This window comes from Saccostrea cucullata, unplaced genomic scaffold (assembly GCF_032062105.1).
Source record: "Saccostrea cucullata isolate Sc308-1 unplaced genomic scaffold, CSIRO_AGI_Scuc_v1 ctg8689, whole genome shotgun sequence".
Taxonomy (NCBI): Eukaryota; Metazoa; Mollusca; class Bivalvia; order Ostreida; family Ostreidae; genus Saccostrea; species Saccostrea cuccullata.
Genome location: NW_026937049.1, coordinates 14,970 through 77,982, shown reverse-complemented (window position 1 = coordinate 77,982; position 63,013 = coordinate 14,970). Strand labels below are relative to the sequence as shown.

At 32.3% G+C, this 63,013-nt stretch overlaps 3 protein-coding genes and 1 long non-coding RNA gene across 4 annotated transcripts; all 4 read right to left on the bottom strand.

Moving 5' to 3' along the window:
- Window positions 1–2,709: 2,709 nt before the first annotated feature.
- Window positions 2,710–24,735, bottom strand: LOC134247113 (von Willebrand factor D and EGF domain-containing protein-like; the record flags this gene model as incomplete). Its single annotated transcript, XM_062729452.1, has 12 exons — window positions 24,696–24,735; window positions 23,654–23,708; window positions 21,156–21,356; window positions 20,564–20,725; window positions 19,739–19,753; window positions 18,776–19,053; window positions 17,963–18,049; window positions 14,750–15,154; window positions 13,623–13,705; window positions 11,925–11,991; window positions 11,155–11,334; window positions 2,710–2,933 (listed from the first exon to the last, which is right to left on the bottom strand). Coding segments are annotated over exons 2-12 (1,754 nt in total), but the record flags the coding sequence as incomplete, so codon positions are not given.
- Window positions 24,736–26,915: 2,180 nt separating this feature from the next.
- Window positions 26,916–31,148, bottom strand: LOC134247115 (uncharacterized). Its single transcript, XR_009987766.1, has 3 exons — window positions 30,527–31,148; window positions 30,018–30,108; window positions 26,916–29,004 (listed from the first exon to the last, which is right to left on the bottom strand). It is a non-coding gene; the product is annotated as an uncharacterized LOC134247115 (long non-coding RNA).
- A 1,681-nt stretch (window positions 31,149–32,829) lies between these two features.
- On the bottom strand, window positions 32,830–39,753 carry LOC134247114 (apolipoprotein D-like). Its single transcript, XM_062729453.1, has 5 exons — window positions 39,513–39,753; window positions 36,801–36,931; window positions 35,540–35,625; window positions 33,285–33,386; window positions 32,830–33,131 (listed from the first exon to the last, which is right to left on the bottom strand). Exons 1-5 carry the CDS (start codon window positions 39,630–39,632, stop codon window positions 32,977–32,979), a joined length of 594 nt encoding a protein of 197 aa, XP_062585437.1. The 5' UTR covers window positions 39,633–39,753; the 3' UTR covers window positions 32,830–32,976.
- A 4,671-nt stretch (window positions 39,754–44,424) lies between these two features.
- On the bottom strand, window positions 44,425–51,102 carry LOC134247116 (CTD small phosphatase-like protein 2). The gene is made up of 11 exons (XM_062729454.1): window positions 50,918–51,102; window positions 49,872–50,005; window positions 49,506–49,619; window positions 48,352–48,453; window positions 47,865–48,048; window positions 47,457–47,568; window positions 47,126–47,212; window positions 46,463–46,605; window positions 45,571–45,697; window positions 45,111–45,206; window positions 44,425–44,771 (listed from the first exon to the last, which is right to left on the bottom strand). The coding sequence occupies exons 1-11, from the start codon at window positions 51,100–51,102 to the stop codon at window positions 44,628–44,630; spliced, it is 1,428 nt and encodes a 475-aa protein (XP_062585438.1). The 3' UTR covers window positions 44,425–44,627.
- Between the last annotated feature and the right edge of the window lie 11,911 nt (window positions 51,103–63,013).

Sequence of the window (63,013 nt, the reverse complement as noted above, 5' to 3'; positions counted from 1 at the left end):
AGTGCCGAGCAAAATTTGCAGCTCTCCATCGGCAATTGTTGGCGCCTCCATATGAGTGAAAACTTCTCGAGAGAGTTAAAAACAAGATAAAATCAATCAATTGTTATATAATAGTAATTTCAGTTTAGTGTAAAGTTTTGCATTTCGTCACAACCTTTGATGACAGCTGCGCTCAAGGTAAATTAGTACACCCCTCCTAACCGCAAGGTTTACGACTGGAAGTTTCTTCCAATCCCTCATTGGTTGCTTGTGCAACAGACTATTTCCTTGTCAATTTTAGTAATATGGCAGTTGTATTTTTTACGCTGGATGCATGCGTCTGTCGAAAAAGATCATGACGTAATGCAACTCTTCACACTAAACTGAAATTACTGATATCGAGCACAGGCACTTTGGGTTGTCCCTTCTCCCTTTCCATTTTGTTTCTTTTAAAATCTGAGGTTGATACACTTTTTTTCCTATCTTGGTTGTTTATAAGCATTAGATGTAATACATCGATAATGTTAGCCTTTTTTTCCATTAGCCGTTTTACATATATCGTTTTCGACTGATACATAAAAAGAGAAAAAGCTTTCAACTCTTTGTCGTCATCCGCATCATCTCTTTAAAGTTCGCTTGATTATTTATCTAAATCAGAACAAAATATAGGAGTTGCATACAACAATAAAATATGTTACACATTCCTCTTCCTTTTCATATTTCGATTAAATCACTCGTTCCGGCAAGTTTTTGTTGGTGTGCATCAGCGGGTAACAGAAGTACCCGGTATTTTTGGCTTCATCATCAGGGTAATATCGTTCGGAACATTAATATTGAGAAGAAATCTAGATTTCCTCGTCAAATTTAAATGTAAGTTCTATATATAACAAAAAATGATTATCTAAAGCTGATTCTGATGGATGTAGATTAATATTTAATAAAAGACCTTCACAACCAAATTTCACATTATTTCTTGCATTGTACAAGACAGAGAAACTTTTCTATGCAAAGCATTGTTAAGAATTTTAAGATTATGGTGTCATCGTTCTTTCACTTCCGCGACCAGCTGGTGCACACGTAAAAAATATATCCTAGAAGTCAGGGATTTAATCGAATTATTTACCGGTACAAATCAAGGGCACTAATATTGAAATTTAAATTTAAAAAGAAAAAGGAATATTTAACAAATTTACTGATGTATGTGTGCCCCATGTTTTATTCTGATTGATATAAACAATCACATAAAGTTTAAGCAAGACAGGTGAGACAGATAACGAGAAAAGAGTTGCAAGCCTTCTCTCTTTTTATGCTTCAGTCGAAAACGATATATTTCAAAACGGCTTGTGAAGACAAAAAGGGTAACACTATCGATATCAAAAAATGCTTATTAAACCACCAAAATAGGAAAAATGTGTGTCGGCCCAAGATTTAAAACGACAAAAAAAAAGAAAAGGGGAAGGGGATGGATCCAGCCCCAAGAACTGTGATATCGAGAGCAAAATAACCAATGAAAGTACTGGTTTAGTGCTGATTTACAAGATATACCTGGATCTCAAATTTGTTATCCCTATTTAATGATTTCTGTAACTTTTTTAGGCTTTGCAGGTAATTTAGATCCCGTTTCCGTCGCTTCAAGGTGTCTGGATGTGTAATACAAGGATATCTTTTTCCAACAGTAAATTTACAATCCAATCGTAAAACTTCCCCATAGTTACAATAAGTTTGCCAGGATCCTGTTGAATTATCACATACACAAACACGCATCATTGTGTTTGAGATTGATTGAAATCTACTGTGTACGTCTTCGCTGTTGATAAATAAGTTTTCGAAGCTTCTGACTCTAAAACACAATAAAGAGCTTCAATGAATTATAATTGTATAGTTTAGTATATCTATTATCCAAAGCAAGCCTGCTAATGCAAACTATTTTTAGGCGGTAGAAATATATTAATTGGGATTCTATTAATTGCGATTTCTTTTAGAAATAAAATAAATGACTGAGAAAGATTCCTATCTAAAACGTGATTACCCATCGTGGTTTCACTCTACCAAGGGTGTAATCATTTGATCAAAATCTAAATCTGCACGTCAGCTTTCATATTTCATATCAATATAACTAAATATGGCTTTTGAGCCATCAATTACATTTTTTCTATACAAATATATTCCCATTTCAAACTTTGATCCCCCATCGTTGCCCAACCCTTACTCCGGGGTCATCATTTTAACAAATCTTAATCAACACTTTAAGAAAAAAAACTTCACTATTAATACGATTAAACATAAGGATTTTCTGTCCTTGAGAAGATATATGAAGATTACATCCTATGGTTTCCTATGTAAAACTTTGATCCCCACCCTACATCCCCAGGGATCATCATTTGAAGAAATGTGAATCTACACAAATTGAGGATACTTTTGCTGTTTTTGAGTATTGTATTTTTAACGATCTTATTTTTCTTTTATATTCCTAAGTAAAAATTTGGTCATCCACTCTGGCTCCATTTGTTCCGGAGAAGAAGTCAAATATGTGAAAAGACTAAAGGTAAAAGCTAGACGGGAGACGGGCAAAATGTTATCAAAAAAGGTCATGAGCTTTCAGCTCATGATGAATAAAAGTAATGAGAACCATATATTCAGAATGTTTTATCTAGCAAATTGTGTCTAAAAACGCTTTTCCTGGTAATTGCCTTGGATAAGTTGAGAAAAAATAAATAATAGTATATATACCTCCAGGTTCGTGAAAAGTTATCAGGATTATTTTCATATCTGTTGTAAAGGACATTATCTCTTCCTCTGCGGTCATTTCTCCAATTTCCATCTAGATTTCCACATAATCCTTCTACGTTTTCAACATCTGAAGTCGATGGGTATATCCTGATTTTTAAAAACCAGCCGTTATCAGTATCCCAGTAAATTGAAATATCCACTACAGTCCCAGTCGGCAGCAATATCTTGAAAATATATTCAAGAATTCAATAATAATTTATTAACGTCAATAAGCCTTTAACATTCCTAAGTCACAAAGAAAAAAACTTCTCGACAAAAAAACCCATGAATTATCTGTATTAGATAAATATAGGTGGCAGAGGATAGTTTTTTTTGCAATCAAAACGTTTGACTGACGGTTTACTTACTATTGAGCTGCTTTAAAAATGTGCATTGAAAAATTTTAAATTCCCTCTACATGTAATAATAGTATGATGTAGTCCCTTGAGAAATTTGAAGCTTTTAGGAATAAAACATGTACAACTTACACAATGAGCCCCAAAGATGGCGCAGGGACAATCTCAAAATTTCATGAGAATCAAGCCTATTTTCACTATTTCGCCGCAGCCACATCTGCTTCCAGGCCCGTGCCCCTGACCTAAGCTACCACACAAATTGCAGAATAACATTTGTACATACCAATGAACAGCAAGAGATAATGGCTCAACCACCTCGTTTTCAAGCTACAATTCATCCTGTGAACCCACCCCGCTTTTCTGGTGAAATACCGGTAGAGCGAGTTTTGAGCTTAGTTTCGTATTTCTAGTCCATATCCCATATACAGTAGTAGTGACACCAGAGTGTCATATTTCAATAAAATATACAAGGCCACCAGTTCCCTCCAAATGCACCCATAAAATATTCTAGCTATAAAATTACCTAGAATATGCCTTCAAACCTCAGGTTTCTTTATTTTTTCTATTTTTTGACCGGTACTTTATTCGAAACTATCCTCTGCCACCTTTAACTTTCAAATTTTGTCTTGAAAGTAATAAACCTTGCTCAATTCAAAAAGAACATGCAATTCTGAGTAAAAATATACCAAATATGTCTTGATTCATTGAAAAATAAAAAAGTTATGGCCAAATAAGAGACCTCACCAATTCTCGGTCAACCACCTTAACCCCATATTGTTTCTTACACATAAAACAAATGCAATTCTAACAACTCCAGATGATAAATATACCAGCAAAAAAGTGTTAAATGGTAATTTTAATCTATTTCAAGTACATTTATATGTAAAAAGTCAAATATAAAGGGCACATCTTGGTGAAATGTACTCACATGTATCAAATACTCCCCTATTTTTCATGTTCTATGAAATTCCATTTTATCTCTTTTTCACTTGGTTTTATATACCTATAACTTCTTTGCAAAGTTAAAACCCCTTTCAACTTTCAAGATATTTATCATGATATGCAAAAAACCCTCTTGCATCATATGCTAAAGAAAAAGTGTCCAGGAAATGGCTGTTCAACACCCTACCCCTGCAGCCATATCTTCAGTGTAATGAAAATGCACTGTAAAAATTTGTTTGTCCTAGCTGAATTCTTTCTAAGTGTCTGATATTCACTTTTAACAGTTATGATTAATCAAATACATACATTTCATTCTCCTGAATACTAAAAGTGATTATTCTGTCCATCCTGGGCAATTGTGGGCAGATTATATGGGCCTAGCAGAATTCAATAATTACATGAGAATGCACATTTTATTGATATTACTTCATTAAATATGCAATATAAACTCTTTGTTTTGTTATTATTTAAAGAAAAATAGTCATTTTATAGCAAACCATTGAAAAATTTAGATTCTGTCACATTTAAATATAGATAAATTGAAAAATTGAAAAGGGGGGGGGGCATATTTCATGAAAATATCAATAACAGAATAGGTTAAATTTGGAAAAATAAAGCAAATAAAGTTTTTTTGTACTATATATGGTTAGGTTTAGTGACATTTAGGTATGCTGACTGATTTTTATTTTCAAAATAATTATATTTAGTAAATTAGGTTGAAAAAATTGCAAATATATGTAATTTCAGTGATATCGCACTAATTAATACACTTAAATTCTAATTAGATTTAATTAATTAAAGCAAGACATGATTTTAATTATGCGACAATACCCAAAGTATCAAATTCAAACAATTGATTTATTCTCTGGCAAAAAATGCCTGAATCTTATATGATTTATTATGCTGATGGTTCAAAGTCTTTAAAAATGTATGCTGGAAAAGAGTACCCCCCTTGCTTTTTAGTGAATATACCTAACTGTACAGATTTTAAATAACAGAAACAAAGTATTTTTTTAAATTGACATACATAAATAAACCCTTTTGTATGAAAATCAGACTAAAATTCACATTTCTAAAAATTGATGCATTCTTGAAGGTGGCAGAGGATAGTTTTTTTTGCAATCAAAACGTTTGACTGACGGTTTACTTAATATTGAGCTGCTTTAAAAATGTGCATTGAAAAATTTTAAATTCCCTCTACATGTAATAATAGTATGATGTAGTCCCTTGAGAAATTTGAAGCTTTTAGGAATAAAACATGTACAACTTACACAATAAGCCCCAAAGATGGCGCAGGGACAATCTCAAAATTTCATGAGAATCAAGCCTATTTTCACTATTTCGCCGCAGCCACATCTGCTTCCAGGCCCGTGCCCCTGACCTAAGCTACCACACAAATTGCAGAATAACATTTGTACATACCAATGAACAGCAAGAGATAATGGCTCAACCACCTCGTTTTCAAGCTACAATTCATCCTGTGAACCCACCCCGCTTTTCTGGTGAAATACCGGTAGAGCGAGTTTTGAGCTTAGTTTCGTATTTCTAGTCCATATCCCATATACAGTAGTAGTGACACTAGAGTGTCATATTTCAATAAAATATACAAGGCCACCAGTTCCCTCCAAATGCACCCATAAAATATTCTAGCTATAAAATTACCTAGAATATGCCTTCAAACCTCAGGTTTCTTTATTTTTTCTATTTTTTGACCGGTACTTTATTCGAAACTATCCTCTGCCACCTTTAACTTTCAAATTTTGTCTTGAAAGTAATAAACCTTGCTCAATTCAAAAAGAACATGCAATTCTGAGTAAAAATATACCAAATATGTCTTGATTCATTGAAAAATAAAAAAGTTATGGCCAAATAAGAGACCTCACCAATTCTCGGTCAACCACCTTAACCCCATATTGTTTCTTACACATAAAACAAATGCAATTCTAACAACTCCAGATGATAAATATACCAGCAAAAAAGTGTTAAATGGTAATTTTAATCTATTTCAAGTACATTTATATGTAAAAAGTCAAATATAAAGGGCACATCTTGGTGAAATGTACTCACATGTATCAAATACTCCCCTATTTTTCATGTTCTATGAAATTCCATTTTATCTCTTTTTCACTTGGTTTTATATACCTATAACTTCTTTGCAAAGTTAAAACCCCTTTCAACTTTCAAGATATTTATCATGATATGCAAAAAACCCTCTTGCATCATATGCTAAAGAAAAAGTGTCCAGGAAATGGCTGTTCAACACCCTACCCCTGCAGCCATATCTTCAGTGTAATGAAAATGCACTGTAAAAATTTGTTTGTCCTAGCTGAATTCTTTCTAAGTGTCTGATATTCACTTTTAACAGTTATGATTAATCAAATACATACATTTCATTCTCCTGAATACTAAAAGTGATTATTCTGTCCATCCTGGGCAATTGTGGGCAGATTATATGGGCCTAGCAGAATTCAATAATTACATGAGAATGCACATTTTATTGATATTACTTCATTAAATATGCAATATAAACTCTTTGTTTTGTTATTATTTAAAGAAAAATAGTCATTTTATAGCAAACCATTGAAAAATTTAGATTCTGTCACATTTAAATATAGATAAATTGAAAAATTGAAAAGGGGGGGGGGCATATTTCATGAAAATATCAATAACAGAATAGGTTAAATTTGGAAAAATAAAGCAAATAAAGTTTTTTTGTACTATATATGGTTAGGTTTAGTGACATTTAGGTATGCTGACTGATTTTTATTTTCAAAATAATTATATTTAGTAAATTAGGTTGAAAAAATTGCAAATATATGTAATTTCAGTGATATCGCGCTAATTAATACACTTAAATTCTAATTAGATTTAATTAATTAAAGCAAGACATGATTTTAATTATGCGACAATACCCAAAGTATCAAATTCAAACAATTGATTTATTCTCTGGCAAAAAATGCCTGAATCTTATATGATTTATTATGCTGATGGTTCAAAGTCTTTAAAAATGTATGCTGGAAAAGAGTACCCCCCTTGCTTTTTAGTGAATATACCTAACTGTACAGATTTTAAATAACAGAAACAAAGTATTTTTTTAAATTGACATACATAAATAAACCCTTTTGTATGAAAATCAGACTAAAATTCACATTTCTAAAAATTGATGCATTCTTGAAGGTGGCAGAGGATAGTTTTTTTTGCAATCAAAACGTTTGACTGACGGTTTACTTAATATTGAGCTGCTTTAAAAATGTGCATTGAAAAATTTTAAATTCCCTCTACATGTAATAATAGTATGATGTAGTCCCTTGAGAAATTTGAAGCTTTTAGGAATAAAACATGTACAACTTACACAATAAGCCCCAAAGATGGCGCAGGGACAATCTCAAAATTTCATGAGAATCAAGCCTATTTTCACTATTTCGCCGCAGCCACATCTGCTTCCAGGCCCGTGCCCCTGACCTAAGCTACCACACAAATTGCAGAATAACATTTGTACATACCAATGAACAGCAAGAGATAATGGCTCAACCACCTCGTTTTCAAGCTACAATTCATCCTGTGAACCCACCCCGCTTTTCTGGTGAAATACCGGTAGAGCGAGTTTTGAGCTTAGTTTCGTATTTCTAGTCCATATCCCATATACAGTAGTAGTGACACTAGAGTGTCATATTTCAATAAAATATACAAGGCCACCAGTTCCCTCCAAATGCACCCATAAAATATTCTAGCTATAAAATTACCTAGAATATGCCTTCAAACCTCAGGTTTCTTTATTTTTTCTATTTTTTGACCGGTACTTTATTCGAAACTATCCTCTGCCACCTTTAACTTTCAAATTTTGTCTTGAAAGTAATAAACCTTGCTCAATTCAAAAAGAACATGCAATTCTGAGTAAAAATATACCAAATATGTCTTGATTCATTGAAAAATAAAAAAGTTATGGCCAAATAAGAGACCTCACCAATTCTCGGTCAACCACCTTAACCCCATATTGTTTCTTACACATAAAACAAATGCAATTCTAACAACTCCAGATGATAAATATACCAGCAAAAAATGTTAAATGGTAATTTTAATCTATTTCAAGTACATTTATATGTAAAAAGTCAAATATAAAGGGCACATCTTGGTGAAATGTACTCACATGTATCAAATACTCCCCTATTTTTCATGTTCTATGAAATTCCATTTTATCTCTTTTTCACTTGGTTTTATATACCTATAACTTCTTTGCAAAGTTAAAACCCCTTTCAACTTTCAAGATATTTATCATGATATGCAAAAAACCCTCTTGCATCATATGCTAAAGAAAAAGTGTCCAGGAAATGGCTGTTCAACACCCTACCCCTGCAGCCATATCTTCAGTGTAATGAAAATGCACTGTAAAAATTTGTTTGTCCTAGCTGAATTCTTTCTAAGTGTCTGATATTCACTTTTAACAGTTATGATTAATCAAATACATACATTTCATTCTCCTGAATACTAAAAGTGATTATTCTGTCCATCCTGGGCAATTGTGGGCAGATTATATGGGCCTAGCAGAATTGAAAAAACTCTTTGTTTTGTTATTATTTAAAGAAAAATAGTCATTTTAAAGCAAACCATTGAAAAATTTAGATTCTGTCAATAATTACATGAGAATGCACATTTTATTGATATTACTTCATTAAATATGCAATATAAACTCTTTGTTTTGTTATTATTTAAAGAAAAATAGTCATTTTATAGCAAACCATTGAAAAATTTAGATTCTGTCACATTTAAATATAGATAAATTGAAAAATTGAAAAGGGGGGGGGGGCATATTTCATGAAAATATCAATAACAGAATAGGTTAAATTTGGAAAAATAAAGCAAATAAAGTTTTTTTGTACTATATATGGTTAGGTTTAGTGACATTTAGGTATGCTGACTGATTTTTATTTTCAAAATAATTATATTTAGTAAATTAGGTTGAAAAAATTGCAAATATATGTAATTTCAGTGATATCGCACTAATTAATACACTTAAATTCTAATTAGATTTAATTAATTAAAGCAAGACATGATTTTAATTATGCGACAATACCCAAAGTATCAAATTCAAACAATTGATTTATTCTCTGGCAAAAAATGCCTGAATCTTATATGATTTATTATGCTGATGGTTCAAAGTCTTTAAAAATGTATGCTGGAAAAGAGTACCCCCCTTGCTTTTTAGTGAATATACCTAACTGTACAGATTTTAAATAACAGAAACAAAGTATTTTTTTAAATTGACATACATAAATAAACCCTTTTGTATGAAAATCAGACTAAAATTCACATTTCTAAAAATTGATGCATTCTTGAAGGTGGCAGAGGATAGTTTTTTTTGCAATCAAAACGTTTGACTGACGGTTTACTTAATATTGAGCTGCTTTAAAAATGTGCATTGAAAAATTTTAAATTCCCTCTACATGTAATAATAGTATGATGTAGTCCCTTGAGAAATTTGAAGCTTTTAGGAATAAAACATGTACAACTTACACAATAAGCCCCAAAGATGGCGCAGGGACAATCTCAAAATTTCATGAGAATCAAGCCTATTTTCACTATTTCGCCGCAGCCACATCTGCTTCCAGGCCCGTGCCCCTGACCTAAGCTACCACACAAATTGCAGAATAACATTTGTACATACCAATGAACAGCAAGAGATAATGGCTCAACCACCTCGTTTTCAAGCTACAATTCATCCTGTGAACCCACCCCGCTTTTCTGGTGAAATACCGGTAGAGCGAGTTTTGAGCTTAGTTTCGTATTTCTAGTCCATATCCCATATACAGTAGTAGTGACACTAGAGTGTCATATTTCAATAAAATATACAAGGCCACCAGTTCCCTCCAAATGCACCCATAAAATATTCTAGCTATAAAATTACCTAGAATATGCCTTCAAACCTCAGGTTTCTTTATTTTTTCTATTTTTTGACCGGTACTTTATTCGAAACTATCCTCTGCCACCATAGCTGTATATAATTAATCTTGTCCTACTTATGTTGTATATTCTATGATCTAAGCATCGTTAAGAGGACTTGCCCTCAATATACCGGTATGCTTTGTTCTTTATGAAAAAATGTGCTTTTGAAAAGTTGATAGGAATTCTTCAAAATTAATGTGCGTACATTTCATTTGCATTTATTTTTTTTATTTAGTAAGTTATTTCTTTGGTTGTTTCTTGAACCAAGAGTAATCATTAGAGAATTATTTTGAGAAACTCGTCTACATTTATTTAGGATGTTGATATACTTATATTTGTTTGAATAATGTACCCTATTTGGTACTATTTTGAAATAAAGTTTCATAAATGATACTTTGCTTTTGAAAAATATATATACAAAATTTGACCAAAGTTTGTTTTCTTTTGCCCTTTGCTTTGAACAATGTATTGGTAGGACGTTTAAAGTCCTTCATAGAGATATTTTACGTTAACAGAACATTATAAATGACACCCTTTGGGTTTTGAGAAATTGCTATAATTATGTGCGCTTAATATTTTGATATTAAAATTTTTCATTAATACACAACAAGATTGCCAGTTTTCCTAAGTATTAAGAATAAAATTAATATTTGTGAGAGAGCAAGGACGTGTCGATCAAACCCATCTAAAAATTCAAAGTTTAAATACTTTTAGATGAATAAGATTTTTAATATATTTTCGTGTGAAATCCTATTAAAATTTATAAGTCGTAATATTATAGAGAAAATATTAACTTCAAATCTGTATCCATGCATCTTTAAGAACTATTGTATTCTATTTATGGAAGGTGACTTTTTCAAAAAGTGTTAAAGAAACCGGAAAGAGATTTTTTATGAATAATGAAAGAAGAGACTGTCTATATTACCGTTGTTTAGTGCAAAACACATTGGAACCAGGTATATGTAGCTCCTAAAAATTGAGATTAAGTCGTCCTTATTATTTGTTCCGATTTTTAAATATTTTGTTTGATTGTTTTTTTTAATTAAAATTTCAAAAGAGAACAGTTCAATAGTTTACAAAAGAGGCTGACTGCTTTCAAGTCAAGGGCCTGGGGAGCTAATTCTTTAGTTATCATTTAAAAAAAATCAAGCAGTACTGCAATACCTACCTCATAACGGCGGTCGTTTTTCTTCACAACTTTTAAAACACCGTCATCGCATAGAGGAAAATTGATGATTTGTTGTCCTCCATTACAAATATCTATTGTGAAAATATCTCTTCCTGATCTCACAGCTGCAGCACAGTTACAAGCTGCATCTGGTTGGCACATATAGTGTTTTTCTTGAACCTTGCGATTGAAAATCATGCTCAATTAGTCTAACATTAAGAAAATCGCGGAAAGATTCATAATGCCTAAGTACATGTACGTAAAAATTCTTAAATATATATAAAAAATATTCTGTTTTTGACCTCCTTTTCTTCAGACTCTGATTTAATTTTACTTGCCATTTAAAATAATCAAACAATTTAAAGATCCATGAAAAATTCAATTATTGATGCTCAAAGTAAATTTTCATTATTAAGTATTATTTTACTAATTCCGCTTTGTTGTGAAAAAACCCCACTAAAAATACTATGTTAAAACATGTTACAAGGAATAAACATTAAAAATTAGTAGTGGGACTTCTAGTGCGCATGATTTGCAAGAAGACTCAATGAATATCCCACAATTTCATAAAATTACACAATTGATTACATTATACAATGCATTGTGCAAGATATACCGTACTATTAATATGACATCTTAGAATTTCCATGGATTTGCAAGTACAGTGTATTTACATTCTTTCACATACAAAATAATCTGTTTACTAATTCTTACATAATAAAAATGCTCATGAGAAGCTTTAATCTTCTAAATCAATAGATATCACTTACTTCTTGATTATAAGCTTCATTTTTGTACAGCTGAAATGTTCCAATCAACATGCATTGATACAAGTCCCTATGGGAAAAAATTACCATGCAAACTTAGTGAAAGTAGTCACAGTGTCAAACATTGTAGCTTTGGTATGTTAAAGTGAAGGCAGAGATAGCTTTATTTTAATTAAAGACTGTGAGCAAACTGTTTATCAAAAATTCAGTTCAAAATGGAGATTTATATACACGTAGAGAGAGTTTTCAAATTAATAAGATCGTTAATGACTACTGTGGCCAATAATTTTGAGACATGTATTTTGTTTTGGATAAATATTTTCTACTCAAACTGATAAACGTATATATACGTATATATATATATATATAAATAGGGAAAATGTTGTAGAAGTCCATGGTATAGGTTAAGTTATAAATCAAAATTAAATCCAAGATAAACAAACAAGTTTACGTTTAATTTTTTACACTGAGCGCTTTCGCCGTTACGGCTCTTCAGAGTGTAACAATGATAATAAAAACAATACAACTTCGTTGTAATGACGTCGTTATTATGACGTCACAAAGGCAACGTTATACATTTGCACAGGTAAATGTCAAAAAAGCGCCAAATGTATAGAGTTAAACACATGTACATTGTAATAAAATGGACCATTTCTTTAGAGCTAAAATGTTCAATTTACATTTAATTTAGGCTGAATTAATTTAACAAAATAATCTTCCTTGGCCCTCCGTAATTGTTCATTACCTTCTGTGATTTCATAAAATGGAAATATCAAAAAGTTTCCATTCGCACATGAATCAAAATGTTCACTGCAAGGTGTATTCCTGACGGAGGGGTCTCGTATTTGTTGTTTATGGACTCTTACACGGTCAACTAGTTTGTTACCGATCTGTCCAATATAGTTTTCCCCGCATAAAGTACAAATCATACAGTATATTAAATTTCTAGTTTTGCATGACATCCACGGAACCTTAATATACATATAACTCCGTAAAACAGTGTTTTCCTATTTTACAGCAATCCCAAAATTTAAAAAATTAATTGACCCGAAGAGCATCATCTATAGCCGACGCCAACCTCCAAACCTAAAGAAACTCCTAACAAGAGCCAGATTCTCATCGGATGAGGAAAAACGCACTGTAGCCAAATGTATGGATCCCCTGTGTGGAACCTGCCCTTATTTAAAAACCGGAGAAAATTTTACATTTAAATGTGGTAAAACGTTTACCGTCAATGTGAATATGTCATGCAAAACTAGAAATTTAATATACTGTATGACGTGAACAACGTGACCAACGACACGAACAATAAAAATTGTCAAATTTTTGGGACGCCCAGTCCCTTCCTCAGGACAAAGAAAAAAATTAAAAAGTCATAAGAACAAAGGAAAAAGATTAACAAAAACAACTAGCACTTCTACTAAACTACTAAACACTAGATATTTACATACTAAATTACATGTTGAATTGGAAATTTTAAGAACACTAATGAAGAAAGAAATCCGGACCGCTATGAAATGCGTCCGGTCTATCGGGTATACCGTCCGGTGAAGTCCGAGTATACCCGATAGACCGGACGCATATATTATATATATATATATATATATATATATATATATATATATATATATATATATATATATATATATATATATATATAATTTCGTCATAACTACTTTATTAACTTTATTAACTACTAACCCATCAAAGGTACGGATATTTGGATCAGTTGTTGAAGAGCATTGTTGTCCTTTCCATACATTGCTGGATTCTGTTACCAATATCTTTAGAAACACATTTTCTTAAATTATAACCACTTTATGACGTTGACTTTTTATACAGAAGTTTGCAAAATAACGCAGAAAAAGCCTTAAATTTTTAATTTCGATTATATTTGTTCAGAATGAATAAATAAAAAAACCTTGACCATAATCGATTTTGCTTATGATAGTGAGTTTGACAAAATATTTATTTTATGTTTAATTTTATCTTCAAAATAGTTTAAGAAAGAGTTGCTTTAAATTTTATCAAATCATGACCCTGTATTAAAAGGTGAAATCATTAATTTCATGAAGTTGTGTATAAAGATACTGTAAGAATTTGTTAAGCATACCTACAGACTTGTATTTCATTTCGGTAGCTAAAATTCTGAACGAACCAGTATTTTTAAGTTTGCATTTGAATCAGTTCTAGATATAAAAAGTATTAGAGGAATATTGATTGATTGTATATTGTTTAACGTCCCTCTCGAGACTTTTGCACAATTATAGAGACGTCACCATTGCCGGTGGAGAGCTACAAATTCTGTCCTATACTCGGCACTCAGGGCCATCGAGCAGGGAGGGATCTTTTTCGTGCCAGCACCTACTGCGACACGGGACCTCGGTTTATACGGTCTCATCCGAAGGACCGGTCTCCACGTCCCACAGTGGGATTCGAACCCGCGACGTAAAGATTGACTTCTTACCTCGCGACTCTAGAGCAGACCCTCTAACCACTGCGCCACGCGGGCGACTGTTTGAGGAATAAGACAATGCCTTAGCAAAGATTTATGAAACGTGCTTTTTTTCAAAATTGTCACCTTCAAAAGTCTTAAACGATGTAATTTATTGTCCTATATAGGGCTCATTATAACGAACAGTATTCCACCCCAACAAATGTCCATAAAACCATTCAAGTAGCTAAAACCGTAGGAGCAGCGCAAATTTGGACCTTCAAAACATCTAATTATGTCAAAGATGCAGCGAAAACATTTTCCATACTGGTTTAATATTTCTTTGTTTTCAAAAAATGTATTTTTCAATACTGAAAGAAATAATGATGAGTACCTTTACATCTGGCAGATGAATCTTCTCAAAAATCCTGACTGGATCCGTATGCAGATCACCAGGAGGTCCTTCTGCGATTAGCCGCAGTGTAATGTGATGGTTCTCAGATTTGTAATCATTGTCGTCAGTATTGTAAAATGTCCAGTTTCGAATACTCTTCCATTCATCTGTTTCATATTGACTCCTTTCGCTAAATCTGTAAGACGCTATTTTTGTTTCGCAATTGCGATAGTTGTTATCATCGCATGCAGATGGAACGTCTTTGTTAACATCAGTAGTTATGTATAAAAATGCATCTATCTCTGTATTGTTAATGACCACAGTGTTAAAGGCAAACGGAATAGTAAACTGATATTGAAGAAGGCAGCTTTCGTTCCTTTTAATTTCGAACTTATCTTTTAAAAGCTAAAACGAAGAAGGAACACAATAAATTAAAACTTTCAATTATCATGACATGGAAATGAACAGTTGTGTTTTGATTATCTGTAGAGTAAACGGAATGAACAAAATCAGAACTGCTTCCTACGAGATATATTTGTGAATATGTCATTTGATTTAATCAACCAACGTTTATTTAAGGTTCATCGATACTCTGATAGGAGATATAACTCTTTATGACATAAATGTCTGTTAGTCCTACATAGATTTGTCAAGTTTAAGTGTCTTTTTTGTCCAATTTTGCCCCGCAGGCTATGCTACCATTATTTGCATTTTACTTATGAAATATATTTATTATTTATTAATATATCATTGAGGTTCAAGCAACATTTTATATGAGTGAGCAGAGGGTTTATGAACCTTAATATAACAAAAGGCCCATGGGCCAACTCGCTCACCTGAGCACTGTGGCTAGGAAAAAGTAGAAAATGGTTTATTATTGAAAAGTTTAAATCCAAAAGTAGTCCCATAACAAATCATGGCTTTGCTTTATTCTTGAGAAGATTTTTAAAGAATTTTCCTATATATTTCTATGTAAAAATTTGGTCGGCCATTGTGGCCCCGCCCTACCCTCGGGGGTCATGATTTGAACAATCTTGAATCTACATTACCTGAAGATGATTGAATATCATTATGATCAATTATGGCTTTGTTGTTTTTTAAAAGATTTTTAAGAATTTTCCTATATATTTCTATGTAAAACTTTGGTCGGCCATTGTGGCCCCGCCCTACCCTCGGGGGTCATGATTTGAACAAACTTGAATCTACATTACCTGAGGATGTTTCCCCATAAGTTTAATCTTTCCTGGCACAGTGGTTCTTGGGAAGATTTTTAAAACATACACTAAATTTTTATTAATTTCCAATTATCTCCCCTTGTATTAGGGCGTGACCCTTCATTTGAACAAACCTGAATCCACTTCACCCAAAGATGCTTTGTGGCAAGTTTGGTTGAAATTGGCTCAACAGTTCTTGAGAAGAAGTCGAAAATGTGAAAAGTTCAAAGACAGACAGACGGACAGCTAGTCAGACAGACAGACAGACAGCCGGACGCCGGACAAAATGTGATCAGAAAAGCTCACTTGAGCCTTCGGCTCAGGTGAGCTTAAAATGCAAGGCAATAAACTCATGATATTTGCTATCATCATTTTATTATCAAATTTATATCAAATTGTGATGCTTTTAATCAATATAATTCTATGCATAAGTGACAGCAACTAGAGTGCTGAAATTTTATATTCCTTAGACTAATGTGACCTGTTCCTGATACAAAACTTATACAGAAACTTCATTGTTACTATCAAACAGGTCACATTAGTCTAAGGAATATAAAATTTCAGCACTCTAGTTGCTGTCACTTATGCATAGAATTATATTGATTAAAAGCATCACAATTTGATATAAATTTGAAAATAAAATGATGATAGCAAATATCATGAGTTTATTGCCTTGCATTTTTAGCTCACCTGAGCCGAAGGCTCAAGTGAGCTTTTCTGATCACATTTTGTCCGGCGTCCGGCTGTCTGTCTGTCTGACTAGCTGTCCGTCTGTCTGTCTTTGAACTTTTCACATTTTCGACTTCTTCTCAAGAACTGTTGATCCAATTTCAACCAATTTCTTTGATACGTAAAAATGGCAATTCTACGCAGGGATTATCCCTGAATAAAAAATTCTTTTATTCCTTCTTGTTAAAGGTACTTGGACACAGATTTGAAGTTAATTTTTTCTGTATAATATCACGAATTTTATATTTTAATAGCATTTCACACAAAAAATAATTAAAAATCTTATTTCATTTAAAATTTATAAAAACTTTTAATTTTATGGCGGGTTTGATTGACACATCCTTTCACTTTCACAATTTTTAACTTTTTTCTTAATCCTTAAGAAAAGTGGCAATCTTGTTGTGTATTAAAACAGAAACATTAAAACTTAAACATGTTAAATCCGGAAAATAATTTTATTTAGAGTAAAAATGTTAGAAAGCAAAACTCCTTCACAAGTATCGTCATTTTATTGTGTACAGAGTTTAGCAAATCGAGCACACGCGTGTTATGTACACAGTTTTTGTAAACAGCGCGAAAGCTTTGCTATTGTTTGGTGTTTTGATTCACTGGGTGCGTTTAATCGCCAAAGTCTGCTCACAACAACTACACGGACTGACAATATATTGTGTGTTTGTTTTGCTTTCGAACTTGTCTACTCTGAATTTTCTGGATTATAGTATTAATATTTTTAATCAATAAACAACAAGAATGTCAATTTTCCTAAGGATTAAAGATAAAGTTAAAATTTGCGAAAGTGCAAAGATGTGTCAATCAAACGCGCCAAAAAAATTAAAATTTTAATAACTTTGAAACGAAATAAGATTTTAAATTAATTTTTGTGTGAAATGCTATTACAATATATAAGTCGTAATATTATAGAAAAAAAATTAACTTCAAATCTGTGTCCAAGTACCTTTAAGTATCAATGACAATGTAACAATTTAACAGATTACTACTAAAAAATAACAAGGATGGGTAATATTTTTTACAAACATTTAAAGAAATCGATCCCCTACACACGCAAAAAATTATATGAATGGAGGTTTTGAGACATATAATAGAGTAGTCACAAAGCTCTTCCTAATGAAGTAAACAAATGAATAATTATGCAAAGCTTTTTCAACTATTTCTCAACATTTGGAAATTGATATTCATATAAAAGGAAAAACCATGGAATTCCTTCATTTAGCATGTTAATAAAAGATTAAGATTTTTTCATCTCCCTTACCTTTATTCCAGCAAAAAACAATGGACTGGATTTAGATGAGCAAGGAGAATCCTCTGCTCTAAACTTTGCACCGACCACACAGTGGATCTTGATAGAGAAATTGACAGTTAGTTATTGATATCCCTGTCAGGAAACAATATCCAAATTCTTTATTCAGGTAACGTCATTGTTTAACTCTGAATTTACTTAAATTTACTTATTTTTTTATACGTGTGATATATGAAATTATTAACTCTCTAAATAAATATTTCGTATTACGAAAGCGTTTTTTTTCAAAATGACATCTATTATTCAGGGAGAATAATTCTACTGATTATTATAATATATATATATATATACCATAACATTTTAACGTCAAATGTTCAAAGTAAAACGTCTGAAGAATTTGAATGAAAGCGCTAACGTTTTACAACTTGTGTTGTCGTTTTTTTATTTTTTTAAATATTAATTGGCGGACACAGTGAGTCTGTGACTATTATATAATTTATTATATACAAACTTTGGATATATATATATATATATATATATATTTCTCTCATGAAATGTTTGTGATTAAAATATTAGGTACAGAAACATCAATTTAAGCGATGGAAATGCATAGCTGAAAAACAAATATCTAACTATAGATTCTTGACTCAAAGTTTTGTCATGCAGAATAAAGGGTGAAGAAAGGCAATATTTTGATAATTCTTATTAAACATCGTGTGTTCACAATATTTCTTGTTCTTAATTATTATCAAAGTACTGTTAAATGTTATCAAGCTTATTCAAAATTACAAATATAACAAAGGACGATTTAAAAAAAAATCATACCATAGATCCCGCTCGTCCATTAATTCTTAGAATTTGGCTAGCACTAAGAATTGCATTCATCCTTTCGTCCGAGGACAATGTTTGATTCCTAAGTACTTCTTTGTTATCGATAAACCAATTGACTTCATAAAGTAGTCCCCCGTTATTGATAGGTTCAAAGTTGCATACAAGATTCACTGACGGTTTATGAATTCGATAAGGAGCAGTTTCATTCGGTAATGATTCCCACGAAACATTGTAGTAGGAGACAGATATATTTGTAGGCACTCCTTCCACGCCTAAAATAAAATCAGAGGTAACTTTAATTTTATATTTCATTTATAAAATCTCTCTCTCTCTTTATTTATATAACATTGATCTACAGAAACGCTTTATCATTCGATGATTCATTTATGATTTTCAGTGAACATTAAATATATTATCAGTACATATAAATTATATATATTAAGCATTATTTGATCTGATATCAAAATCAGGAAACAAATATAATCAAATAGCTTCTTACTCAAATTATTACATCCTTTTTTCCTTTTTGAGGCTGATGCTTGGTTTGATTGTGTGCAGAATTATTACTCAGTAATTTGAACGGAAATAATAGAACAGTAAACATCCAAGAACCTCTTGGCTTAGTCAGTAAATTGCGTGAAGATTAGAAGATTAGACCAAAATCAATTCATAGGGCAAATTAATGTCACAAGAGGTCGTAAATGAGTGAGCCATGTCAAAAGTAATGAAAAAATAATAAATGGTGCTCGGAATTGAAAAAAAATATATATATGAAAACAATATGCATGATGCTGAAAATGACTCCAGGAAATTATCCTCGTGATTATTTAAACGTCTATTAAAGATTGCAATGGATCTTGTGGAAAGAATTTCTTGCTGATTTTACTCTTAATATATTAATCTTTCTCTTGTGTAAAAATTAAAGAAAGCAAAACAATGCTTATTTTGGTTACTTACATGTTGTGCTTGGTTCTGAAATAAAAAAAAAACTAAAAATTTGAGCATACACATACATGTATATTTAAGTTGAAAAAAATACATGGATATTTAAACAGAAAATGAGTTTAAGATTCAAGATCTGGAAACGGTCTTCCGAATGCACACCGTATACAAATTAAACACTGATGTAATTACAGCCTTTGACAAAAGATGAAGTCTGCGAGTCAACACTTCAAGGTCGATGGATGAAAACATAGTGTTAGATTGTACCAAGGTAAAGGACCTCTTGTAAATCTATACACTTGTAAAATATGGAAGCCCCTGCACCAACTTTTCAAAAATAAGGTTATTGCCAAGTTTTTTTTCCCAAATGTTGTTCAATGTCCAAGGTCAGAATTATCCAATTTGTTGCTGTTCAAAAGTTATGTACAGTGCTTTAAAATGTTTAATAGTAGGGCAAACTCAAATCATTATTTATGTAAAGTTCTCCGGAAAAGGAATACACATGTGAAGGATGGAAGCCCTAGCACCATTTGTTCAATGGTTATGGCCAAAGTTTTAAGTATGGTCAATTCTTGAAATATTGGTCGAACGTACACTAAGGTCAAGATCAAAAGTTCAAATACGTTGGTATTCAAAGAAATGCCTTGTTATAAGAAATGTAATTGTGAAACATTAGAGCCATAAATGATAGCTTCAACCAATCAAACTTTATATACATTTTTTCATCCGGATATACAGACAGATAGAAGGACTAGAAAGACTATATACCCCTGAATCCTTGATAGGGGGCATAATTAAATAAAATTAGAGATTTATGTGTAAAAAATATTTTTTTCTCACGGAAGCAATAAGCTGCATTGCAAGAAGTCAGTGGAGTTAATTCGTACACTGCGTACAGTCCACAGTTTTTCACTTGAATTGTATGAGAAGTGGCACATTTGTTCTCAAATCCCACTTGACAAACTGTGACGTTTGCAACTGTCCCATTACCAGGAAGTGATCCTATCAAAATAAGACAATATACACACCGTTAATTTTGGAAGACTTGAATTTTTTTCCATACAACCTGTACGTTTAAAGAATTAAATTGGAAGATAAAATACAGATGCTTTAAAACGTTTAAGAATCTATACATAAAATTGAGAAGAGGTTAAAGAAATTTAAAGAAATGATACACGAAGCCTTGATTTATACTCATATGCTAACTAATTATACATTAATAACTTAAAAATTAGCTAATTCATCAATAAATTCATCAATAAATTTTAAAGGTTTAAAATTAATAAAAAGTAATTCTAGGTTACTAATAGCCAAATCCAAACAAATCGATATATAAATTCACATGTTTATAACTCTGTATATGAATAAAACCAAAGTTCCTTCAATGCATGTTAATTCAGTGACTAAAGAAAAAGAAAACATAACTGTATACCATTCATCCAGTACGGATATAATGTCCCACAGTCTGTCAGTTTCGGGCCGAAGGTTGGCATGCTATGAAATCCCGCCCGATACCATTGTTTTGGTAGGTATCTGTCACATATTGGTACCGCATCCATTGCGTATGACGGATTCCTTTTCACTAAGTGAGGAATCGTTGAATACACATTTTCTAAACACGGATCCTGTTGACCTTTGAATGTGAAAAAAAAACATTTTAAAAAATAATATATTGAAACATACTGGGTATTCTCAAAACTGAAAAAAAAAAACAGTGGAAAAACTTAATTCAAAAGCAAACAGTGAGATGAAATGTGATATGCACAATGCCTTTATTTTCAATCATTACATTAAACGTTATTCGTTTGGTTGTGAATTCAACAGAGCGCCTTTATTGGAGTAGGAAGATTAAATTTAATAAAGTGCTTTGCTAAATGTAAGAAGCTAATGCGAAAATTATTAATAAATTCTTTGCTAACATGTAATTACAATTTCTGCAAAAATTTTTCGACACCATTACATTTTTGGAGAGCTTTTGTGTTTGCAACAAGTATGTCGAAAATCTAAAGCAAACGCTTAATGAAATATGTGGAGATAACAAACAGTATTCAAGCTGAAATGTCCATTCTAAACAAAACAAAATTAGATCAGAGCAAACAATGTCCTCAAAAACCTCAGAGGTAAGATTTGGTGTCATTGAGGAGTAAACATCTCCTGCCGACCGGTCATACCCACAGTGTGCTACCTGTTAACATTGAGAAATAAGAGACAAACCCGTCAACATTTCAGTATGATTATAATGGCTTCACAATTAGTATGAAAATAGTCATTCAGAATTTGACTAAATTTTGATTTGTATTTGCTGACAAGGTGATGTATCGACCACAGAATTTTCGATATGGTTTTAACGAGAATTTTAATAAGACCGTTGTATTCTTTTTTAAGCAAATTGTTCATTTTTTTTTCGATAATTTATCTTGTTTTAAAAATTTTCCATACGTAGAGCATAGTCTCATGTATCGAATCAACTGAGAGTTGGGTACTTGTTTGCAAGGGTATCAACGATAGTTGGAAAGGTCTGTTATGCATACATTATACCACGTTCCTACCTGATGCCAATGTCTTTGGTATATCTGAAAACTAGACAATGATTCCTAATATTTACAGTCACATGTGAAATAAAATTATAAAAATTTGAATTTAAAAAATGCAAGGCAATGTGTTAAATGTTTCTTGCAAACTTGCTGCACACAACAGATGGGTATGTATGGTTATTCTTGCAATGATCACGATACATGATGCATTAATTCCGAAAGATTTGCTGCAAACTTGTAGGTATAAATATTTCGTTATATTATTTATATCATTTATTCCAAGCTCTCTAATTTGCTCAAACTTGATCACATGATTCAGTATAACAGCAGAAAGACTTGATTTACTATTTATAGAATCTGAAATGCATATAGACTTGATGTTTCTTAAAATGGGGAATTTTTTTTTTGTAAAACAAGAAATGGTACAAATTTCACAATTTAACTATTACAGTGTATGACTTCATGTTTCTGAAAAACAAGAGGCTCATGGGCCTCATAGGTCACCTGAGCATCATGCAACAACTTTCCAACAACTTTCCAACGATTGAATTTGGTTCATGTTTTAAACTAGACGTCATTGCATTCATAATTTTGAAAGAGGCACCATTGCTTATCATAACTATACACTTATCATTCTTACTTTGGTTACTCAATACCTATAGACAGAGTAGGGGAACAAAAAAATGCATTTCAACTAATCAGTAGTAGTCAGCTGTAATCAGTAGAGCCACTACCACACATGAACCCCTGACCCTTGGTTCACACATTTCACAAAGGAACCCTTGCTTATCAAAAATTTTTGATAAATTACAATGAGATTTCAATCAATGAATTCATTTTAGTATATGAGTAGAGCGCACGCACCAACCCCCTCTATGGGATCCCAGATAATACTCATAACAAGTGAATCTCTTTGATGAGGTCGATGGATAGATATATACTATGCTCAGTCGATATGCTTTTCTGTGAAGTCGATAAATCTATGGATCAACCTCTTCAAAGGGGTAAATTTATATGATATAATTGCCACATGGTATATAAGGAGATGATTGTATTATACGTATTGGACTTTGATCTCGTTGGTCCCCTTTGGCATCTTTATATCTAAATCCATATTTTTTGTTGTGAATCAAAATCAAAACATAAATTATATGAGATTTAACCAGCTTTGTTTGATGTTGATTGGAATGACAGTTACTGCACTTAAATTTTGAATAATATGTGCAGTAGATCATACTTATGAAAACCGTCATATTGTACAGCAATAAAAGTGCTGTCCCTAAAGATAGAATAAATAGATAATGAATACAGTGATTGCATAATGATTTTTAAAGTAGCACAGCATGAAATAATCTCCATTTCAGGTAGATACAATCAATAAAATTGAAATACTTACCTATTGCAATCCCAAATGATGCTGATAATAACAATACCACACAAAAGATCATTTTCTGAAACACAAATTGTTAAAATTACCGTAGAAAATTGAAAAAAAAATAGAGAAATTCTCTTACGTCGAAATAAGTTTCTAATAAAGACATAAACATGGCTCAATCAATTTCTCCAATAAAATATTATTAAATACATTAGAGCAATAATATTTTTCTTATTTTTGTTGTTGTTTAAGATATGACCGGACTCATGACAAGCAATTTATTTCTCAAATTTCAAAGGTGATCGAATGATGATTTATATTTGATTTTACTTTAAAATCATTATCATTGATTTGTTTTACTTAATTTTTTATTTTACACATCTATACAAGGCAAGGGAATAAATTAATCTTTTGATATTCTCAACAAAAATTTATTCTCAGTTGATAGGCATGCATGTTTGGACTTTTAAAATCCGGGTAAAGAAAAACATCCTTCTTTTCATGAAAGGTTCCACATTTGCCCCAAACCATTTCTATTGAATTAATTACATAAATACAGTCAATGAGAGCTCCTACCCCGTTTTAATTTCCTTTAAGAATGATGCATGTTCGTTTCAATGCCATTATACTGAAGGTTGAACCATTGTGCTTGCTTAAAGATAGAATAAATACCCTCGTATCTTTTAAAATAATTTAAACATAAAGACATTTTGAATTACAGGTTTTTCCAAAGAATTCTCTCTCATGGTAGATTGAATTACTTTGATGTAATCATGTTTTAGAAATTGCTGTTTAATGATGTGGCGGAAAAATAACTCTTTAAAAATCAAAATATGGATTTGCAAAATGGTGAGACAGTATATGTATCAATACATTTTGAAGGGCATGGTCAGTATTTCCAAATAAGAGGAAAGTTAAAAATAGTTATAATAAATCGAGTTTAGTGCAATTGTGAAAATGGAAATCAAATATTTACATAAATGCATTGCGGTGAATGCTTTAAATGACAAGAATGATTTTTTTTTAAAAGCTGAAAATGACATATCTTAGGATGAATGCTTACCTGTTGTGTGTATATCACTCAGTATCTTTTATTCTTTAACTGTAAAATTAGTTTTGAAATAATTCTGTATATTGCGCATATTGCATATATCCCATATAGTTTTGTATATTCTCGGAGACAATAATTCTTTTAAATAAATATCTATTGTTCCTTTTTTGGGCGTGACGACTTCGTAGAAAAAATGGCCACATTTCGTCATCTGAAGAATCTTATGAAGGAACCAATGAACAATTTATAAATTCTTATTCTAATTTGGGTAATTATATTACACTCTAAAATTCATATGAAAATTGATTCTTAAATAGTATACCTGATTATTACAGCAATCTATCCAACGTTTTGAAAATTAATAAAATGTCCTTTTCTACAGAGAAATCGCTTTTTTGTTGTTAATTAACAAAAGATTCTTTTGTTTTATAATTGAAATCATATATACATTGCAAATTACGAAAGATTTACATCTTGATAGTTAATAAAGATATACATACCCTGGTGTTAACTACTTATTTCTGTGCATTTATTTCTGAGGCACATTTGTTAGGCAACTATCGTTATTTAAAAGACTATAATTAGCCTTCGGAAGAACTGTTTACAAGCTAGTGCATTGATTGATATATGTGCACCGATGTCAGGTGTAGTCGCTTTTTTTTTAAATTTGCAATCCACATAATTAGAGGCATGCACATAAAGGAGTAACAGAGCATGACGGTGACTTTTCAGAAGTTACTGTTTAATGCAAACATTTTTATGCAATTTCTATAATAGTCTCTTTATATCATTTTTATGAATCGTCAAGTATTCCATCGCTCCTATTTATTTTGCTCTAATTTTAAATTGTACCCTATTTTAACTTTTGTATAAATTTTTGGAGGTATGAAGTAACCCTCAAATCCTCAAATATTTCACCACTTCTCGAAAAGTAAAAGAACTGCGAACGATAGTATTGTTCTCCCGCCTACTTCGAAGTCAATTTTCAAAAGTTAACATATTTGATGAATTTTCGATATTTCTTATAGATGGATTTTCATAAAACATTATTTATTTTGGAAAACAAAGAGAGATAACTCTAAAAAAAAATTGGTAAAACTTGTGTTTTTCACTATAGAAATCAACGGAAAACGGAAAATATTTTTAAAACATCTTTCCCCCAATGTCACAAAAATTCCTTTTTACAGGTAATATGGAATGATATTTCACAAATTCAGACGAAAGCTTTTTGTGTGACACGGGGGGAACATATGTTTATTGACAAAATACGATAAAAATGTTTATTTTCCACCAATTTTAAAGCAATTTACAACTGAAACATTATATTTTATTGATATATTCATGTTTTTTTTATTTGCCTAAGACGAAAAAAACATATAAGGAACATTTAATCATATCCAAGACTATTTCAAAATATGGTGATGCCTGAAACTCCGATTTCAATGGAAAATATCGTTTACCCCCCTTTTTTCAAGAGCTGGAATTATGGATAGTATACTGTTTAGCGCTGGTATTAAGACAATTCCTCAATTACCATTGAACTGTTCTTTGTATTAAACAAAGATTTTATGGCCAGATTGCTATTCAATTTGAATTAAATGGTTCCAAAATGTAGGCAGGAATCGAAAATTAGCGTGCGTATTTCTTTCTAAAGCATTATACAAATCAACGCTTGTTCAACCTCGAAATTAAATGCCAAAAAACCTATGTTTCTTTGTTTAATTTCGAAAATTTGACCCCTTGAAAATGTGTGATTTTCCACTGGTGTACCGGTAAATTCAAGCTTGTTCAAATCATGGCACCAGGGGTAGGATGGGGCCATCATGGAAGTTCAAACTTGTAGGGAAAAAATGTAAGCATCCTTACATGTAGTTAGTGTAGATTCAAGTTTGTTCAAATCATACTTTCCCTATCTCTTCATTTTTATTTGTAGGTCGGGAACACTTTTGCATTTTTAATTTAAAGCTTTTTAAAAGTAAACACACTTTTTCCCATCCACAGTGTTCAAGGGAGCGATTTGGCCCCTGGGCCTCTTGTTTCTTTTTGTCCCTTGAGGAAAGTCCTGCGTCTGTCATGAAGTGTTTCCTTCGTGGAAGGCCTAAAGGATATTCAAATTATTTTGAAAGATGAAATGCATTGTCAAGACTGATTTAAGTACTATTCCATGTAAGAATCAGGCAAGGGGCGGCACATGAGGTGTCTCAGATTTTTTTTAAACTTTGCATGCTGGTAGAGTATGCTTAGTGACTTCCTAAAATAAATATTTTTTTTTTCAAATCAGCGTCTGGTTTCCATGGCAACAGAAATACTCTTTTCGGCCTATAATGACTGAAATTCCCTTAAAAAATATGCAAAATTGCCAATTTTCAAGTTTGAATTAAAACAAGATAGGAAAAGATATCACAATTATGTTTATTTCTCATTAAAATACAGCTCAACTAGTAACTTGTCATAAATAATTGTAATATAATTATGTCCAGTAAGGTGTTCTAATTTTAGACAGAAAAGGGGAGATAATGCTTATATGCAAAAACATGAAAATATTGATTTTAAGGTGATTTTCGGCTATTAAAAAATATAAAAACCCAACAGCCAAATCAAAAGATTATGTTTTTTCCAAATACACCATACCCTGTGGCTTACAAAAGTATAAAAACATTTTTGTGCAAATTATATTAAATATCCGAAAATTATAGATGATTTTCATACAAAAAAGAGAAATTTCACTATTTTTGTCAAAGTCCAGTATATGCCATAGATATATACATCTGAAATTAATATAACATTTCTAAACAATTTCTTATTATTTTCAATTCAAAATACAACAACACAAGTGCCTTTTTGCAATTTAACAAAACACTTTCATGAACAGTGAAACTTTCTAATTTTGAACTGAAAAGGGGAGATAATCCAAAATGTGCAAAATCATGAAAATATCAATTTTAGGAGATTTTCAGCTATCAAAAAATAAAAAAAACAACACTCAAATTAAAAGACTGTACTATTTCCACAGACATCATACCCTGAAGCTTATAAAAATATAAAAACATTTTTGCGCAAATTATCATGAACATCTGAAAATATTATGGATGAGTTTCGAACAAAAAAGAAAATTTTTTAATACTATTTTTGTCGAAGTCCATATGCCAAAGAAATACAGGGTATACAACTGAAACTAAAAAAAATTCTTTTTATTTTAACTATAAATACAACAACACAGGTACCTTTTTCAAAAATAGGTATTGTCATACTCATGCCCTGTAAAATTTCTCTAATTTTATACTGGCAAAGGGGAGATAATCCAAATATGCAAAAAACAAAAATATAGATTTTAGAGGATTTTCACTTTTTCAAAAATATAAAAATCAAACAGCCAACAGAAAAAGCTGCATTTTTGCAAAAGACATCATACTATATGGTATATGAAATTAAAACATTTTTGTGTAAATTATTGCATGTATTAATATTGGGGGTGGGTTGGGGGATGATTTCTAACAAAAAAGAGCGATTTTACTTTTCTCTGTCAACGTCCAGTATACGCCATAGATGCCTGCATGTAAAATGAATATTACAGTTCAAAACAATTGTTTTAAATTTGCAAGTTCAAATACAACACAATTCTATGCTTTTTTTTCCAGTTAATCAATGTAATAATTTTTATGTCTGCCGACTAAGATGCTCTAATTTAACTGAAAAGGGGAGATAATCCAAAAGTGCTAAAACCTGAAAATATCAAATATCTGAGGCTGTTTTTGAGGTCAGAGAATACTGTATTCTTCAATTAGAAAAATCATTAAAGTGAAGAAGAAAATCTTCCTAAATTGTATAATATACAACATGATTTTTATTTACACACTGATATATATTTTATGTTGTCCTTTTTGTACATGTAATACATATCAATCATCACCACTCAATCATAACTAGTACATGTAAATATATTCATGATCTGAGCGATATTTTTCACACATTACACATGTTTGCCATTCAGGTTGATCATATATTCAAATGACTTTCAAAAAATTTCAACAAAGTTGAATTCATGAAAAATAAATCTTTTCATTTAAAATCTCACTACTGGGAAATATGTAAAACAGAGTATCAGAATTCAACACAGTTTTTCTTTTGAAATCAACAACTACCATTTGTTTAGTAGTCTCTTATAGTCTTATACCAAGACATAAAACTGTAATCTTTAGTGCTTATAAATACATGGAAGTCGAAGATGAAAGTCACTGCCTGATAAATTTTATCCAAAGTGTTGAACTGGTCTTCTGAACTCCAGTCTTTGTTTATTTGATGATGTCATTTCCAGAGATTTCTGAAATAATAAGGTTATCAATTATCACCAAACAATTGAAATTTATTGTATAAAAGGTTTATCAAAATTGAAGTTTAGGAGTCAGTATTGAGTATTCATTTATTATGGGACTTATGTTTATCTTGCATTTGCTTTATTACATTTGAATAAATTATATAAGAATAATGAAATTTTATTTTAAATAGAAATCATGAAACGTGTACAATTTACTGGGTCACAACAAATATAGATTCAAACAAACATGTAATTGGACCTGCCTGACCAAGTCAAAGACTCAAAGTCATAGCAAAAAAACATGATAAAAAATATTTATGCTCTCAAAAATATGAATCTGCAAATAAACTTTCATAAAAATATCATGAATATTTTCTGTGAAACTGGGCTAAACACAAATCACAAATCTAGGGAATGTGATTGTGAAGTCAAGGTCAATGTTGATGCAGTTGAATGGCTTCTTAATGTACAAATGCCACATGTAGTTGTACTGTTTGTGTAAAATTTCATACAAAACAGAGAATATTATTTTTAGCATCATGCTATACTTGACAAATACAGTTCACTGACATTGCACCATTTTTTTGGATTTTTTGATGTTCTGTTTTTTTTTTTTGGGGGGGGGGGGGGGGGGGGGGAAAAAAAAACAAACTCAGAAATCCTTTTAAATGTCAATTGTGAGTGTATGTTAGTGTTAGAAGGGGAGGGGTGGGTGATCTTCTTCTGATCTCAAATTGTCCACTCAAATACTACATTTCTCCAACTGTACAACACGGGTGTGTGTGTCACTATGTATGGGATGGGGGGGGGGGGTCTGGACTTTCAATAAACATTTCCTTTAATATATGTAGTAAAAACAAAGGGGGAGCCCCCCATCAATACTAAGTCAGTAAGTTCCTGCAGTTAATAAATCACATAAATGAATACAGTGCAAAGTGCAAGCATGTGTTGCTTAATTTTAAATACATCAATTTAAGCATACATGCATATCTCTACATACGACACAGACTGATCCTTACCATTGAAATGTTTCGTCATCTTCCAGTTCATGACTGTGAGATAAAACTCTTCTGTTTCAGTCACTTGGCATTACATATTGCTTGCATATGCCTGAAAATTTCAAGACACTAAATAAGACATGTCTTTAAAATCATATAATTATGCTACTTCACTTTTTTTAATATAGAAGTGAACACAATACATGTAATGTCTTAATGGACTGCATCATCAAATACTTGAGAAATTACCCTCAAACACCTTTAATCTGGCCAGATTTTACAACAATTGTATATTACAGAACATAGGTATCCGTTCGCATCATCTACCTGTTTGCGCGAGTCCGTTTGTGCAGGGTTTGTTCTTTCAAATCCAAATGAACTGGTCATGCAGTCCCCCCCCCCCCCCCAATATACTTTTAAATTACTGTTTAAAGTGTAATCAATAATCATTTTTAAAAAAGTCAATTTTGTCCAAAAATTAATTATTTTAAATTAATCTATTACCTCTTTCAAAACTACATTGCTCTCACCTTCCAAGTTGAGTAAGTGCCTAAGCGGTGTGGACGGTCTCTCTGTGGGCTTACTTTTGCATTCAGCTGGAGGGCCTTGTAGTTGAACTTCTGACATTGTTCATACTGATATCGGCAGTATGAAAAAATTGTCATTACCTTGATCAATACGAGTATAGTAATTCCATAGACATGTTATACACAAGTTGCTGCTACAGCTCACCGTCACGGTATCTCTCATCAGATTTTTCACTTCGTTTACACGTGCTTGCATCCATAGTTCTGTTCTTGTGAAGTCCTTTTATGCAATTTATGTCAGTTCACCCAGAGATTTGCAATAAATAATGCCCATTGCTCCAATACAATTTTGCAAAGCGATCTGCCATGGAGGCTGCCATTTTTATTTTACTAGCGCCACCTATAAAAACTGCCCAAGGGAGATAATTCTTACAAAGAATTGTAGCAAATTGCACTATTTGATTACCCTTTAACTTTGCAATCATTCATTTTCACAAAAATATTAAAGTATTTTTTATTTCTACTTTCCATCATTATTGTATTCATGTATTTAGTTTTTCCAAATCCTGTTGGGTTTTAAGGAAATAATTTCATGAAATATACACTATTTACATACAATGTATACAGAACACCCCCCTTTACAAATTTATCCCCAGCTGGGTGATGAATGAAGAATTACAGCAAAATCATTATTTATCATTCATTTTAGACCCAAATGAATACATTAAAATCAGATTTAATGAATTCGCAGATTTTCACTGTACCGGCTTATTAGTACTATCTGCCTGATTCTTACGTGGAACAGTACTTAAAATGACTTTATCTTTACCTTTCTGAGCTGTGTAGAATATGGTAAAGATGATTAAGTTTTATGCGATCAGCAAATAAATTTACTGCTGACATGATTTCGTGTACATCGTGTTATAAACAATGAGACACTAGGATAGTACTAAATTAGTCAAAAGAAATACATGACATCTATACTTTTACTCATAGACCTAAATATCAGGCCAATTGCTTGCAAAATTATATTATTAAAATCTGTATATTCTGAGTTATGTAGATTTACTTTTATTTCGCAGGTTTTATTTTTCGTCTTACAATAAGTATAAAAAGAATTCATTAGTCAGCATATTATAATGATGTATTTTTTTATATGCAAACAATGGCGTTATTTCGGCCACAGAACAAGTGCTGATATTAAACGAAAATGTTGATATTCTTCTTTCATCAACTTGTTTGCATGTCAATGGCTTGTGTCATTTAGAATGTTTTCGTATTAAGAGCATACAGTTTCTTTTTAACTTGGAGACATAAATTCCAGAAAAATGAGAGATAGTGGCGATAGAAAAAATGAGGTCATCAAGTTAATCATAAAGTGGTGTTGTTTGTTTAGCACTGACATATTCTTCGAGTAAAAAATACAAGTATTAAACTAATGTGTAAGATTATGTGTTACCCTTTTAAAAAGATAAATAAAAGACACACCAGAGTCTACTACTTTTTTTTCATATTTATATGTTTTTTATGTACATAAGATTCAAATAACAACTGAAAGGCAAAAGAAACAGTTTGATGTCATGTAGCTTTTCCATCATCATTTTAATTTCTTGTACATGTATGTAGAGCTGTAGAGGTCTTCTCCTATTAATCTGTTCATTGGGAAACGCCTAATAATTACTCAGTATTAAAAAGCATATTGTGATAACAATCTATATAAAAATGAGACAGGCTACTGACAGATAAGTCGATATTACAGAATTGTTTATAAACTCGTTGACAGTCAGCATTTCGAAACTTCTATGGTCGACATAATGACCCTGTTAACAAAATGTATTATCAATGGCTAGTGTTTTGTCTGACTTTTTTTTAAAACCAACGGTTTGGCCTTTGTTTTTTATGCGAATGTTGAGTAATCCGTCTTCTTGATTAATGCTGATTTAAGATGTGACTTGTCAAAAGTGAACGCCTTCTTCTTCTAGTCAACTTATCCTACCTCTGAATTTTTTTTAGGTATGTCTGTTTAATGCCCTGTTCACATATCTGTTTGTTGAAATTGTGATCTCGATGAATGTTCGTTATCATAATATTTTTATATACATGTAAAAATTTTCATTTAAGATATTTTTGTTTATTCTAATTTATTAATTCTAAATATTGAAGTTAACATGAAAGAATAACACATAAAAAATCATACTGTAACATATACAATGAAACATAAATGACAAACGTAAAACACTCATCATTATGGCGCTCAGATCCCCCATGTATTTTGATTATTCAAATTTAAAGGGAAGGGAAAATATCTGTTTTTGCAATGTTGTTAGGTTTGCGATGATATATATAATGAATTGATTTACTTGGATAGTTTTCCTTGTATTGAAAATTATTTTCTTCAAAGTTCTAAAGAAAACATGGAAAACTGCTTCGACTACATGGGAGTCTTTCTTGCACTACTTCCTATAAGGATATGGTTGTAAACATTGTCGGAAATCTGTTCGGATGAAGTTCCTCGGGTTTATTCGATAGCTTCTAAGAAAATTGTAGATTGACCTCAGTTTTCTAGCATTAGGATTCCTCGGCTCTCGTAGTAGAATGTAAGCATTTTCTGTCAAAAAAATCAATTCCAAGCACTAATTAATAAACTGTAATTTTTCACCAGTTGGGTCAGTTGCAAAGTTTTACCGAACGAAAAATGCATTTGGTAAATCTATGTAAAAGGAACGACAACTCCTGACAAGACATTGTCAATCATACTTACCGGACTTACTCCGCCCTTCCTGCCGACAGGAATATACAATGGCGAAGTTGTTATAGTCGGTTTTAACGACCCAATAGTTTCCATTGGGGTCAACTGGCTGGACTGAAATGATGGATATCCAATATATAAAATATTATAAATTTAAGGGGGGATTCTTTGAAAATTGTAATTGCATATATGTTCGAAAAGATTATTTGAATATTCTGTTATTTCCGCATTTAAGCTCATTCGGAACAGTTATATAACTTTATGTTATAAGTTGAACAATTTTGAGTCAAGGAGCTCCTTCGTAAATATTTTAAAACATGTTAAAAGAGGATGGCAATTATCAATAAGGTAAATGGGGACAATAATTCAAAAAAGAAACATTACAATTATGCTCAAGAATGCGAATTTCAATAGTGCTCTTGGTATAACTTAAATGAGAAAATGTGCAATCATACAGTTACGGTAAAGAATAACATTTGGCATAAGAATTATCAGTGTTTAGTGATAATCAGAAAAGTGTATATCTTATCTGTTTTCATGAGTAAGAACAAGAAATACTAATGTGCAGTGTTGATGCTGATATATAAAACATTTACATGTATAAATGAAGTAATTGAATTATATTGTGAGCAAGGAAAATTGTGTTTATGGTAAATGAGGACGTTTGTGCTTATGCCCAATCATGTAATTTATATTAATAGTTAATGGGGACAAATGTGCTTATGTTGAATAAGGAAATTTGTGATTTTGTTTGAATATAACGATATTTGTGGTAATGATTAATGATGAAAATAGGAATCATGGTAAATGGACTTAACTGTGCTTTGTACCCATGGTGCCAAGGACAACTGTGCTAGTGCTGAGAGGGTTTACTGTACCACATGTAATCGTGTAAGAGATTTATTTGTACTTAAAGGTCTTGTGCTAATAGTGATTTTTTTTTGCTAAAGATGAAAAAGGACAGTTGTGCTAAGGTGAATGAGGACAGTTGCACTAATGATGAAGAAGGTCACTCATGCTAATGGTGAAATATGTTATTTGGGCTAATGGAGAAAGAGGTCTGTTCTGCAAATGGTGAAAAACTCTATTGTGCTATTGGTGAAAAGGGTCTACAGTGATAATGGTGGAGACGGTCAATTGTGCTAATTCTTTAAAAGGTCTATTGTGCTAATGGGAAAATAGGTCTATTGTGCTAATGGTGAAAAGGGCCAATTGTGCTTACCGTGAACAAGGACAATTGTGCTAATGTGGAAAAAAGGTATTGTGCTAATGGTAAAAAAGGTCTATTGTGCTAATAGGGAATAAGGACAATTGTGCTAATGTTGAAAAAGGTTAATTGTACTATTGGTAAAAAAGATCTATCGTGCAAATGGTGAATGAGGTCAATTGTGCTATTGGTGAAGAAAGTCAATTGTGCTAATGGTAAAAATTCTATTATGCTAATGAAGAAAGAGGTTTATTCTGCTGATGGTGAGAAAAGTCTTTTGTGCTATTTGTGAAAAAAGTATATTGTGCTAATGGTGAACAAGGTCTGTTTTGCTAATGGTTGATAAGAAATAATGGTGAAAAAGGTCTATTGTGCTAATGGTTAAAAAGGTCTATTGCACATATGGTGAATAAGGACATTTGTGCTAATGTTGAAAAAGGTATATTGTGCTAATGGTGAACAAGGACAATCGTGCTAATGATGATCAAAGAGACATATGCTTTTATTGTAAAAAAAAAAGACAATTCTACTAATGGTGAAAAAGGTCTATTGTGCTACATGTAACGGTAACAAGGAAAATCCTGGTAAAAGAATTACGCTAAGGGTGAAAAAGATCTATTGAGTTAATGGTGCAAAAGGTCTATTGTGCTAATGATGAACAAGGACAATTCTGTTAATGGTGAACAAGTAGTTGTAGTGAAAAAAATGTCTAAATGTTCTAAATTGAATTGTGAAAAAGGTCTATTGTGCTAATTGTGAACATGGACAATTGACAAATGTTGAAAAATGTCTATTGGGCTAATGGTGAAAATGGTCTATTGCGCTAACGGTGAACAAGGACAATTGTGCTAATGGTGAATTAGAACTAATGGTGAAAAAGGTCTATTGTGCAAACGGTGAATAAGCGTTGGATGAAGAAAATTGTGTTTATCATTTATACAGTATTAAAACTAACCCCGTTAACTAGCTTTTCCTGCCTGAATCTATTTAATCAATATCTGAATCTAGATATATGGAGAGTCTTTTATGGTCAATTTTATTTTTTCAAAGATGTACTTACAAGGAGAAAAAGTGACGGAAAGTCTCGCAGGATCGTGTGGATTCACGGCTCTAGCGGTACCTTCTACACGAACAGGTTCACCATTTCTAAAATTAAAAAGAACATAAAATAATATGGTGTTCTCAGGACACGATGCCATGACTTTGAAATTAGGAAACTTATTGAAGGGATATTTAAAAGCATTTTATTACAATCCGTTGAATCGTGTCAATATTTCAATAAAATTAATCTATTATTAAGAATTTGTCGGTTATTACAATGAAAATTGCATCATGTATGCATTAACGGAGGACAGGGGTTTAGTTGGGGTTTTAAAACTGGCTGTGGAGGATACTTAATATAAAAAGACAATCGTTTTGCTTATGTCCTTTTTAGAACAACAGAAAGGTTAAGGAGGGCCTCTTGTTGATTTAATACGTGACACCATTCAGCAATGTAATTAATTGTGTCCAGCGTCGCCTGGAACGTTGAATGTCAAGGAACTGAGTTAATTAATGTATTCTGACAAACCTTAAAGTGCAGAAAGGCTTTGTTAGAAACAATCAGGTATATATGTATGTTTAACATCCCCAGGGGTAATGAAACTTGAAATGATATGCTTGCAATAACAATTGAGAAATAATTTCCTTATTTATCTAAATGTACTGTTACATATATGTAATTTCCAATCAAAAACTAGTAAATGTAAATTTCTATTTGTTTTCTATGCGATAACTCTCTGAAAGTGAAGTGAGTTGATTTCTTGATAATTCAGTCTGAATGTAAATTTCGCAAAGTGAAAGGTCAGAAGGAAAGAGGCCTAATACGCAGCCATGTTTACAAATCTCGTGCAGCTGTCTTAATTTGTTTCTGATGTCACTGGGCGAGGACTATTGAAATTGACATAAGGGATTTTATTTTGAATCGTAAAGACAAAGCTTTAAAATCTATAATAACAATTAAATGTGAATATAAGAAATCAATGTGTATTTTGATGAGTATGCCAGGGACATCATTGGCAGTTGGAAATGTGGGATTTTTATCTAACATTTCCATCTTTCATGGGTACCCTGGCATAACTAACAAACTAGACAGGGATTCCTGAAATCAACAGAACACAGAAGTTCTGAAAATTGAAACGTTTTCGATTTAACAATTAATTATAAGAATCATAAATATAAGAAATGATTTTAAAAGATGTTTAAATTTCCTTATTAAGGGGGAAAAAGTGGCCTCAAACATACAAAAGAACATATATTATCACTCTCTATTCCATCTTTACCTTTCTTGCACTCCTGTGTTGACGACCCTGATTGTTCCGTCATTATTTCGAGTGTAACTTGCTTGAGAACACGTGACTCCAGCTTGGGCCGCTAAGGGGAACCTTTCGAATTCGTACCAAATGCCTAAATACTGAAATAAAGTTATGGGATAAAGATATAATGAAGTTCTGAATTTACAAATGCTTTTATTTAAGATTAACCAGAAGACCGTTATGCAAAAATTATCCCACGTTTCCAACTTGTTGATGTCCCTGGCATACCCTACAAACTTGACAGTGATTCCTTATATTTCTATTTTATTGTGAAGTAAAATTGTAAATTCAAAAAATTGTTGTCTAATAGCTTTAAACACGAGGCCCCCGCGCCCATGTCAATTTCAATGGCCCCCGCCCACTAACGTTAAACACAATAACAGCGGCATAAGATTAACATGCATATAAGGCCTCCTTAAGTAGCTTTCCTGATATTTCGCTTGGAAATTCCAGTAAAATTCACAAGAAATCATATCATCTAACTTTCAAAGAATTCATAGAGAACACAAATAGAAATGGAAACATTTGAGCAACGGCGCAGTATTTTTGCCTTTACTATCATACATGTATATAGGTCTAACCAGTTTCGTTTTTTCCCTTTCAGAACTCGGTTCACATTACACGTGGTATTCGAGTTATCGAGATTCTGAAGATGAACATGTATCCTTCCAATTGTAGTTTCATTTGTGTGTCTGGTCAACCCTTATCATTAATTGGTGACCAATACGATGAGTGCAATGTCCTTACATAAATTTGTCCGAAATATCTGACTTTTTTTTTTTTTTTTTTTTTTTTTTACAGTTTTGATATTTTTTCGTGGCAGGAAAACGTCAGAACCGGCGCCAAACTTACGAAAACTTGGAAATCGTCGTCTCCAACCGGAGGCGGCATTCTCGGCTTTATTTTAGATACTTAAAAACCGAATTTAGCATGAAACTCACATGTTATCAATAGTACAAAACGTTTAGTGCTTACCAATATCGTTTTTATGGTTCATCTATAAAATATACAATCGGAGGAAAACATTTCATCAGACTGTCGAGATTTGTATTCAGTTCGTTTCTTATGAAAACCATTGCCGTGAATCAGTCCAAAAACTACACTAAGCAAGCCATGAGCATAATTTCTTGAACAATGGCTGTTCTAACACTTATGCATACAATGACATATACGTCTATAATACAATATTTGCATTTGTATTTGTTTTCTCTGTGATACATATAACTCTTTGAAAGTTGGTGACGTTGATTTCTAGGTCAATTAAGGGCTAAGGAGGCTTAATATGCATACAAATCTTGTGCGTCTGTCTTTGTGTCTGACGCTAAGGAGGTCTAATATGCATGTAAATCTCGTGCAGCTGTCTTTGTGTTTGACTTCAGTGGGCAGCACGACTATTAATTGAAATTAACATGGGAGACCTCGTTTAATTTAAATCTATAAGTCTACATTTTTTTTAATTTAGCTTACAATTTTATTTCACAATGAAATGGAAATATAAGGAATCACTGCCTAGTAAGTATAATATGCCTCCCTGTACTTACTAAACAGTGATTCCTTCGCCCGTTATGCAAATTATCGAACGTTTCCCACTATCGTTGATGACCTGGTATACTATGCAACTAGACAGTGATTCCTTAGATATTTAACATACAGTGTATTTGATTTCACTTTGAATATTCTTTTTTATATACAGATGTAAATACATGTATAAACATTATTAAGCAATAAAATGACTGTCTTTCTTTGTTAGTTTTGGAATTTATTAACGTTGCATCCATTGCCGAAAAAAAAATACATAGTACGTATTTCTCCTGCAACAACTGCTGTATAAAATGCCCTACTTAAAACCAAAGAAAGCATTTTATTATATAAATGAATTAACAAAGAACAAAAAAGTTTGTAATTTGTAAATAACAGATATTGCTAAACGTCACATAGTCTATCCGCCCTAAGGTTGTTCTAGTACATGTAAGTAGCATTAATTGCGCGACTGAATAAGATACTACTTCAGAACGCAAGGTTCTTCTCTTTGAAAATATTCATATGCGTTAAGTTAAAGGTGTACATGTGTTTAAAAATGAAATGGGAGGTGGGGTTGGTGCATGCATGGGGATGGGGGTTGTCAAAATCAATTATGGCCAAAAACACAATTAAAGATTGAATTTTTCTACACAGAAAACATGAATGTGGTTTGTGGAAATAAAAAAAATTAAATGAAATTGAGATTTCAGTTCATTAAAATTAAAGAAAAAAAAAATACTTTCCATTTTTATTAATTGTAGTTTTCCATTTTTATTAATTGTAGTTTTAATATAATATCAAAAGACGGAAGTGAGCTTAAATTACTCACTTTTATTACATGATCAAAATAAGTATGTGAGTTTAAGAAAAAAATTAAACGTGTTTTATTAATTTAAATGTTTAGCATTCATCAACAATTGGGAAGGAAGGAAGTGAATTCAAATCAAAGTTTTTCACACACGTGATTGTAAGAATCAACTAAATGTGTTTCATTAGTTTTTGATGTTTGGAACTAATTCACAGTTTTGGAGGAAGCAAGTGTTTTACTCACACGGGTGTGGAAGAATCGTGATATATTAAACGTGATTTATTAATATAAATGTTTAGCATTAATTAACAATTTGGGTGGAAGCAAATGAATTCAAAAATTTTACTCACAAGTCCAACATCGAATGGACGCACGGTTGGAATTCTAGGACAAAAACCTCGGCTTGTCACTTGTCCATAAACTGACGAAAAACCTAGAGCAATCCCGAAGAGCACCCTGATGATGGTCATGTCTCCTATATGAAAAATGCCACTACTACTCAGACTCCCTTTGATTTAATATATACCTGTCCTAATGGGGCACAGGCAGGTGTCAGAGAAAATCCTCAGGGCCGTCATTAATTGTCTATTTTAGTGTCCATGCACTTAAGGAAGAAAAAACAAACAAATCAGACAAACAAAATAATCCTTCAATATTCTACACATTCCTGTCTGGGCATTAAAGAAAAAAAAACTTGCTTGATCTGGAACTAACAGGTACATTTGTCGTCCATTTCAATTCATTAGCATTTTTACATAAAAGAAATCATCTCACGTGCGTTGCATCTTTATGCACGTGTGAAAAGTGAATAAAATAAAGGTCAAATCCTTTATTTGAATGACTAAGGAAAAGGCAGTTTTTGATAGTCCTTAAAACTAAATTCAAGTTCATAAACTCATCCTCCCATTTAGGATGAGGATAGATAAAAGGGAGATTAGAACTTTAGAAAGTTAAGGTCAGATGATTATGTTCCTCGTCGATCAGAAATCGAATTTGTAAATTTGTTGTTATGTGTACATGTATACGAAATATTTAATTATAATTACCTGTTGATTTCTAAACTTGTTTCTATTTGTCTTAAAATAATCAAATTGCAGAAACAAATTTTATATTGAATATTTAAGTTATTTCCAAAAGGGTTATGTAGGAAACAGCATCCTTTCGCATCTTGCACTAAGGTGCGTCAATTTTTTGTGAGGAGACACGTTAAAGGAGCAAGAATTCATTCTATAAATCTTGGAAAAAATAATATATTGTTTAGGAACGTATCGTTTGTCCTTAAAAAACTCGATCCCTTCTAGCATATATTATCTGTCTATAAATCTGCCTTGTAATAAAAATCAATTTCTTTTAGATTTTATCTTCTCTGTATTTTCAGCAAACTTTATCATCATCATCTTTAGAAACTTTTCTTCTCTGCATATACCATTTTCTGGATAATGAATTTTGAAGATTTAGAGTCTAAAAGAGTATTTTTTTTAAAAATTGAATAAACGCGCACTTTTGATTGATAGGAGTAGTAACAATTAAAGCTTTACGATTATGCATGAAGTGTACCAGACCGTTTTGAATTGAACTACGATGTAAAATGACCACTTATTTCGTAAGTTACGTCAATGCATGTAATTGAATCAATCAAAACAAAGCTTCGGCGCATATTGTTATAAAATCTTCTGTCATCCTTAGACTTTCAGTAGGGCGTGGCATTCTGGGCGCTACGTAATTAACGTCTCTCAAATGGTGAAAAAATTCTCATTGGTTTAGAAATTAATAACATACGGAACTTTAAATTGTTGCTGACAAGGTTGAAACGACTTTTAAGCCCCACCTCTTTCGTCTAACGAGACACTGTTTTCGGATATTTGCTACACTCGTTGACATTCGCCTGAATTTCTATCCCATGTATATTTCAACAGTGAATGAAGCTGAGTAAATTTCAAGACTCTAGTTATGTAACGTCCAGAATTCCCCGCCTTAATCAAAGTCCAAGGTTAACAGAGATTTGTACTAAATCAAACAATTTTCCTGAATTCCTGCAGAAGGTGCCTAAGTCTGATGAACTGATACACACGTATTCCGAACACCTCTGTCAGTATTTCTTTAATTATATGAAAGTTTCCAGAAAGTTCCAAAATAAAATCATGAATAATGATAAGGTTACTCAAAGCTAATAAAACAAGTCAAATATTGTAATTAAAAGCCAGGTTTAATTGTCTAAAAAGAATAATCACAAATAATATAAACGGAGATAGAATAAAATAGGCTTCCTAAAAATTCAACGTGCTAAAATTATTTACACATTAAATTCAGCTTATACATTGCTTTTATATATATAAACATTTAACTAAAAATAAAAACTCGAGGAAAAAAACTAAAAGTCATCAAATATATTGCTTCTATACATGGGTTAAGATGAGATGAACACAATCTAGTCAAATGTAATCATTTTCCTTATATGTTTACATTTTTCAAGTTATCTTTTAATCAAAAAATGGGGCATTAAATAAATTCTCCTCAAAAAATGTATAAAACAAAAGAAATCACTGTTAACAGGGTGGTTAAGTTATGAAAAAAAATCTTTAGTTTTCATTTTCTAATTTTTTTAAGCCAATTAACGTTGCATTCCCTTAATATAAGAAATGTACCTCCTATGACAGAAGAGTGGCAGTGAGAAATTAAATGCTGATCACACCCCTTTCTCTCTCCTTGCATATAATATATACAATATACAGGGAAATTTTCATCCATGCCCTTCCCTTAGTTGTGAGGATGTACAACTCAAAGATATACATATAAATTCTAAACCAGAATCGTTCAGGGCAAATTTAAGATACAGCAAAATTGTTTGCAAGTCTGCTCTCTATTTAAGACCGTGAAAGGGCGAAAATAAAGCTGAAGAAAATAAGGCTATGTAGAGTAAACTAATCCAGCTAGGAGTTTATATGGAAAAAATGTGAACTCCATACTTAAAAAAAATTTCAAGAGATGTTTATAAAACACTTATTGAAATTTTTCTAAGTTACCTCCCCCCAAATTGGATATTCATGTGATTTTCCAAATTTCATTTCAGATGTGCAACGGTCTGAACGGAAACTTCCAAGGGGCAAAACTTGTTGGTTAAAAAAAATGGCACGATTGTACCCAAAACATAACTTGACCTAGATATTTTTTTTTTTTGCATCTGATAAATCTTTTTTTTAAATTTCAAAAAATGCAACATGTGCAATGGTTGTGAAAAAAAATGAGTCGGAAACCATTAAATAAAACAAATTTTTACAAAGATTAGGGGGCATAACTAATATACACAAATGGTAAAAATCATTTCTAAATAGAACTTGGTTGGTGAAAAAAAATGTTTGATATATCTTCATACTAACATTTCATTAAAATAACACATTTGTTTACGGTTGTAAAGAAAATGAACGGAAAATGCAAATAATTGAAATTTTTCTTAGTCCAAGGGGCATAACTCTGTGAAAAATGGTTTTTTACCCAAAAAAACTTGACCTAGACATTCATCTGATAAATCTGTATATCTAAATTTCATCTCAGTTGTGCAACGGTTTCAAAGAAAATGAACGGAAACTGCAAATAATTGGAATTGTGTCTAAGTCCAAGGGGCATAACTCTGTCAAAAATAGGCGAAAACTAGTTGTACCCAGAACAAAATTTGGCCTATATATTCATGTGATATATCTTCATACTAAATTTCATTTAAGTATGTGCAACGGTTGTAAAAAAAATGAATGGATAACTGCAAATAATTGAAATTTTTCTAAGTTAAAACAAGGAAAAAAGGCATTACTCTGAAAAATGGCGTGATCGTACCCGAAACAGAACTTGACCTAGATATTCATGTGATATATCTGTATACCAAATTTCATTTCAGTATGTGCAACGGTTGCGAAAAAAATGAACGGAAAAAGTGGATCGACAAAATATTTTACGGATTTCATTCCGACCGACAAACAGCAGCAAAGCAATATGCCCTCCTTCTTCGAAGGGAGGCATAATTAAAATAGTTCGACAAGAAATTGGTTACAAATAAAATAAATGGTTTTCTGAGATCTTTCACAAAATGTGTCTGCAAGTATTTGATTTAAAAAAATTGCCTGCCTTTTGTTTTTTTTTTTTTTTTTTTGCAACATCAAGGATAGAAAATATATTTTTTTCCAAATTTCAAAAAATGCAACATCTGTGATACAATATTGAAAAAAATTAGTCGCTGCCTCACCATTAAATAAAACAAAATACTACCCTAGATATAAAGAATAAAAATAATATACACACATTTTAAAAATCATTTCAATAAATAAACTGATGGTTGGTGAAAAAAAATGTTTGGTTTGGTTTTAAATAACACATTAAAATAACACATTTGTTTACATGTATCATCAAAAATTTGCACTGTTAAAATACAATAGTTATTTATAATGTTCATGCTCCCCTCAAAATACATTCTTTTCATAAAAGAATTTTTTCCACAAAAAACACTAATACTATTTTCTGATTCAGGAACTTGACAATATCCAACATTTTTTTTTCATTTTAACCTTTTACATTATCTTAGACCATGACCAATAATGTATATTTTATGTATGTGTGTTATGTGCAATTTGTAAGAAATACTCTTACTTGAATAATAGACCAAAGAAAACTAGTTGTAGAGAACAAGCAAGCACATGGAAATATAAATGTAGGTCATGATAAAAACAGATAAGAAGAAACGGATGACTGTACAATAACTATGTACAAAAAAAAATATTCATAATACAGCTTCAAATAATAATAACTTCATGCTACAGTTAAAACAAGAGAAAAAAGAAAGAAAGAACATGAAAAATGAAACATTCAAGTTACTGTCAATGAAAAGAATAAACTTCATACTTTTAACAATATCTACAACGACAATATTCATACACATACTTGTACTTTACAAAAAAAAACAAAAAAAAAAACATTGTATTCACAAAACATTTTAATTATTTCATTCACCAATAAAAATTTCATCGAAGAATAAATACTGTTTCGAGTTTAAAAACATTTTCAGTTTTCTTGTGTATATCACACAATATAACAAGCCTAAACAAAAGATTTCAATCCAATCTTTTTACAAATGTGTCCATGTCACAAAAAAAGGGGGGGGGGACTTCTTAAATGTTACCGGTCATAACTACATGAACTAAAATGATTAAACCTAAAATATTGCTAAAGTTCTGCCCTATTAATTTACATATATAAATATTCTGCCTCCATTTTAAAAAAAATTTTTGACATGTTTAAATTGATTAACATCAAAACTTACGTAATATAAACAAAAATCAAAGAACAACCCATCAAACAGTTTTTTATCTTGTCAAGTTCAAACACGATGTAATTTCCAGGTTCTATTGGTTCTTTTTGAACTTTTGACATCTGTGAACTTTCAACTTTCTGAACGTTTGACCTCAGATAATGAATATCACTTAAGTTGTATCCAGCATGTATTGGTCTGTTTCTGACCTTTCACCATCTGAACTTTCACCTTCTGAACTGTCTATCCCAGGTAATGGTGGTAATAATTCGTGGAGTCGGAACCTGTCCTTGATATGGGGACGCACATCCTCGTTCTGAAAAATAGAGGATTCTGGGTAAATGCTGTCATTCTTGAAAAGCCCTCATCTGAATTTAAATTTTTTCCTTATACAAACTAGGGGGGAAAATGACAGTCTTTTTGAAATGTGAATTGTCACGACCAAGATTGCATTTCAGATGTCATTTTATTATTTACATTTTCTGATTTAGTCATTGTTGACTACTATATAATTAGGTATACACAGAAGGGGTGCTAAACAATTTATGCAAAAATATGGGGTAATGATATTTCAAGTGCATGTTAGCAATCAGAGACTGAACAGGGTTTAACACTCCAAAATCATTATATTTATAGCTTTTTCCCAACTTCCTACCTTGTGCACTAGACTTTGTAGAAATGGTACAAGGTTGAGTAACTCTCTGTCATCTTTGTCCACAAACCAACTCTCAATGGGGATTCCATTGGCCAGCTACAATACATAAATATACATTGTAACAATAATCTTTTCAAGAGTAAACGATTCTGTAAGAGTTATCTCTCTTGATATAATCATTACTGTATAAGGCTCTGTGGCCTTGAAACTGAAGATAAACTATATTAACTGATCAGATCTATGTTTTAATTTTCCACCTTATAATCCTTTTGTAAAAGTGAGACAAAGATAAAAGGTGAGCTCATCCATATTTTATGGCTCCAGAGCCTCATTAAAACACAGATTAATAAAAAAACTACTTTTTGGGTTCAAAGCCCCAGCAGTATAGGTATGAAAATGACATGTAATAGATTTCTTTCTATGTCATTACCTTCAAGACAAGATAAAACTGAAAACTGACCTGGTAACCAAATGCTTGCGGTGAATTGTCCACGATGATGGTTTTTGAAAGGTCACGACCCAGAATGGATAAATCTTTGATGTAGTTTCCATTGACACACACACAATGTTCACGGAATAACCGATGCCTGTTTGAAAAAAAAAATGTCCATCATAATTAAACCACTGAAGAACCATTCAACGACAGAAGACCCACATTACAAGTAACTTACTGAAGTATAATACAAAAGAACTTGTTATAAACTTCTAATTAATTTTTCTATTGACATTCACGCTGTATTCTCTTTTGGACAAAACCCATAAATATTCTGTGGTTTTCTAAGCCTTATATGGCCTTTCTACTGTCTACTAACTTTATCATGATCAGTTGTTTAATTCTTTGCCTTAAAAGGCCAGTTTATTGACGACTCACTTGATCAGCTGTTTAATTCTTTGCTTTATATTACTATTCTATAGACGACTCACTTGATCAGCTGTAATTCTGTGCCTTTATGTAAAGCCAGTTTATTGATGACTCACTTGATCAGCTGTTTAATTCTTTGCTTTATATTACTATTCTATAGATGACTCACTTGATCAGCTGTAATTCTATGCCTTTATATAAAGCCAGTTTATTGATGACTCACTTGATCAGCTGTTTAATTCTTTGCTTTATATTACTATTCTATAGACGACTCACTTGATCAGCTGTAATTCTATGCCTTTATATAAAGCCAGTTTATTGATGACTCACTTGATCAGCTGTTTAATTCTTTGCTTTATATTACTATTCTATAGATGACTTACTTGATCAGCTGTAATTCTTTGCCTTTATATAAAGCCAGTTTATTGATGACTCACTTGATCAGCTGTTTAATTCTTTGCTTTATATTACTATTCTAAAGACGACTTACTTGATCAGCTGTTTCTGGGGATCCAGTAGATTGACGAGTTTATCTGCGTAGACTTTCTTGGAGGCTGTGAACAGAATGACTTCAAACATTCCGGAGACCTTCTCCAGAAACTCCCTAAAGTGGGGCCTCGTTCTTACAAACACCTAGAATGAATTACAAAGTAAACATTACCATGTATCAGGGATTGCAATTTCTTTTCTTTACTCCCCTTGTTTACATATGTACATAATTAGGACATTGAAATCAGTGATTTTCCTGTTAATTTTCCTTGTTTTCAGGTAGGAAGAGACTGTTCTAAAGGACATATTCATAGATGTATTGCAATTAATTAAAACTCAATAATTTTATAAACACAAACTCAAAACCCCATGAACCAACATTTTTCCTCAAACCAAAAAATTTTAACTTGCAAAATAAATTGATTTTCAATAGCATTGTACAGTGTACAAATAGATGTGTATAAAAACAACAAATTTGTTATGGATCAAATTTCATTTACTTTGTTGTTAGGGAACAATAATTGAGAATTTAATTCCACACACAATGTTCATAGGACTATATACTGACTAGGGTTACTTTGAAAACAAAGAAATTTTAGGTCCACAAAACATTTTCAATGACAAATCAATGAAATTTGATCCCGACAAAAATTTGTTTCTATACCTGGTATGTGACCTCTTCAAACAGAACAGGAAAAGTAAATGCTGCACCCTCTAGTTCCGTCAAACTGCAGTGAACCAAGGTCTCATCCTGCAGCAAAACAGAAAGTAAGTAAAGTGAAAGTAGGAAAAAAACATTTCAACAAAGTAAGCCCTATTACAGCAGTTTTATCTAGTGCTAAATCTTGCTTTACTTTAGTGGTATGTTCCATCCTCTTTGCTGTACAGTATAATTTATATATACATGTACAAGTATGATTATATAAAATATTTGAATAATAAATCAAAGTACTGATAGTACTGTTTGCCGGATCATGGTTACTAGGTGTGCTTACCAGGTCAAGGACAAGTGAGAACTCAGGAGAGCTGCGAGTCTTCAGGGGGAGGGCTGGGTGTCTCATTCTGAGCTCGTCAGTCAACGGGGGTAAACTTCTGATAAAGAGGAATCTACAGGGAAAAAAAAAATTTAACTGTATAACAATCACCAGTGATTTCAAGTTAAGGTTGATTGACTCTCCAATAATTTGTAAGATAGGTCAACACAATACTGACATCATTTGAATATATAATTTCTCTATGGCCTGCAGAGGAGGAAAAAAAATTATAGTTTGTAACCTTCTCTATGGCCTGAAGTCCCCAAAGGATTTTCATCAGTAGAGATGGACATTAAAACTGATCCCATAAAGATTATTAACTTTTACATTTATCATCTTCATTCATTTTCAACAGCTTGAAGGACCTACGGATCAAAAGGCTCAGCATCGAAGTCGTCCGCCATCACCTCCTCCTGATACTCGCCGTCATCTAAGGCCTCGCACTCGATGGTCTCGGTCTTCCCACACACTAGGTTATTATTGTCCTCTATGTCCATCTTCTCATTGGTGCAAATGTCCAGGGGCACATCAAAGGGCTCTTGGTTTTCTTTGGCTGGGGATAGACAAAAAGGTTGCAATTGTCATGTTCATATATATTTAGTTTGATGGGCAGTAACAGGTTTACATGATAAACAATCCATTTTTGTCAAGTAGAAGGAAAACGTGTCATGGTATGAAAATTTATAAGGTCAAACATTTTTTCTTTTGCTTGGAGGGGGAAAAATACTATTACATAAATGTAGTTCAAAAATATTTACTGGAAAATATATACCCTTAGTATAAAAAAAATCACTACCATTTTTCGAGGCGGTGGGTGGGTGGGGGTTTTATTTAACCATTAACCTTTGACCCTTACTTGATGAGGCTCCATCTGACTCCTCCCCTTCCTGGTATACTGTCATGCTCCCAAAATCCAGGGACTTCGCAATGGTTTCCAGTCCCTCCCTCTCTTCATATTCTGAAAACAAAGCACAGTGGGATATAAATATTTAGTACATGTACAACTGAATATATACATTCTTTCAACTAAACATGCTTAATCATAGAACAATGCAATGCAATACCTCCATAAAGCACATTTAACCTAATGATGATAAATTTTCAAAGTACTATGAGGTTGGTTGATTTATCTCCATGGCTTAATTAATTGATGCTTTTTGGTACAGGGTAGGGTTCGACACTAACATTCTTAGGCTTTGGTCTGGCCGGACTAGTGCTTCTTTACTTTTACTAGTCCGCAGTCAATTTTAAGAGTCCATCAATAATAATAAGAAATGAATAGAATTAATGTTGCAATGTATTTTTTATACTTTTTTGAAATAAACAAAGCATTTACATGAAATGTTTATACCAAGAATTTGTTTAAATTGCACAATAAGGAACTACAATCGTATTCCCGATCTCATTCGTTTTTCTCTATACATAATTACATCATCTAAACATCCTACATCTTTCTTTATGTGTTATACCATATCATGATCGCTAAAATGTTTAATTTCATACCAGTGAGTCCTAAAATTAAGCGCCAAATTGACTCAGAATTACTTAACTTCCCGCCAAGAAGCTAGAAAGCTAGAAATAAATACCAGGTTTTCATTTGAAAATTGTCGAAAATTTGAGCATCAGTAAATTCTTTTTTTTTTCCCCAGAAAACTTTATTAGTCCGTTGGACTAGTTAGCTACAATTTTTATTAGTCTGAATGAAAATGTATTAGTCTGAGACTAACTGACTAACGTTAACGTCGAACCCTGCAGGGTCCAATACCCTTTCAATTTGGGAATTTCAAATCAAAAAAAGGCAAAAGCTCTTTGGAAATATTTGTCCCTCATAAAGTCATATGAAGTTTTACTGTTGAAAAGATCTTATTTACCCTTAACTTCCCTATAAATCACTGAAATATCAAATTTCAAATTCTTTTAACGCAAAAACCAGTGAACTTCAATCTACTTATCCTTTAGATATTTTTACTTTACTTTTGGAGAAAAAAGAAAATTTTCTATTGCCCCTACCTTCTTCATACAACTGATGATAGACAGGAGAAAAAATGGTTCCCAGCATTGGAATTCTGGGAGGAGAGCCAGTTTCTGGATTTTCTTTTAAGATTTTCAAGGGTTTCTTGTGTGCTGAAAAAAAAAACAACAAACTTAAAACTACTAACAAAGTAAGCATGCATTGCACATGCTGTCAGAAAAGCTGCTACAATATTCCTTTAAACAATTCCATTTCCTCACTAATTAAACTTACATGTAATACTATATAGGAGCCTTAATAAGAAGTAATAATTTCATTCATTTTCTTTTAGCAGTAAGTAACAGGTATTTGAATTGAATTTGTCAAGATGTGATCTAGAGGAGAATTTGTGTGGTGGATCATACCTGCTTTGCTGACTTCAGGGACGGAAGTTATGAAGTTTGCTGATGAACATGATGATGGTTCTTGGTGGTCGATGGTGATAGGTATCGATATTCCACCTTTCCTCTGTCTCCTAGGTGGTGTTCTGCTGCATCTCCTAAAAATAAAGAACCAAAGAGGAAGCTTAATTGTGTGGCTCTATACAGTTTATCAAATTGAAATTTAGAATCACAATCTGTTATGTCAAATAATAAGCATGCACTTTGTCATCAAATTTGAGACACAGGGCTCGACATTAATGCTTGTCCGGTACCAATGAAAAAAAATACGGACAAGTGAATACTGCTGGGCTTTTGTCCGATTGGACAAGTGATTTTTTATGTAAAGAAGTCTCCAAATAACAATAATACTAATAAAACATCTATTGAATTAAGTTTATCGAATAAAAACGGAAGCAGCATATAAACCCGAATTTCGATCCCGATATCAATTGCTATGTAAGTTCACAGTTGATCGGGATCGATGTTCACTAACTGCAGCCATACTATTGCATGGTGTGGATCTTACGACGTTTGCGGGTTTGGAATATATTTTATTGATATGAAAAAAGATTCACTTGCGAACATTTATGTTGTTGTCAGATCAGGAAATCTAAATAAACTTTTGTTTAATAAGTGTTTGTCTTATTTATCAATAACAACACTAGTCTTATAAATCAAGCACTTTTAATTTTTTTTAATTTTTTAAGTAATTGTTTTCAAGATATTCATTAAAAAATTTTTGGACAAGTGAAGTTGAAGTTCGGACAAGTAAATATCTTGGTCACTTGTCCGAATGGACAAATAGGAAAAAATGTTAATGTCGAGCCCTGAGACAGTTTCCTAGCTACAATTACTTTCAAAATTTCAACTTTGTTATCTTGAATGACATCTTAAAGTTCTTTCCTTCTAAATTTTTTATACAATGTGTCAGATGTGTTTCTTTGATCATGCTAAAGATAGAGCTTTATGATTTAGCAAATGAAATTTGTTCTTTTTGAAAGAAACTAGCCTGGAGAGGTGGATCTTACTTTTCTTTATTAAAAGTACCTTGACTTGGGAGGTGGATCCAGCCTTCATTGCTTTCTTTCCTTTTGGTGGTGCAGCGTCCGTTTCCTTGCGCCGTTTCCTTATTCCTCGTGGTAGCCGATGCCACACCACCGCCCAACTTACGGCGTAGCTGCATGTTGTCCTTACCACTACACTCCAAAGGCATACCTGGTCCAAGAATAAAAAAACATTAAAACAATCATCCTATAGTACTACTACTAGTATAAATTTGTATTTACAAATAAAGCTTTGTTTTATTGATTCACATGCATGTTAAATTTTCTTTTGGGATTTACGGATTTCAAGTCTGGGCATTTTTTAAAAAAATTCCAGTTTTTTCCAGGTAAGTTGAGTTTTCTTCTTTGACTCCCCATTTTCAAAAATGATGCTACATGCTTGTTCTTAAAGAGGAAGGGGAACACATTTCGAAATAAGCCTAATTTGAAGAAAAACTTGGTTGAAAAATGTAGAAGCAGCTATAGCAAATATCTTGGTCATGTTGACTTTCTTTTACAGTCCCCCTCCCCACCCCTTCCTTTTCAAATTACTCCCAAAAAAAAAATTTTTCATATTACCTTCTTACATGAAAATATTTTTCAAAAATATTTTCATGTAAAAGAATAGGGATCTTTAACTCAGATTTACTCTGTAAAAAAAAAAAAATTATAAAGCAATATGAGCTGTTTGAAAATTTTATTTTGCAGGTAAAATATGCTATTATCATGATTATGATTAATTTGTATGTAATTTAAACCCTTATAATCAATTAGCCCAAAATAAAATTTTTAAAATGTTTCAGAAGAAATATTTCCGTACGACACGAATATACAGTGTTATATAAGAAATCATTATTGTACAGGACGACAATTATTCAATTTTGCTTCAATTAAACCTATAATAAAAAATTTTCCATCACAAATATGAACAACAAAAGCTTATAAATGATTTATATTTCCGTCATTAAATTAGTTAATTACAAATTTACAATAAAATTTTCCGATGTCAAACATGCAGCTCATATTGCTTTAAAAAATGCATATCATATTTGATAACTCTTCACTGGTATTTACTGTAAATTTGGAAAATACTTACAATCCATGAATAAATCTTGTTATTATATTCCCGACAGTTAACAGGCACGATATTACGTATTATTAGATTTGTTTATTATCTATGTATGCGGTGTACATAGAGTACTATTACTGGAACAGACCACATGTTGTCGTAAAGATAAGACTATAGAGGTGAGGTCCTACTCTGGAATCTGATTGGTCAGTTTATGGGCCATTATCTAGGAATATAAATGTGTATTTACGCATAATTGTGAATCAACCCATATAGGCTTGAACTCACTTACAATGAACTCTCTTGATTCGGAAAATTCGTTATTTTTAAAGGAATCTGGATTGCTACAGTTTCTTTGTAAAACATACTCATTTAGAATGAAATTGGTTATAACTTGAGGTACATGGAATTGATGAAATCCAGTTAATTTGAATTAAATCTCATAGTTCCTTAAATTTCAATGTATAAGGAGTTTGACTGTATTATATTTAAGTTTAATATTTCACTCATTATTATACATATAGTCTTAGTAAAACTATCAAGTAGACAAGTAAGTCCTGTTTAACATTTTTTTTATAGAGAGCTATTTTTTCAAACTATTCATGCTAATTCATAACTTAAGTACAGAGTTCTTGAAATCTTTCGGTCCTGTCGGCAAAACCGATAAAAACAACCAAGGACCGATTACTTTCCATTCTTTGTCAGTCCAAATGACCGGACGGTGTTGACCTAAGAACTTGCGAAAAATTTGACTAAATTTCGTGCGAATTCCCTATAATTGACCGATCGTAATCTTTCAAACTCTTTTTCTGCATGTTGTAATGGCTTCTCGATTAATATAAGTGCAAATTTAGAGACAATATTCTATCGTTAAAATGATAAATGTCCCAGGGACCCGGTTTAATAATAGAATTTGTTCCGTATATTCACTATGTCACAAAATAAACATGGGCAATAACTCGAACTCAGTACATTTACTTAAGGATTCCAGAGTTCCGAATGCAAACGTGGCGTGTAAATTTAAAGCGAGAAAAAACGTAAAGAATATTAGTTGAATTATCATCTTTATTTGGATCATGATTTAGGTTTAAAGGCATACACGACCTAAAAAATGTTTGTTGTAACTAATTTTGAAGTTATTTCCAGTAAAAATCCTTTTGAATACTTCAAATTTGTTTCGGAGCAATTCTGTAATTATTTGCTACATTGCGAGTATAACTGTTGTGATGACTTGTTCCGAGACACAGGTTATTCTAACTTGCGCCAAACTATTACAGTAACTATCAGGGTTCGAAATTAGCGAGAAATACTCGCAAAATGCGAGTTGATTTTTAAATCAGCGAGTAAAAATTGAAGACACTCGAAATTTTTAGCGAATGGTGATTTTTGACCCAAGTAGTCTTGTATCCATATTTTTATGGTAATTCGTCTTGCTTTTATGAAATTTGCAAAGAGTCACAATGCATTCGGTAAACCTCGGATGATTCTGTCACCATTTCCCAATCAGCTGATGCAATTTATACAAAAAGTTTCATTGTAGTTTTATTTGACATATAAAATGTGTCAACCTTGTCAAAATTTACCTTAGATAAAAAGAGTAATCATTATTTTTACACCAAATAATTTCTCCCATAACTTTTTGAAGATCGTTTTCTGCATCTAGACAGCCATGTTAGGTACCCGCTGTAAATATCACACCTGGTTAATTATGTCCGGGATGTTTGACCCCTTTATTCAGTAGCAAAAAATCCCAACCTACCATCCATTGATCATATTGATTTTCTTTTTTGGAATGTTACAGGAATTACAGGAAATAATTTTATTTTTTTTTTAAGGCCAGATTACCTTTTTTTTTAAAGTAATAACATTGATGTTCTTAATTCTGTACTGACCTATTAAAGAAGGACCTGTATTATAATTGATTTAAATGAGCATGAAAAAGACATTTAATCCTTTTTTAATTTTAGCTTGTTGATCTTCATTTTAGCCTGTAGATTTTATATGTACAGGCTAAAATTAGCCTGTGGTTAAAAAAGTTAATTTCGATCCCTGACTATGATTGGTAAACTGTTAAAACAAGTTTGTTGACGGCGCTAGGGTAAGACGTGTGCAGTGTTTATAGACGCCATGTTTATTGATAATAAAATTTAAATACAATTTTCATGTTTTTATTGAATTTTTTTTTGGACTGATAGAAATCTGTCTGGACTGACAAACTTCACACGGCAGTCGGTCCAAATGACTGACAGCGAAAAAAAGATTTCAAGAACTCTGTAAGTAAAAACAACCATAATATATAGCACATAGCAACATACCAGGAAGTATTACATCTTAATTTATTTTCCTGCTTTTATAAAATGTACTTTAATTTTGCTAAACAAAACAAACATATCTTTGTCATTGCTGTGTACATGTTACTGGTGTATTGCGAATGCCAGGTTTACAGGTTTGGGAAGGTGGATAAAAAATTCAGGTTAATTTAATGTCAGTTTAATAAATCTGAAAAGTCTAATAAATTCATTACTTGTAAATACAACAATAATGTCGAGATCTCTGCGTTTTACACTGAGTGAATGAGCAGCATGCCCTTTAGGCTAGTTGAGAAAAAAAAATGGTGTGAAAAGAATGGTTTCATGGACATAATATTTCTATATTAGCCCCATGTTATTAACATTTTTTAACTTAATTTTGGCTTTTTTAATTAACGTTAGAATTGAAAGCCTCATTTATTTCTGTTGGAGAAAAATCCACCAGGCCTATAGAATCTTGTCTTGCTGAAACACAAACTAGAATGACAACACTGAAAAATCATGTGCCGTCCACGAGATTCTACTAATTTCATTTTATTTTATTATGGCAATTTTTTCCGTATTAATTAGGATCTAAATAAAAAGTTCGCGACCCCGTTTGTAGGCATGAAAATAGAAATCTGGGTCACACAAACAAAACGTGACGTCACAGATCGAAGAGTATGATTCATCCTAACATTTCACATCTAATTATTGATAATTTCAAACCAATCAATAATGACTTTTCTTGCAAACTGCCAAATACATTTTTTATTAAATGAATAATATTTTAAGGCTGCAAAGCATTCAAGGTCACGCCATCTAGAACCTGTCCCAAAAATGAAATGCAAATTGGGGATTTTACCACGGTGAACTCTCGCGAGTTTTCGTCATTGCAAGCATTCAAATTTTCGGACCGGGTATGGACATTATTAAGTAACACACCTTAGTCTTTATACTAAACCATTAAAAGAAGGCCTCTCTACAGAAATTTAACTTAAAAAATGCACGACACTGTTTGTAAAATAGAAAACTTACCCTAAACTTGTGGTGTGTTTACATCACTCCATTTCGCGCGTAGGATCAATTCCCCGGATGTAGGTCAGTGCGCAAAACATCCTGTTAAACAATCCGAACCCGACTTTATTTCTTTTACCTGGCTTAACTGTATGTTTGTATGTATGAAAAAAGACCTGAACACACTGTCAGAGTGTATTAAATGATTTAGAAATATATAAGAAAAGTGTGAGAAAACTAAATAGTATAATACTAACCTTTTATCACCCTGTTTTCTCTGAACAAGTCAGGTATACGTACATATTATGTACATTGTCGGCCTACCATACATGTGTCGTTTACTGATTTTTATTTGAAAATTAAAATAAGTAATCTGTTATTATATTCAATTATTTTTCTTCAGAAATATAATTTAATTGATAAATATAATTTCTTCAGTGTAAATTTGTTGTTTTGAATTCTAAACATTAAGTGTAATAAAATCTATATTATACATTTATCAAAAGCACTTGGTAACTTTTGCTTCGTGATACATGTATACATATGGCCGCTGATCCAGGATTTTTTCGAGGTTGAGAGATCCACCCCTGTCGAAAAAAAAAAATCCAGCCCAAAAATTGCTTGACAAGCAACAAAAAAAGTTTTGCCATGCTAAAGTCCTATCCCAAATGACAAAAACTTATTTCGTGTGTGTGTTAACGTACGGGAGGGGGGTGGGGGTGTGTGTGGGTTGTTGACTAATAAATCTTCATACCTATGACTATTCAGACAAATCTAACACATATCCGCGTTTTCTAGGGGGGGGGGTCGATGTTTTTCAGAGGGGGGAGGGTCTGAGGTCACTTGGCCACTCTAGATCCGTGCATTAATTAACATCGTAAATCAATGCATGTTATAAAATTAAACTTTTGGAAAGACTCGAGCAAAATAAACATGTTTATTGACGCGTTTAGCTACTTTGCTACCAAGCTCCCATCTTTCAGTACTCCTCAGCACAACAATCTTCTTTTCAGGAGAAACTTAATCGTACTGTGCTACATCATGTACATGTACAGAATATTCTAGAAGTGGTGTAAATCGTAAGTGGATTATCAAAAACTGAAAAGAACTTTAAGAAGTTTTAAAATCAACAAAAAATTCAAAAGTCTGAAACATTTCGCTTAATTCAATAATTCCTTACGATAAATTAAAATCTTGAAAATCAAATTCTGCTTTATCTGCTTTAATTTATATAAAAGAGAAAATTTTACTACTTTAATTAAAAAAGAAGAAGATAGGAACGAATTGTAAATATCTTTATTATGGCTGGTCATCAGCGATTTTACTTTGTTAAAAATCAGGCACTTTGATTTAAATACAAGTACTCTGCTGTTGGTATTTAAAGGATGCTGGAATTCCTTTAAGTTATTAAACTAGAAGTACTGTGAGCAATGAGCTCACTAAATGATACCTCCCGCCTCCCATAATCTCCATGTGTTACTATATTGTTTTACGGTAATGTGTAAAGAGGAATAACTCGTCCTATCAAATGTTATCCAGAAGCTTCCACATGCATGTGTGACGTCATAGGTAAACATATAATGGCAATGTCCATGATTTGCTATGGGAAACCTAAAATACGTGTCGATTAAAAATGTAAAATAGGAGGTGCACAATGGCAATATGTAATAAAGATTCTGTAAAAGGTTTCATTAAATGTGACTCAGTAGTATAAGAGGATTTGCGGATAAGAGATAAAGCGTAACAGACGGACGGACGTACAGACGGACGGAAATCCCGATTACTATATACCCTCCCACTTTTCAAGCGGGGGGTATAAAAAGAAATCAGGTGAATGTCAAGTCACAACAAGTGTAGCAATGATCCAATGACAGCGTTTCGTACGGCAAAGAGATCCGGGGCTTAATTTAAGTCATCTCGTCGTTGTCAAGAACGATATTATTAGTTACATAGTCTTTTAGTGACAGGGTATGGGATGATACCTGGTTAGTAAATTTCATACCTGGCGAGGCGGAGCCGAGTCAGGTATGAAATTTACTAACCAGGTATCATCCCATACCCTGTCACTAAAAGACTATGTAACGAATTTACCCCACCGATGAAACATTTACGTTTTATCTGTGGTTTATAAATGGTTTTCTCTGCTAAATGCTTCATCGCGCTTATACTGTGCCTATTATGACGTCACGTTTGTGTTTGTGACGTAATACATCGACCGGGTATGGATTTTACTGACCGGGTATGGATTTACAACTGACCGGGTACATAAGTAATCCACTGCCTTCACGTGACAGACTTCAACCAATCGTAAGCCAGGATTTCACAGAAAAATTAACAGAGGTGGGGTAAAAGTAATCCACCGCCTTCACGTGATAGACTTCAACCAATCGTAAGCCAGGATTTCACGGAAAAATCAACAGAGGTGGGGTAATATTAGTTACATAGTCTTTTACTGACAGGGTATGGGATGATACCTGGTTAGTAAATTTCATACCTGGCGAGGCGGAGCCAGGTATGAAATTTACAAACCAGGTATCATCCCATACCCTGTCACTAAAAGACTGTGTAACGAATTTACCCCACCGATGAAAAATTTACGTTTTTTCTGTAGTTTATAAATGGTTTTCTCTGCTAAATGCTTCAACGCGCTTATACTGTGCCTATTATGACGTCACGTTTACAAGTGTTTGAGACGTAATACATCGACCGGGTATAGATTTCTACTGACCGGGTATGGATTTACAACTGACCGGGTATAAGTAATCTACCGCCTTCACGTGATAGACTTCAACCAATTGTTAGCCAGGATTTCACGAAAAAATCAACAGAGGTGGGGTAAATAAAATTACCCCACCTCTGTTGATTTTTCCGTGAAATCCTGGCTTACGATTGGTTGAAGTCTATCACGTGAAGGCGGTGGATTACTTTTACCCCACCTCTGTTAATTTTTCTGTGAAATCCTGGCTTACGATTGGTTGAAGTCTGTCACGTGAAGGCGGTAGATTACTTATACCCGGTCAGTTGTAAATCCATACCCGGTCAGTAGAAATCTATACCCGGTCGATGTATTACGTCACAAACACTTGTAAACGTGACGTCATAATAGGCACAGTATAAGCGCGTTGAAGCATTTAGCAGAGAAAACCATTTATAAACTACAGAAAAAACGTAAATTTTTCATCGGTGGGGTAAATTCGTTACACAGTCTTTTAGTGACAGGGTATGGGATGATACCTGGTTTGTAAATTTCATACCTGGCTCCGCCTCGCCAGGTATGAAATTTACTAACCAGGTATCATCCCATACCCTGTCAGTAAAAGACTATGTAACTAATAATACCCCCGCTTGAAAAGTGGGATGGTATATAGCAATCAGTATTTCATGCAAACCATGAAAAACAGAGCCTTCATATCTGGTATGCAAACTCCACTATAAATTGAACTCTTTCAAAAGACACCAAGGTCAATGACCTTGACTGTGACTTATATGCTAAAAGTCAGCTAAACCTAGAGCGCATGTACATTTCATTTTTATGCACCAGGATCGAAATATCTGAGGCGTATATTGTATTTGTCCTGTCTATTTGTCTGTTTGTCTGTTTATCTGTTTGTGTGTTTGTCTGTTTGTATGCAAACCATGAAAAATAGAGCCTTCATATTTGGTACGCAAACTCCACTATATATTGAACTCTTTCAAAAGACACCAAGGTCAATGACCTTGTGACCTTGACTGTGACTTATATGCTAAAAGTCAGCTAAACCTAGAGTGCATGTACATTTCATTTTTATGCACCAGGATCGAAAGATCCGAGGCGTATATTGTTTTTGTCCTGTCTGTTTGTCTGTTTAAATCTGTTTGTCTGCAAACTTTAACCTTCGTCATAACATTTGAACCATGAGAGAAAAAGACTTCATATTTGGTATGCATACTCCACTAATTGAACTCCTTCAAATTGTACCATGGTCAATGACCTTGTAACCTTGACTGTGACCTATACGCTAAATATAGCTTTTTTGTTGGCAAACTTTAAACTTCGCCATAACTTTTGAACGAAGAAAAAGAGAGACTTAAATTAAACGTCGGGTCTAGAATAAATTTTCGATATTTCATTCTTTGAATGATCATTAAAGAATTTTACCTGATATTGCCATTTGTTTTTACTTAATTATAAAATAATAAGACATTAAAGTTATATGTGAACTGACTGCTGGGGGCTGCCATGTTGGGAGATAGAGTTATCTCGCTTGCTAAATATTTCCCACAATCCTCACTTTTATGACGTATTTGGGACACATTGGATCTAATACCCCATTCATACGACGAAAATTTGCTTATGTGTGCAAATTTACATATGAGTAAATATACACACGTAAGTAAAACTTAATTTGCTATGCGTTCAGAAGAGATTTATGTACTGTAAGTAAATCCTTATATTTTCATATAAAAGAAGGAGATATACAGAATCAGAATTGTGGATTTTTTTTTTTTTTTTTTTTTTTTTAGAAAAAAGGTTATTTTCTCACTATTTGGGTATAAGACTAACTTTCGAATGTTCCTTAAAGAAAGAAGTGGGGAATCCGATCCATTTATTTTATGGTACGGAAAAAACGAGCTTAATAACTTGTATAGGGAAAATTACACACGAAAAAGGACATATAATTAAAATCATTGTTTAAAATTTGAAAATACTTTGGCATAGGTCCTAAAGACTGTAGAAGAGTGTTAAGAAAAAGATGGCTGTTGTCATCTACAGAATGACATCTTCAGCAAAATAATGTAGACTAGAAATCTTTTTGGTGTTTGGAAATCTACAGTACTACATGAAGTTTGCGAGGTCATTATGAAGTTTCTGCTTGAATATTATAATGTATTTTCCTGGAGAATGAAATGCGCAGTCGATATTTAAAAAATCAGAGAAAACAAATATATGAATAGGAAATAAACACCAATCCCCTAAAAATTCATGGTGGGATCAGGTGCCAAGGATCGAGAATGCTTAAATATGCTTGTTTTCAACAGGGTTGTTGAAATTCCTGTAGCATCAATTTATATGTAAGTAGCTTGCCTTGGTTTTAAAACAAAGAAAGGTAAAAGAAAGTCAATCTGTAATGGGTTCCGGAGCATTCCCATGAACTACTTGAATTGTAAGGGGACTACTTATTGATCCTGCAGGGCACATATTTACGCGACCACAACTATATTTTCATAATTTAGAGGCATTAACATAGGTTTGCCAGGAAGGGTGAAAGACGCGCACGTTTTTGCAAATTCAAATTTATCTCAGAGGAGACTGGGGATATAGTGTGGATCCTTGTCTTCAGAGTTGAAAAAGCCATCTGTGGAAAGAACTATATGCTAGAACAACCCGGCGTATCCTTTAAAACAGTACCCTTATCAAAACTCAAATAACTTTCAACTGTCCTTGAAGTACAGCAAAGATGACCCTAAAAAATCCAGTTTTTTTTTTACGTTTTGCTTTCTAGCCGCCATACTAACAGACTGATATTATACACACAACAATGCATAAACAACCGAAACAACACTTAAAAGGGAGATTTATTCAATAAACAAAACAAAATGCATACTTATTTGCTGCGTGTTCATACGACAAAATTAACACAAATGAACTAACAATTTGCGACAACATATATGCAAAAGTTAATTTGCACCTAGTCCTGACCAGGTGTGAATTTACTCAATTGTGCAGAATTTACATGTGAGCAAATCAGTTCATGAATACGACAAAAATTGCACATGTGAGTAAATTTACATATGTGTAAAATATACTGAGGTATGCAAATCATGTCGTATGAATGGGGTATAAGAGTAAACATTATCATGTTGGAATCAAGTCGTGAAAATGTGCCAATTTATATATAATGTTTGGGATTTCATTTTGAGTCTGAATGTAATAAAGGAAATATATTTTCACATTCTAATGATTCTAGTGTTTTTTTTAGAATTCAGGGAAATAAAAGAAGGAATTAATCATAAAAAGTAGTTAACTGGGCATTAATCTTTAATTGAAAACTTAGCTGCAAAGGTTGAAAATTTTACTTGATTTTAATTCCAACTTTTTTAAAAGTTCAAATGTGTCCAAGAAGGATGTTAATCCTTCCTAAACAATTACTTGAATTAGGTTATTTTTGATGTAAGGAATTTTATTTCTCTGCAGTAATAAACGCATTGATTCTAGCCATCTTGCATTTTATCTGTCTACACTACGTCAGCAGCGGCCATGATAAGGGTTTCCCCATGCTGCTCCAATTAAGCTATCAAAATCTTTAACTGCTGTTTTCAGTAGTGCAGTGTTAAAAGATGCAGCTTTTCTTTTTATGTGAGAGGTACAGTTTTATATATAGAAATTAAAATTCTGACCATACGTTCCCTTAAATATTTGGCATGCATGCTCCACTAATTAAGCCCTTTCACATGATACCAAGGTCAATGGCCTTGTGACCTTGACCGTGTCCTATACGCTAAATATAGCTTTTTTGAACCTTCACCATAACTTTTGAACCATGAGAGATAGATACTTCATATTTGGTATACATAATTCACTAATCAAGTTCTTTCAAATGACAATGACCAATGACCTTGTGACCTTGACTGTGACCTATATGCTAAAAATATGTTTTTTAAACTTTGTTGCCTCCGCCCGGGTGCGTAGTGTTTCACAAACACATCTTGTTTTATACTAATAATCCAGGGATCTTTATTATCTCTACCATATCTTGATAACATGCACTCAAAATACAGTTATTACTTTTTCTTACTTTAAGCCAATATTGTAATATTCTGTGCTTCTTATATGTCTGGTGGTATTCTACCTAACTCATAATAAACATCACTATACTATTACAGGTATTTTTTTTTCTTACACCTTGAGTATTCTTTTGCAAAAATTAAAATGCACTCTTTCAACATCTTGACCTTTATGAAATCCCATATTTCAGCTCCATGGCATAACACACTTTTAACATAAGAGTCAAAACCATTGATTTGAGTCTCAACATTGAAATTGAAAATCTTTTGTCTTACTATAAATACTAAACAATGCCTTGTTACCTCATGTTGCACAACGTGTCTCTGTGGATAAAAAAAAATTACAATTGTAGTTAAATAACAATCCTGGTGACAGTGTTGAACAGCATCCAGCTGTTAATTACCGAGCGTCGAGAATGCAACGCCTTACTGAAAGTCCAAGGTTGACAGAGAATTGTACTAATTACCCATACGGTCATACGGTCATTACACTGTGTCACCACAAACCTAAAATAGCGACTTATGTCAAGGGTTTGTATGGAGTTCCAAAATCAAAGAAAAACCTTGACACTGTGAGGATACACAGTTACAGGTCTCCAAAGTCTTCATTGTTATTGTTTTTTTTTTTTTTTTTTTTTTTTGATTAAGAGAAATTAAGGATGAGTTTGGTTCATCTTATTTTTACAAGTGGACTGAGAGACTTGCAGGGAAACAAGTAAGGAAAGCTTGAAAGTTTCAGATCAACTAAAGTTCAATCATGTAAATGCATAACACACTTTTCCCCATGAATTAATAAAAGTTTTATAGCATAATAATAAAACACTCCTTTAAAATCCTCTTTCTAATATTCTAATTCTGAGAACATGTCTTGATCATTTATCTTTTTAAAGTATTTGCAATTGCAATTTTAATAACGTTTGTAAGAATTTACATGTAAATAAA

What these genes read in the sequence shown, in the direction of transcription:
- LOC134247116 (XM_062729454.1), bottom strand. Translation starts at nt 51,102, where the DNA reads ATGCCTTTGGAGTGTAGTGGTAAGGACAACATGCAGCTACGCCGTAAG. An exon ending in GGTACTTTTAATAAAGAAAA is followed by an intron (nt 50,006 to 50,917) that starts GTAAGATCCACC and finishes CTTTATTTTTAG; the next exon opens with GAGATGCAGCAGAACACCAC. An exon ending in CCCCAGAAACAGCTGATCAA is followed by an intron (nt 45,698 to 46,462) that starts GTAAGTCGTCTT and finishes TTTTTCAAACAG; the next exon opens with GCATCGGTTATTCCGTGAAC.
- LOC134247114 (XM_062729453.1), bottom strand. Translation starts at nt 39,632, where the DNA reads ATGACCATCATCAGGGTGCTCTTCGGGATTGCTCTAGGTTTTTCGTCA. An exon ending in GTCCATTCGATGTTGGACTT is followed by an intron (nt 36,932 to 39,512) that starts GTGAGTAAAATT and finishes ACTTTATTTCAG; the next exon opens with TATTTAGGCATTTGGTACGA. An exon ending in TTCCGTCACTTTTTCTCCTT is followed by an intron (nt 33,387 to 35,539) that starts GTAAGTACATCT and finishes CCATCATTTCAG; the next exon opens with TCCAGCCAGTTGACCCCAAT.